At 49.5% G+C, this 67,491-nt stretch overlaps 1 protein-coding gene across 1 annotated transcript; it reads left to right on the top strand.

Annotated features, from left to right (window-relative positions):
* The first annotated feature begins 17,929 nt into the window (after positions 1–17,929).
* Positions 17,930–35,654, top strand: LOC132387462 (uncharacterized). The gene is made up of 9 exons (XM_059959827.1): positions 17,930–18,028; positions 25,112–25,241; positions 25,948–26,019; positions 26,947–27,066; positions 28,928–29,044; positions 30,355–30,459; positions 32,196–32,338; positions 33,835–33,899; positions 34,888–35,654. Exons 1-9 carry the CDS (start codon positions 17,930–17,932, stop codon positions 35,078–35,080), a joined length of 1,044 nt encoding a protein of 347 aa, XP_059815810.1. The 3' UTR covers positions 35,081–35,654.
* The last annotated feature ends 31,837 nt before the right edge of the window (positions 35,655–67,491 follow it).

Here is a 67,491-nt window from a genome sequence, read left to right as displayed (position 1 = left end):
TGATCCAGGGAGTGTGTGATAGGACGGTGTGGAGGGATATTCACTCTGTACCTGAACCCGGGTGTGCGTGATGGGACGGTGTGGAGGGAGATTCACTCTGTGTCTGACACCGGGAGTGTGTGATGGGACGGTGTGGAGGGAGATTCACTCAGTGTCTGTCCCCGGGAGAGAGTGATGGGACAGTGCAGATGGAGCTTCAGTCTTTGTCTGACCCCTGGAATGTTTCAGGGGATGATGTGGAGAGAGTATCACTCCGAGTCTGGCCACGGGAGTGTACAATGTGACGGAGTGAACGAAGCTTCCCTCTGTATCTGATCTCTGGGGTCTGTGTGGGGACTCTGCGGATTGAGCTTCACTCGGAGCTCGATCCGGGAGTTGTGTAATGGGATAGAGTGGAGAGCACTACACTCTGTGTCTGACCGCGGGAGTTGTGTGATGTGTTAGTGTGTAGAGCACTACACTCTGTGTCTGACGGCGGGATTTGTGTGATGGGATAGAGTGGAGAGCACTACACTCTGAGTCTGACCGCGGGAGTTGTGTGATGGGATAGTGTGGAGAGCGCTACACTCTGTGTCTGACCGCGGGAGTTGTGTCGTGTCTTAGTGTGTAGAGCACTACACTCTGTGTCTAGCCGCGGGAGTTGTGTGATGGGATAGTGTGGAGAGCACTACACTCTGTGTCTGACCGCGGGAGTTGTGTGATGGGATAGTGTGGAGAGCACTACACTCTGTGTCTGACCGCGGGAGTTGTGTGATGGGATAGAGTGGAGAGCACTACACTCTGTGTCTGACCGCGGGAGTTGTGTGATGGGATAGTGTGGAGAGCGCTACACTCTGTGTCTGACAGCGGGAGTTGTGTCATGTCTTAGTGTGTAGAGCGCTACACTCTGTGTCTGACAGCGGGAGTTGTGTGATGGGATAGAGTGGAGAGCACTACACTCTGTGTCTGATCGCGGGAGTTGTGTGATGGGATAGTGTGGAGAGCGCTACACTCTGTGTCTGACTGCGGGAGTAGTGTGATGGGATAGAGTGGAGAGCACTACACTCTGTGTCTGTCCGCGGGAGATGTGTGATGGGATAGAGTGGAGAGCACTACACTCTGTGTCTGACCGCGGGAGTTGTGTGATGGGATAGAGTGGAGAGCACTACACTCTGTGTCTGGCCACGGGGCTGTGTGATGGGATAGAGTGGAGAGCACTACACTCTGTGTCTGACCGCGGGAGTTGTGTGATGGGATAGAGTGGAGAGCACTACACTCTGTGTCTGGCCACGGGGCTGTGTGATGGGATAGAGTGGAGAGCACTACACTCTGTGTCTGACCGCGGGAGTTGTGTGATGGGATAGAGTGGAGAGCACTACACTTGTGTCTGGCCGCGGGGCTGTGTGATGGAATAGAGTGGAGAGCACTACACTCTGTGTCTGACCGCGGAGTTGTGTGATGGGATAGAGTGGAGAGCGCTACACTCTGTGTCTGACCGCGGGAGTGGGTGATGGGATAGTGTGGAGAGTGCTACACTCTGTGTCTGACCGCGGGAGTTGTGTCATGTCTTAGTCTGTAGAGCACTACAATCTGTGTCTGACCGCGGGAGTTGTGTGATGTGATAGTGTGGAGAGCACTACACTCTGTGTCTGACGGCGGGATTTGTGTGATGGGATAGAGTGGAGAGCACTACACTCTGTGTCTGACCGCGGGAGTTGTGTGATGGGATAGTGTGGAGAGCGCTACTCTCTGTGTCTGACCGCGGGAGTTGTGTCATGTCTTAGTGTGTAGAGCACTACACTCTGTGTCTAGCCGCGGGAGTTGTGTGATGGGATAGTGTGGAGAGCACTACACTCTGTGTCTGACCGCGGGAGTTGTGTGATGGGATAGTGTGGAGAGCACAACACTCTGTGTCTGACCGCGGGAGTTGTGTGATGGGATAGAGTGGAGAGCACTACACTCTGTGTCTGACCGCGGGAGTTGTGTGATGGGATAGTGTGGAGAGCGCTACACTCAGTGTCTGACAGCGGGAGTTGTGTCATGTCTTAGTGTGTAGAGCGCTACACTCTGTGTCTGACAGCGGGAGTAGTGTGATGGGATAGAGTGGAGAGCACTACACTCTGTGTCTGTCCGCGGGAGATGTGTGATGGGATAGAGTGGAGAGAACTACACTCTGTGTCTGACCGCGGGAGTTGTGTGATGGGATAGAGTGGAGAGCACTACACTCTGTGTCTGGCCACGGGGCTGTGTGATGGGATAGAGTGGAGAGCACTACACTCTGTGTCTGACCGCGGGAGTTGTGTGATGGGATAGAGTGGAGAGCACTATACTCTGTGTCTGGCCGCGGGGCTGTGTGATGGAATAGAGTGGAGAGCACTACACTCTGTGTCTGACCGCGGAGTTGTGTGATGGGATAGAGTGGAGAGCGCTACACTCTGTGTCTGACCGCGGGAGTGGGTGATGGGATAGTGTGGAGAGTGCTACACTCTGTGTCTGACCGCGGGAGTTGTGTAATGGGATAGTGTGGAGAGCGCTACACTCTGTGTCTGACCGCGGGAGTTGTGTCATGTCTTAGTCTGTAGAGCACTACAATCTGTGTCTGACCGCGGGAGTTGTGTGATGTGATAGTCTGGAGAGCACTAAACTCTGTGTCTGACCGCGGGAGTTGTGTGATGGGTTAGTGTGGAGAGCGCTACACTCTGTGTCTGACCGCGGGAGTTGTGTGATGGTATAGTGTGGAGAGCGCTACACTCTGTGTCTGACCGCGGGGCTGTGTGATGGGATAGTGTGGAGAGCACTACACTCTGTGTCTGACCGCGGGAGTTGTGTAATGGGATAGAGTGGAGAGCACTACACTCTGTGTCTGACCGCGGGAGTTGTGTGATGGGATAGTGTGGAGAGCGCTACACTCTGTGTCTGACCGCGGGAGTTGTGTAATGGGATAGAGTGGAGAGCGCTACACTCTGTGTCTGACCGCGGGAGTTGTGTGATGGGATAGTGTGGAGAGCACTACACTCTGTGTCTGACTGCGGGAGTTGTGTGATGGGATAGAGTGGAGAGCACTACACTCTGTGACTGACCGCGGGAGTTGTGTGATGGGATAGTGTGGAGAGCGCTACACTCTGTGTCTGACCGCGGGAGTTGTGTAATGGGATAGAGTGGAGAGCGCTACACTCTGTGTCTGACCGCGGGAGTTGTGTGATGGGATAGTGTGGAGAGCACTACACTCTGTGTCTGACCGCGGGAGTTGTGTGATGGGATAGAGTGGAGAGCACTACACTCTGTGTCTGACCGCGGGAGTTGTGTGATGGGATAGTGTGGAGAGCGCTACACTCTGTGTCTGACAGCGGGAGTTGTGTCATGTCTTAGTGTGTAGAGCGCTACACTCTGTGTCTGACAGCGGGAGTTGTGTGATGGGATAGAGTGGAGAGCACTACACTCTGTGTCTGATCGCGGGAGTTGTGTGATGGGATAGTGTGGAGAGCGCTACACTCTGTGTCTGACTGCGGGAGTAGTGTGATGGGATAGAGTGGAGAGCACTACACTCTGTGTCTGTCCGCGGGAGATGTGTGATGGGATAGAGTGGAGAGCACTACACTCTGTGTCTGACCGCGGGAGTTGTGTGATGGGATAGAGTGGAGAGCACTACACTCTGTGTCTGGCCACGGGGCTGTGTGATGGGATTGAGTGGAGAGCACTACACTCTGTGTCTGACCGCGGGAGTTGTGTGATGGGATAGAGTGGAGAGCACTACACTCTGTGTCTGGCCGCGGGGCTGTGTGTTGGAATAGAGTGGAGAGCACTACACTCTGTGTCTGACCGCGGAGTTGTGTGATGGGATAGAGTGGAGAGCGCTACACTCTGTGTCTGACCGCGGGAGTGGGTGATGGGATAGTGTGGAGAGTGCTACACTCTGTGTCTGACCGCGGGAGTTGTGTAATGGCATAGTGTGGAGAGCGCTACACTCTGTGTCTGACCGCGGGAGTTGTGTCATGTCTTAGTCTGTAGAGCACTACAATCTGTGTCTGACCGCGGGAGTTGTGTGATGTGATAGTGTGGAGAGCACTAAACTCTGTGTCTGACCGCGGGAGTTGTGTGATGGGTTAGTGTGGAGAGCGCTACACTCTGTGTCTGACCGCGGGAGTTGTGTGATGGTATAGTGTGGAGAGCGCTACACTCTGTGTCTGACCGCGGGGCTGTGTGATGGGATAGTGTGGAGAGCACTACACTCTGTGTCTGACCGCGGGAGTTGTGTGATGTGATAGTGTGGAGAGCGCTACGCTCTGTGTCTGACCGCGGGAGTTGTGTGATGGGATAGTGTGGAGAGCGCTACACTCTGTGTCTGACCGCGGGAGTTGTGTAATGGGATAGAGTGGAGAGCACTACACTCTGTGTCTGACCGCGGGAGTTGTGTGATGGGATAGTGTGGAGAGCGCTACACTCTGTGTCTGACTGCGGGGCTGTGTGATGGGATAGTGTGGAGAGCACTACACTCTGTGTCTGACAGCGGGAGTTGTGTGATGGGATAGTGTGGAGAGCACTACACTCTGTGTCTGACCGCGGGAGTTGTGTGATGGGATAGAGTGGAGAGCACTACACTCTGTGTCTGACAGCGGGAGTTGTGTGATGGGATAGAGTGGAGAGCGCTACACTCTGTGTCTGACCGCGGGGCTGTGTGATGGGATAGTGTGGAGAGCACTACACTCTGTGTCTGACCGCGGGAGTTGCGTGATGGGATAGAGTGGAGAGCACTACACTCTGTGTCTGACCGCGGGAGTTGTGTAATGGGATAGAGTGGAGAGAGCTACACTCTGTGTCTGACCGCGGGAGTTGTGTAATGGGATAGAGTGGAGAGCGCTACACTCTGTGTCTGACCGCGGGAGTTGTGTAATGGGATAGTGTGGAGAGCGCTACACTCTGTGTCTGACCGCGGTGCTGTGTAATGGTATAGTGTGGCGAGCGCTACACTCTGTGTCTGACCGCGGGAGTTGTGTGATGGGATAGTGTGGAGAGCACTACACTCTGTGTCTGACCGCGGGAGTTGTGTGATGGGATAGAGTGGAGAGCACTACACTCTGTGTCTGACCGCGGGAGTTGTGTAATGGGATAGAGTGGAGAGCGCTACACTCTGTGTCAGACCGCGGGAGTTGTGTAATGGGATAGAGTGGAGAGCGCTACACTCTGTGTCTGACAGCGGTGCTGTGTAATGGGATAGTGTGGCGAGCGCTATACTCTTGTCTGACCGCGGGAGTTGTGTGATGGGATAGTGTGGACAGCGCTACACTCTGTGTCTCTACCGCGGGGCTGTGTAATGGGACGGAGTAGAGTAGAGCAGAGTAGAGCAGAGTAGAGCAGAGTAGAGTAGAGTAGAGTAGAGTAGAGTAGAGTAGAGTAGAGTAGAGTAGAGTAGAGTAGAGTAGAGTAGAGCAGAGTAGAGTAGAGTAGAGTAGAGCAGAGTAGAATAGAGTAGAGCAGAGTAGAGTAGAGTAGAGTGGAGTAGAGTAGAGTAGAGTAGAGTAGAGCAGAGTAGAGTAGAGTAGAGCAGAGTAGAGTAGAGTGGAGTAGAGTAGAGCAGAGTAGAGCAGAGTAGAGCAGAGTAGAGTAGAGTAGAGTAGAGTAGAGTAGAGTAGAGTAGAGTAGAGCAGAGTAGAGTAGAGTAGAGTAGAGCAGAGTAGAATAGAGTAGAGTAGAGCAGAGTAGAGTAGAGTAGAGTGTAGTAGAGTAGAGTAGAGTAGAGTAGAGCAGAGTAGAGTAGAGTAGAGTAGAGTGGAGTAGAGTAGAGTAGAGCAGAGGTGAGTAGAGTTATGAGAGAGACTCACTCTGTGTCTGTACCCGGCAGTATGAAATTGGACGGTGTGAAAGCAACTTTACTCTGTATCTAAAGCTGGTTGTTTGTGTTGAACTGTGCTTTGAGATCTTGACTCTGATTCTGGTCCCGGGAATATGTTTTTGCAGTGTGAATCAGGAGCTTGTTTTTATGTCTGTCAACAGGAAGATTTGATGGGAGAGTGGAGGTGGAATTAGACTCTGTCTCTAACCCGCAAAGGCTCTGTGATCGGGCGGTTCGGAGGGATCTTCACTTCACAACTGACGCCGGGAATGTGTGATTGCCCATTCTGAATGTATCCACATTCCGAATCTGACTACGGGCGGATAAAATGGACGGTGTGGAGAGAGTAAAATTTTCCAAAAAAAAAAAGGCGATAGGGCTAGGCAGCAAAGTTCTACTCGCTTTCAAAGTGTCTTGAAATACATTCAAAAGAGGAAGAGGTATGTGTGAGCCATACAGAACTTCCGTACATTCCAATCTGAAGCTCCCTCCACTCAGTCCTCTTTCATCTTTCGGGTGTTAGACACATAGAGCAGCTCCCTCCACATCGCCCCATCATACAGTCCCGGTTTCAGGCGCAGAGTGAATCTCTCTACACACCGTCCACCACACACGCCCGGGGTCAGTGACAGAGTGAATCTCCCTCACACCGTCCCATCACACTCTCCCGGCGTCAGACAGAGTGAATCCCCTTCCCCACCGTTCCATCACACACTCCTGGGATCAGACGCGGACTTGATCTCCCTCCATACCGTCTCATCACACACTCCCGGGGTCAGGCACAGACTGAAGCCCCTTCCACACTTTCCCATCACACTCTCCCGGGGTCAGACATAGAGTGAAGCCCCTTCCACACCGTCCCAACGCACATTGCAGGGTCAGACACAGAGTGAATCTCCCTCCACACTCTCCCATCACGCACTCTGAAGGTCAGACACAGAGTGAAGCTCCCTCCACACCGTCCCATCACACATTCCCGGGGTCAGACACAGAGTGAATCTCCCTCCACACCGTCCCATCACACACTCCCGGGGTCAGGCACAGAGTGAAGCCCCTTCCACACCGTCCCATCGCATATTCCAGGGGTCAGACACGGAGTGAATTTCCCTCCATACCGTCCCATCACACACTCCCGGGGTCAGACACAGAGTGAATCTCCCTCCACATCGTCCCATCACACACTCCCGGGGTCAGACACAGAGTGAATCTCCCTGCACACCGTCCCATCACACACTCCCGGGATTACTCGCATGTTCAAGCTCCCTCCACGCCGTACCAAGTACAATCCTGGGATCAGACACAGGGTCATGCTCCCTCCATACCGTTGTTGTTATTTCTGCTCACTTCCACCGGATATCGATCTCTCGGTTCTCAGTTTCTTTGCACCTCTGCGAGTCTTTTGGTTTCAAACCATTTTCTCGCAGAGACTGCAAACTCACCACCCCTCCACTGCCCTCCCTCTCCTCCCCTTCTCTCCTCTGTTCTACCTCTGGTCTCACACACCCTTATTATCTCTGAGACGGAGGCACTGTTGGAGACGACAGGAACGCTGCAAACTGGTGATTGGTGAGAGGGAGAGGGCAGTGAAGAGAGAGATTCACTCAATTTCTTAATCCTTTACTGTGTTATCGGACTGTGAGGCAGCAGATTCACTCTGTGTCTGACCCCGAGAGAGTGTGATGGGACGGTGTGGAGCGAGATTCACTCTGTGTCTGACCCAGGTAGTGAGTGACGGGACGGTGTGGTGTGAACGTCAGTCTGCATCTGATACGGGGTGTGTGAGATGGGACGGTGTGGAAGCAACATTACTCTGTGTCTAAAGCTGCTTGTACGAGTTGGGACTGTGTTTTGGGATCCTGACTCTGTGTCTGATCCAGGAAATGTCTTTTGGGCAAAGTGTTTTGGGATCTTTTATCTATGTCTGACAACAGGATAACTTGATTGGACCTTGAACAGGAGCTTCACTCTGTCACTAACCCGGCGAGCCTGTAAAATCGAACGGTTCGGAGTGATCTTCACTTTACAACCGAAGCCGTGAATGCGTGATGGGCCGGTGGGAACGATTCCCTTTTCTCTGTCTGACTACCGGCAGATGTAATGGACGCTGTTCAGAGAGATTCACTGTTCATTAGTTCTGTTTTCCAGAGTAGACGATCGGCCGACCAGCATTGTTCCAATTCCTGTTTCAAAGCGTCCTGAAGTAAGTTGAAAAGATGAAGAGGTATGTGTGAGACACAACAGACCGAAGCTCCCTCCTCTCCATCCCATTTCAGAATTCGGGGTTCGGACGCACAGAGAAGCTCCCTCCACACCGTCCCATCACACACACCCGGTATCAGACACAGGCTGTAACTCCCTCCATACCGTCCGATCACACACAACCGGGATCAGAATCATTTTGAAGCTCCCAATTCACCGTCCCCAAGGTTATAAACATATTGAAGCTCTCTCCACACCGTTTCAGTACACACTCCTGGGGTCAAACACATGGTGAATCTCCCTCCACACAGTCCCAGCACACTGCCCTGGGGTCAGACACATGTTGAATCACTCTTCTCACCGTACCTTACCACATGAACGTGGTCAGATAAGGAGTGTATCTCCCTCCACACCGTCTCATCACACACTCCTGAGATCAGACACAGACTGAATCTCCCTCCATACCGTCTCATTACACACTCCCGGGGTCAGGCACAGAGTGGTGCCCACTCCACACCGACCCATCACACATTCCAGGGGTCAGACACTGTGTGAATCTTCCTCCTCACCGTCCCATCACGCACTCCCGAGGTCACACACAGACTGAAACTCCCTGCAAATCGTCCCGTCACAAACTCCATGTGTCAGACACTTGGTGAAGCTCACTCCACGCCGTCCCATCACACACTCCCGGGGTCAAACACGGAGTGAAGTTCCATTCTCACCGTCCCATCACACACTCCCGGGGTCAGACACAGAGTGAATCTCCCTCCACACCATCCCATCACACACTCCCGGGGTCAGACACAGAGTGAATCTCCCTCCACACCATCCCATCAAACACTCCCGGGGTCAGACACAGAGTGAATCTCCCTCCACACCGTCCCATCACACACTCCCAGGGTCAGACACAGAGTCAAGCTCCTAGCACACGGTTGGTGTTATTTCTGCTCATTTCCACCGGATATCGCTCTCTCGCCTCTGAGCTTTTCTACGTCTCTGCGTGTACAGGCCGGTCGGGTGGTTTCACACCATTTGCTCACAGTGGCTGGAAACTCACCGCCTGTCCACAGCCCTCTTTCCACTCCCCCACCCTCCCCTGTTCTATCTCTGGACTTACACATATTTATTATCTCTGAGACAAACACACCGTTGGAGAACACAGGAACGCTGAATTGCTGTTTATTGGTGAGAGGGAGAAAGGGAGTGAAGGGGGAGAAGTTGGATTCGCTCTTTTTCTGAATCACATGCTGTGTTATAGGAATGTGAGGCGGCACATTCACTCTGTGTCTGACCACGGGAGTGTGGGATGGGACGGTGATAAGGGAGATTCACTCTGTGTCTGACAACCAGAGTGTAGGATGGGACGGTGTGGAGGGAGATTCACTCTGTGTCTGACCCTGGGAGTGTGTGATGGGACGGTGTGGAGTCAGAATCACTCTGTGTCTGACCCCGGGAGTGTGTGATGGGACGGTGTAGAGGGAGATACACTCTGTGTCTGGCCCTGGGAGTGTGTGATGGAACGATGTGGAGGGAGATTCACTGTGTGTCTGACCCCGGAAGTGTATGATGGGACGGTGTGGAGGGAGATACACTGTGTGTCTGAAACCGTGAGTGAGTGATGGGACAGTGCAGATTGAGCTTCAGTTTTGGTCTGACACCGGGTTTGTTTTAGGGGATGATGTGGAGAGAGTATCACTCCGAGTCTGGCCACGGGAGTGTGCAATGTGATGGAGTGAACGAAGCTTCACTCTGTGTCTGATCTCTGGGTTCTGTGTGGGGACTCTGCGGATAGAGCTTCACTCGGAGCTCGATCCGGGAGTTCTGTGATGGGATAGTGTGGAGAGCACTACACTCTGTGTCTGACCGCGAGGCTGTGTAATGGGACGGAGTAGACTAGAGTAGAGTAGAGTGGAGTAGAGTAGAGTAGAGTAGAGCAGAGGAGAGTAGAGTTATGAGAGAGACTCACTCTGTGTCTGAAACCGGCAGTATGAAATTGGACGGTGTGAAAGCAACTTTACTCTGTATCTAAAGCTGGTTGTTTGTGTTGAACTGTGCTTTGAGATCTTGACTCTGATTCTGGTCCCGGGAATATGTTTTTGCAGTGTGAATCAGGATTTTGTTTGTATGTTTGTCAACAGGACGATTTGATGGGAGAGTGCAGAGGGACTTTCATTGTCTCTAACCCGCAAAATCTCTGTGATCGGGCGGTTCGGAAAGATCTTCACTTTACAACTGACGCCGGGAATGTGTGATTGCCCATTGTGAATGTATCCACATTCTGAATCTGACTACGGGCGGATGCAAACGACGGTGTGGAGAGAGTCCAATTTTCCAAAATAGACGATAGGGCGAGGCAGCAAAATTCTCACTCTCTTTCAAAGTGTCTTGTAATACATTCATAAGAGGAAGAGGTATGTGTGAGCCATACAGAACTTCCGTACATTCCAATCTGAAGCTCCCTCCACTCCGCCCCATCATAGTCCCGGTTTCAGGCGCAGAGTGAATCTCTCTAGACACCGTCCACCACACTCGACCGGGGTCAGAGACAGAGTGAATCTCCCTCACACCATCCAATCACACTCTCCCGGGATCAGACACAGAGTGAACCTCCCTCCACACCGTCTCATCACACACTCCCGGGTTCAGGCACAGAGTGAATCTCCCTCCACGCCGTCCCATCACACACTCCCGGGGTCAGACACAGAGTGAATCTCCCTCCGCACCGTCCCATCACACACTCCCGGGGTCAGACACAGAGTGAATCTCCCTCCGCACCGTCCCATCACACACTCCCGGGGTCAGACACAGAGAGATTATTCCTCTACACGGTCCCATCAAACACTCCCGGGGTCAGACACAGAGTGAATCTCCCTCCACACCGTCCCATCACACACTCCCGGGGTCAGACACAGAGTGATTCTCCCTCCACACCGTCCCCTCACACACTCCCGGGGTCAGGCACAGAATGAAGCCCCTTCCACACCGTCCCATCACACACTCCCGGGGTCAGACACAGAGTGATTCTCCCTCCACACCGTCCCCTCACACACTCCCGGGGTCTGGCACAGAATGAAGCCCCTTCCACACCGTGCTATCGCACATTGCAGGGTCAGACACAGTATGAATCTCCCTCCACACGGTCCCATCACGCACTCCCGAGGTCAGACACAGAGTGAATCTGCCTCCACACCGTCCCATCACACACTCCCGGGGTCAGGCACAGAGTGAAGCCCCTTCCACTCCGTCCCATCACACACTCCCGGGGTCAGGCACAGAGCGAAGCCCCTTCCACTCCGTCCCATCACACACTCCCTGGGTCAGACACAGAGTGAATCGCCGTCCACACCGTCCCATCACACACTCCCTGGGTCAGACACAGAGTGAATCGCCGTCCACTCCGTCCCATCACACACTCCCTGGGTCAGACACAGAGTGAATCTCCCTCCACACCGTCCCATCACACACTCCCGGGGTCAGACACAGAGTGAATCTCCCTCCACACCGTCCCATCACACACTCCCGGGGTCAGACACAGAGTGAAGCTCCTAGCACACGGTTGGTGTTATTTCTGCTCATTTCCACCGGATATCAATTTCTCGCTTCTGAGCTTTTCTACGTCTCTGCGTGTACCGGCCGGTCGTGTGGTTTCACGTCATTTAACCCCAGTGACTGGAAACTCACCACCGGTCCGCAGCGCTCTTTCCACTCCTCCACCCTCCTCTGTTCTATCTCTGACCTCACACACATTTATTATCTCTGAGAGAGACACCGTTGGAGACTGTAGGAACGCTGAAGTGTTGTTTATTGGCAAGAGGGAGAGAGGGAGTGAAGAGGGAGGGGGTGTATTCGCACACATTCTGAATCCGTTGCTGTGTTATAGGCGGCAGATTCACTCTGTGTCTGACCCCGAGAGTGTGTGATGGGACGGTGTGTCGGGGGATACACTCTGTGTCTGACACCGGGAGTGTGTGATGGGACGGTGTGGAGGGAGATTCACTCTGTGTCTGACCCCGAGAGTCTGTGATGGGACGGTGTGCAGGGAGATACGCTCTGTGTCTGACTCCGGGTGACTCTGTTTGAGGTGATTATCTGGAGGGAGCATCACTTCGACTCTGACCACGGGTGTGTGTAATGTGGCTGTGTGAATGAAGCTTCTCTCTGTGTCTGATCCCTGGGCTCTGTGTGGGGCCTCTGCGGACAGTGCTTCACTGCGAGCTCGACCCGGGAGTCGTGTGATGGGGTAGTGTGGAGAGCGCTACACTCCGTGTCCGACCGCGGGGCTGTGTAATGGGACTGAGTAGAGTAAAGTGTTGAAAGAGACTAACTCTGTGTCTGAACCCGGGAGTGTGAAATTGGAGGGTGTGAAAGCAACTTCACTCTGTGTCTAAAGCTGTTTGTATGTGTTGGAACTGTGCTTTGAGATTTTGGCTCTAATTCTGATCCAGGGAATGAGTTTTGGGAGAGTGTTTCAGGAATTTCTCATTCCGTCTGTCAACAGGACTATTTGTTGGGAGGTGCAGAGGGAGCTTCGCTCTGTCTCTAAACCGCCGAGTCTGTGTGATCCGTTGGTTCGAAGAGATATTCTCTTTACAACTGACGCCGGGAATGTGTGATGGCCCGATGTGAAAGGATCCATATTCTGAATCTGACTACCGGGGGATTTAATGGACGGTGTGGAGAGGGTCCTATTTTCCAAAAAGGACGATAGGGCGAGGCAGCAAACTTCTAACTCTCTTTCAAAGTGTCTTGGAATACATTCAAAAGAGGAAGAGGTATGTGTGAGCCAAACAGAACTTCCGTACACACCAACCTGAAGCTCCCTCCACTCAGTCCTCTTTCATACTTCGGGTGTTAGACACATCGAGCAGCTCCCTCGACATCGCCCCATCATACAGTCCCGGTTTCAGGCGCAGAGTGAATCTCTCTACACACCGTCCTATCACACACCCCGGGGTCACACACAGATTGATTCCCCCTCCACACCGGCCCAGCACACGCTCCCGGAGTCAGACACAGAATGAAACCCCCTCTACACCATCCCATCATACACTCACGGGGTCAGACACAGAGTGAATATCTCTCCACACTGTCCCAATCACACAGTCAGACAAAGAGAGAAGCTCCTTGCAAACCGTACCTTCACAAACTGCATTCTGTCAGACAACTGGTGAAGCTCCCTATCCACACAATCCTATCACGCGGTACCGGCTTGGGACTCATGGTAAAACTCCAGCAGCACCGTTGAATCATACAGTCCCGTGGTTAGACTCAGAGTGAAGCTCCCTCCACACCGTCCTATCACAAACCCCCGTGGTCAGACACAGAGTGAAGATCCCTCCACAGCGTCCCGTTACACACTCCCGTGGTCACACAAACATTGTACTTCTCTCCTTAGTCTTATCACATATTCCGGGTGTTAGACACACGGTGAATCTCCTTCCGTGTCGTCCTATTACACACTTCCGCTTTCAGGCAGCGAGGCTATCTGCCTCCATTTGCCTCATGGATAACGGTAAAAAAGCAGAGAGGACAGAGAACATTATTAGGTGGGGAATGACAGATTATGAGGCTTTAAATCTAGAACGTGTGAGTGTGTGAATTGGGATGACGTTTCTGCTGGCAATTGTACTATGGACATTTGTTCTATGTTTTGGGTTCTTTTGCAGGATATTAGGGTTAAATTTGTTCCAGTGAGAAAGATTAATGAATGGCGGAGTGAAGGCACGATGGTGACAAGTGTGGTGGAGAATCTAGTCAGGTGGAAGTAGGCAGCATACATGAGGTTTAGAAAGCAAGGATCAGATGGGTCTATTGAGGAATATTGGGGAGCAAGAATGGAGCATAGGAAGGAACTGAGGAGAGCACGAAGGGGGCATGAGAAGGCGTTGGCGAGATGGGTAAAGCAAAACGCCAAGGAATTCTTGAATTATGTGAAGAACGAAAAGATGAGAGGAAAAGAAGATAGGTCCGATGAGAGACAAAGATGGGAAGATGTGCCTGGAGGCTGTGGAATAGAGCGAGGTCATTAATAATTACTTGTCTACGGTATGCACTAAAGTGAGAGAACTTTTTCCGGTGAGGACAGTATGAGTGAGGTTGATGTTCTGGAGCACGTTGATATTAAGGGAGTGTAATCGTTGGTACTGTTAAAATAATTTAGTGTGGATAATTCCCCGGGGCCTGAAGGAATAGCACCCAGTCTGCTCCACCAGTCGATAGAAAACTTTCCTGAGCCTCTGGCTAGGATCTTTGTCCTCGTTGTCCACGGGAATGGTACCGCAGGATTGCAGTGAGGCGCATGTTGTCCCCTTCTTCAAAGAGGTTAGTAGGGGTAGTCCGAGTATTTATAGACCAGTAAGCCTTACGTCTGTGGTGGGAAAGCTGTTGGCAAAGATTCTTACTGATAGGGTCTATGGGCATTTAGAGAATCACTGTCTGATCAGGAACAGTCAGTATAGCTTTGCGAAGGGCAGGTCTTGTCTAAGAATAGACAAAAGACAATAGATGCAGAAGTAGACTATTCGGCCCTTCGAGCCTGCACCGCCATTTTGAGATCATGGTTGATCATCTACTATCAATACCCGTTTCTTTGCCTTTTTCCCATAACTCTTGATTCCCCTATCCATATCTCTTTTTCCTTCTTCAAAGCATATAGAGAATTGGCCTCCAGTGCCTTCCGAGGCGGTGCATTCCAGACCCCACAACTCTCTGGGAGAAGAAGTTTTTCCTTAACTCTGTCCTAAATGACCTACCCCTTATTCTCAAACCATGCCCTCTGGTACTGGACTTTCCCAACATCTGGAACATATTTCCTGCCTTATCTTGTCCAATCCCTTAATAATCTTATATGTTGCAAACAGATCCCCTCCCAATCTCCTTAATTCCAGCCTGTACAAGCACAGTCTCTCTTACCTCTCTGCATAAGACAGTCCTGTCATCCCAGGAATTAACCTTGTAAATCTATGCTGCACTTCCTCTACAGCCAGGATATACTTCCCTAACGCTGGAGACCATAACTGTACACAATACTCCAGGTGTGGACTCACCACGGCCCTGTACATGTGCAAGAGGATCTCCTTTCTCTTGTACAAAATTCCCTATGTAATAAAGGCCAATATTCTATTAGCCTTCTTCACTGCCTGCTGCACTTGCTCATTCACCTTTAGTGACTGATGAACAAGGACTCCAAGATCGCTTTGTATTTCTCCCTTACCTGACATTACACCGTTCAAGGAAGGCTGATAGTGTTCTTTAAGGAGGTGACCAGGCATATTGATGAGGGCAGCGCAGTGGATGTAAAATCTACATGAATAAAATATGGGTAAAATATGGGTAGAAGGGCTTGTTGGCAAGTTTGCAGACGACACAAAAGTTGGTGGCGTTGCGGCCAGTGTTGCAAAATCCCGAAAATTGCAGAGAGACATTGATAGGATGCTGTACTGGGCTGAGGAGTGGCAGATGGAGTTCAGCCCAGAAAAGTGTGAGGTGATGCACTTTGGAAGGACATACTACAATGCAGAGTAGAAAGTAAATGGCAGGATACATGGAAGTGTGGAGAACCAGAGGGATCTCGGGGTACATGTCCACAGATCCCTGAAGGTTGCCTCACGGGTGGATAGTGTAGTTAAGGCAGCCAATTGAGTGTAAGTTTTCATAAGCCGAAGGTCACAGTTTAAGAGTCGCAGCTTATTGATGCAGCTCTGTAAAACTCAGGTTAATCCACACTTGGGATACTGTTTCCAGTTCTGGTCGCCTCACTGTAAGAAGGATGTGGGATCAGAGGACAGGGTGCACAAGAGATTTACCAGTATGCTGCCTGATTTAGAGAGTATGCATTATGAGCAGAGATTAAGGGAGCTGGGTCTTTACTATTTGGACAGAAGTAGGATGAGAGGAGACATGTTAGAGGTGTACAAGATATTAAGAGGAAAAAATAGTATGGACAGCCAACGCCTCTTCCCCAGGACACCACTGCTGAATACAAGAGAACATGGTTTTATGGTAAGTGGAGTAAAGTTCAAGGGGAATATCAGAGGAAGTATTTTTACTCAGAGAGTAATTGGTGCGTAGAATGCACTGCCTGAGTCAGTGGTGGACATCGAGACAGGTTTATGGGGTATTTAATGTGGGGCTTTATATGGGAGCAGGGTATAAGTGTCGGCAAAACATTGTAGGCCGAAGGGCCGATACTGTACTGTATCGTTTTCTGTTATATGTTCTGTACTTTCACATCACACTCTCCCGTGGTCAGACACGTGGTCAACTCCTTGCACAACGTTGGAGTTACTGCTGTCCACTTCCTCCGGATATCGGTTTCTCGCTTCTCAGCTTTTCTACGTCTCTGTGAGTACAGACCGGTCGTGTGGTTTCACACCCCTTCCTCCCAGTGACTGGAAACTCACCACGCATTCACAGCCCTCTTTCCACTCCCCCACCCTCCTCTGTTCTATCTCTGTTCACACATACACTTATTATCTCTGAGACAGACACGCTGTTGGAGACTACAGGAACGCAGAAAAACTGGTAATTGGTGAGAGGGAGAGAGGGAGTGAAGAGGGAGATTCACACTGTGTCTGACCCCGGGAGTGTGTGATGGGACGGTGTGGAGGGAGATTCAGTCTGTGTCTGACCCCGGGAGAGTGAAATTGGACGGTGTGGACGCAGCTTTACTCGGTTTTCTAGCGTAGTTAGTATGTGCTGGGACTGTGTTTTGGGATCATGTCTCCGTGTCAGATCCCGGGAATGTGTTTTGGGAGAGTGTGTTAGGAACTTGCCTGTACGTCTGACAATAGGATAATTTGATGTGGAGTGCATAAGGAGCTTCACTCTTGATGCACTACACGCCGGACCCGGACGGTTAGGAGGGATCTTCGCTTTACACCTGACGCCGAGAATGTGTGAAGGGCATATATAAGACGATGCCCATTCTGTGTCGGACTACCCACGGAGTAAGTGACGCTGAGGAGAAAGCATCACTGTTTATTGTTCCTATTTTTCAGAGCAGACGATGGGGCGAAGGAGCTTTGTTCAAACTCTGCTCCAAAGCGTCTTGTAATAAACTCAAATGAGCAATTGAGTGGTTAACTTATTCACACAGGAATAACATTCCCTCAACTCCATCCCATTTCGTACTTCTGTGGTCAGACACACTGAGATGCTCCCTCCACACCGTCCCATCACAAGCTCCCGGGGTCAGAAACATAGTGAAACTCCCTCCCCGACATCCCATTACACACTCCCGGGATCAGACACAAAGATAATCTCCCTCCACACCGTGTTATCACACCCTCCCGGAGTCAGACACAGAGCGAAGTCCCCTCCACATCGACCCATTACACGCTCCCGGGGTCAGAAGCACGGTGAAGCTCCCTCCAAGAGGTCCCATTAGACACTCCCGGGATCAGACACAAAGAGAATCTTGTAACGCACCGCCCCAGCACACAAGTCCAGGGTTAGACACAGAGTAAATCTCCCTCCACACTGTCCCATCACACACTCCTGGGGTCAGACACAGAGTAAATCTCCCTCAACACCGTCCTATTAGACACTCACGGGGTCAGACAAGCATTGTACCTCTCTCCTTACCGTCTTATCAAATATTCCCGGCGTCAAACACATGGTGAATATTCCTCCACGCTGCCACATAACACACTACCGGTTTCAGACAGCGAGTTTAACTGCCTCCATTTGCCTCATGGAAAACGGTAAAAAAAAAACAGAGAGGACAGAGAACATTGTTAACTGGGGAACGATAGATTATGAGGCTATAAATTTAGAACATGCGTGTGTGAATTGGGATGATGTTTCTGCAGGGAAATGCACTGTGGACATTTGTTCGATGTTTACAGATCTTTTGCAGGATATTAGGGTTAAATTTGTTCCAGTGAGGAAGATATAGAATGGTAGAGTGAAGGCACGATGGTGACAAGTGCGGTGGAGAATCTAGTCAGGAGGAAGAAGCCAGCAGACATGAGATCTTGGAAGCAGGGATCAGATGAGTCTATTGCGGAATATTGGGTAGCAAGAAAGGAGCTTAGGAAGGAACTGAGGAGAGCACGGAGAGTGTAAGAGACGGCGTTGGCGAGAAGGGTAAATGAAAACCCCAAGGAATTCTTAAATTATATGAAGAGCAAAAAGATGAGATGCCTAAAGATAGGAGCGATTAGAGATAAAGGTGGGAAGATGTGCCTGACGGTTGTGGAATAGAGTGAGGTCATCAGTATTTACTTGTCTTCAGCATTCAACAATGTGAGGACAATATGAGTGAGGTTGATGTTCTGGAACACGTTGATATTAAGGGATAGAAGGCGTTGGAGTTGTTAAAATATGTTAGTCTGGATAAATGCCCGGGGCCTGTAGGAATAGTCCCCAGGATGCTTCACGAGGCGATGGAAAACATCCCTGAACTTCTGGCTACGATCTTTATTTTCTTGTTGTCCACGGGAATGGTACCGCAGGATTGCCGGGAGCAACATTTTGACCCTTCTTCAAATAGGTTAGTAGGGATAGTCCGAGTAATTATAGACCATTGAGCCTTACGACTGTGGTGGTCAAGCTGTGTGTAAAGATTCTTACAGATAGGATCTATGGGCATTTAGAGAATCATGGTCTGATGAGGGACAGTCAGCATGGCTTTGCGAAGGGCAGGTCGTCTCTAACTAGCCTGATAGAGTTCTTTAGGGTGGAGACCAGGCATAAAGATGAGGGCAGCGCAGTGGATGTAAAATCTACATGAATTTTGGTACGGCATTTTACAAGTTTCTGTACGGTAGGCTTATTCTGAAAGTCAGAAGGCATTTGGTACAGGGAGGCTTATTGAGGTGGATTCTGAATTGGCTTGGCTGCAGAAAGCAGTGTGTTGTGGAGCATGTGTAGATTCGGATTGGAAGGCTGTGACGTGTGGTGTCCAGCAGGGATCGGCACTGGGAACTCTACATTGCGTGATTTTATTAACGACCTAATGTTGGGGTAGAAGATGTGGGTTGGCAAGTTTGCAGACGACATAAAGGTTGGTGGTTCTGCGGACAGTGTAGAAAAATCTAAAACGATTGCAGAGAGACATTGATAGGATGCAGAAGGGGGCTGAGAAGTGACAAACGCAGTTTAACCCGGAGAAATGTGAGGTGGTAAACTTTGGAAGGGCATACTACAAGGCAGAGTAGAAAGTAAAAGGCAGGATACATGGAAGTGTGGAGTACCAGAGGGATCTCGGGGTACATGTCCACAGATCTCTGAAAGTTGCCTCACGGGTAGATAGTGTAGTTAAGGCAGCTAATGTAGTATAAGTTTTCATAAGCCGAGGGGCAGAGTTTCAGAGACGCGGCTTCTTGATGCAGCTCTGTAAAACACAGGTTAGCCCACACTTGGGATACTGTGTCCAGTTCTGGTTGCCTCACTATAGGAAGGATGTGGACGCATTGGAAAGGTTGCAGAGGAGATTTAGAAGGATCCTGCCTGTTTTAGAGAGTATGCAATATGAGCAGAGATTAAGGGATCTAGGGTTTTACTCTCTGGACAGAAGTAGGATGAGACGAGACTTGTTAGTGGAGTACAAGATATTAAGAGGGAAAGGCAGAGTGGACAGCCAGCGCCACTTCCCCAGGACACCACTGCGCAAAACAAGAGGACATAGCTTTAAGGTAAGTGGAGCAAAGTTCAAGGGGGATATTAGAGGAAGGAATTTTACTCAGAGAGTGGTATGTGCGTGGTGTGTACTGCCTGAGTCAGTGGTGGAGACATATACTTTAGTGACATTTAACAAACTAGTAGACAGCTATGTGGGGGAATTTAAGATGGTGTTTATATGGGAGCAGGGTATAAGGGTCAGCACAACATTGTGGGCCGAATGACCAGTACGGTGCTGCATCGTTTTCTGTTCTATGTTCTGTACTTTCACATCACACTCTCCCGTGGTCAGACACGTGGTCATCTCCTTGCACAACGTTGGAGTTACTGCTGCTCACTTCCACCGGACATAGATTTCTCGCTTCTGAGCTTTTCTACGTCTCTGTGTACAGGCCAGTCGTGTGGTTTCACAACATTTCCTCCCAGTGGCTGGAAACTCACCACCCCTCCACAGCCTCTTTCCACTCCACCACCTTCCTCCGTTCTATCTCTGGTCTCGCACAAACTAATTATCTCTGAAACAGACAGACTGTTGGAGACTCCAGGAACGCCGGAGTACTGTGATTGGTGGGAGGGAGAAAGGCAGTGAAGAGGGAGATTCACTCTGTGGCTGTCCCCGCGTGTGTTTGATGGGACGGTGTGGAGGGAGATTCAAGCTGTGTCTGACCCCACGAGGGTGTGATGGGACGGTCTAGAGGGAGACTCCCTCTGTGTCTGACACCTGCAGTGTGTGATGGGACGGTGTGGAGGGAGATTCAATCTGTGTCTGACCCCGGGAGTGCGTGATGGGACGGTATGGAGGGAGATTCACTCTGTCTGACCACGGGAGTGCGTGATGGGACGGTGTGGAGGGAGATTCACTTTGTGTCTGACCCAGGGAGTGTGTGATGAGATGGTGTGGAGGGAGACTCATTCTGTGTCCGACCCTTTGAGTGTGTGACGGGACGGTGTGGAGGGAGGTACCCTCGGTGTCTGACCACGGGAATGTGTCTTGGGACGGCGAGGTGGGAGATTCACTGTGTGTCTGACCCCGGGAGAGCGTGATGGGACGGTGTGGAGGGAGATTCACTCTGTCTGACCCCGGGAGTGCGTGATGGGACGGTGTGGAGGGAGATTCACTGTGTGTCTGACCCAGGGAGTGTGTGATGAGATGGTGTGGAGGGAGAATCACTCTGTGTCCGACCCGGGGAGTGTGTGATGGGACGGTGTGGAGGGAGGTACACTCTGTGTCTGACCCAGGGAGTGACGGGACGGTGTGGAGGGAGATTCACTCTGTGTCTGACCCCGGGAGTGCGTGATGGGACGGTTTGGAGAGAGATTCACTGTGTGTCTGACCCAGGGAGTGAGTGATGAGATGGTGTGGAGGCAGAATCACTCTGTGTCCGACCCTGGGAGTGTGTGATGGGACGGTGTGGAGGGAGATTCACTCTGTGTCGGAACACGGGAGTGTGTGATTGGATGGTGTGGAGGGAGATTCACTCTGTGTCTGACCCTGGGAGCGTGTGATGGGACGGTATGGAGGGAGATTCACTCTGCGTCTGACCCCGGGAGTGTGTGATGGGACGGTGTGGAGGGAGATTCACCCTCTGTCTGACCCCGGGTGTGTGTGATGAGACGGTGTGGAGGGAGATTCACTCTGTGTCTGACCCCGGGAGTGTGTGATGGGACGGTGTGGAGGGAGATTCACTCTGTTTCTGACCACGGAAGTGTGTGATGGGACGGTATGGAGGGAGATTCACTCTGTGTCTGACCCCGGGAATGTGCTTTGGGAGACTGTGTTGGAAACTTCTGTCTGTCTGCCAACAGGACTATCGCATGAGAGAGTCGAGAGGGAGCTGCACTTTCTCTCTTAACCGCTGAGTCTGTGTGATCGGGCGGCTCGGAGGGACCTTCACTTTGCAACTGAAGTCGTGAAAGTGTGATGGGCTGGTAGGAGCGATTCCATTTTCTCTGTCTGCCTACCGGCGAATGCAATGGACGGTGTGCGGAGAGATTCACTATTCATTGGTCCTATTTTCGAGAGCAGACGATTGGGAGCAGCAGCCTTGTTCTAACTCTGTTTGCCAGCGTCTTGTATTAAATTCAAAAGAGGAAAGGATATTTGTGAGAGATACACACCAGAATGAAGCTCCCTCTATACTCTCCAATTACACATTCCCGGGGTCATACACAGGGTGTATCTCCCTCCATTTTGTCCTATCACACTCTCCCGGTGTCAGGCACATGGTGAATCCCACTCCCCACCGCCCAGTTGCAAAGGCCTGGAGTCAGACATATGGTGAATCACTTTCCACACAGCCCCATTACACACTCCGGGGACGCAACAGAGAATATTGTCCCTGCACGCTGTCAAATTAAACTCTCCTGGGGTGAGACACAGAGTGAATCTCCCTCGACACCGTTACATCACACACTCTCATAGTCAGACAGGGTTTAACTCCCTCAGTTTGCCTCACTGAAAAGGGTAGAATCAGAGAGTGGTACCGGAAGACTGGAGGGAGGAGAATGCTGTCCTCTTCTTCAAAGGGTTCGAAGGGATTGTCTGGATGATTATAAACCAGTGAGTCTGACGTCTGTTGTGGGAAAGTTGTTGGAAAGGATTCTTAGGGAAAGAATCTATGCTCATTTCGAGAATCATGCTCTGATCAGGGATAGTCAGCATGGCTTTGGGAAAGGCAGGTCGTGTCTAACAAGCCTGATAGAGTTCTTTGAGGAGGTGACCAGGCATATAGATGAGGTAGTGCATTGGATCTATTTCTACACGTATTTTTTGTAAGGAATTTGACAAGGTTCCAATATGCAGATATATTCAGAGAGTCAGAAGGCATGAGATCCAGGGATGTTTGGCCAGGTGGATTCAGAATTGGGTTGCCTGCAGAAGGCAGAGGGACGTGGGGGAGGGGGTACATTCAGATTGGAGGGTTGTGACTAGTGGTTGTGACTGGAACCCTTACTTTTCGTGGGGGTAGAAGGACTGGTTGTCAAGTTTTCAGATGATGCAAAGCTTGCTGGTTTTATAGATTGTGCAGGGAACTGTCGAAGATTGCAGAGAGACATTGATAGGATGTAGAAGTGGGCTAAAAAGTGGCAGATGGAGTTCAACCCGGAGAAGTGTGAGGTGGTACACTTTGGAAGGACAGACTCCAAGGCAGAGTAGAAAGTAAATGATAGGATGCTTGATACTTTTGGAGGAGAAGAGGGATCTGGGTGTACACGCCCACAGATCCCTGAAAGTGGCCTCATAGTTTAGTCGCGGCTTATTGATGCAGCTCTGTAAAACATTGGTTAGCAACGCTCGGGCTTTACTATCTGGAGAGAAGGAGGATGACAGGAGACATGAAAGACGTGTACAAGATATTAAGAGGAATAGACAGAGTGGACACCCAGCGCCTCTTCCCCAGGGCACCATTGCACAATACAAGAACAATTGGCTTTAAGGTAATGGGAGCAAAGTTCAAAGGAGAGATCAGCGGAATGGCTGTTACTTAGAGAGTGGTTGGTGCGTGGAATGTACTGCCTGATTCAGTGTTGGAGGCAAATACACAAGTGAAAATTAATAGACTACTAGACAGGCATATGAGGGAATTTACGTTGGGGGTTTAAATGGGTCGGTCAAAACATTGTGGGCCGAAGGGCCAGAGATTAGCTGCATCGTTTTCTCTTCTATGTTCTATACCGTCCAATCACACACTGTAAATGACAGGATACTTGGTAGTGTGGAGAAGCAGAGGGATCTGGGGTTACATGTCCACAGATCCCTGAAAGTTGCCTCACAGGTAGATAGGGAAGAAACGAAAGCTTATGGGGTGTTAGCTTTCTTAAGTCGTGGCATAGAGTTTAAGAGACACGGGGTAATGAAGCAGCTCTATAAAACTCTGGTTAGGCCACACTTGGAGTGCTGTGTCCAGTTCAGGTCGCCTACCGAGGGGAAGGATGTGGAATCATTGAAAAGGGTTTAGTGGATATTTACCAGGATGCTGCCTGGTTTAGAGAGTATGCATTACGAGCAGAGATTGAGCTCTCTGGACTGAAATAGGATGAGAGGAGATATGTTAGAGTTGTACAAGATATTAAGGGGAAAATATAGAGTGGACATCCAGCGCTTCTTCCCCAGGACACCACTGTTCAAAACAAGAGGACATGGCTTTATGGTAAGTGGAGCAAAGTTCACGGGGGATATCAGAGGAAGGAATTTTACTCAGAGCGTGGTTGGTGTGTGGAATGCACTGACCGAGTCAGTGGTGGAGACACATACTCTAGTGACATTTAACAGACTACTAGACAGCTATATGGGGGAATTAAAGTTGGGATTTTATATGGGAGCAGGGTATAAGAGTCGGCACAAAATTGTGGGCAAGAAGTGCCAGTATTGTGTTGTATCGTTTTCTGTTCTTTGTTCTGTATCGTCCCATCACACACTTCAGGGGTCAGACATGTGGTCAACGCCTTGCACAAAGTTATTGCTGCTCACTTCCACCGGATATCGATCTCTCGCTTCTCAGCTTCTCTCCGTCTCTGTGTGGACTGGTCGGTCGTGTGGTTTAACAACATTTCCTCAGAGTGACTGGAAACTCATCACCTGTCAACAGCCCTCTTTCCACTCCCCCACCTTCCTCTGACCTTTCTCTGGACTCACAAACACCTATTATCTCTGAGACAGACACACTTTTGGAGACTACGGGACCGGTGTAAAACTGCTGATTGCTGGGAAGGAGAAAGGAAGTGAAGAGGAAGATTCGATCTGTTTGTGACCCTGGGACTGTGCAATGGGACAGTATGGAAGGTGCTGCACTAATGTCTGATCCCGGGAGTGTTTGTTCGGCCGGTGCCGAGACGCTCTCTCTCTCTGTCACACACACACACACACACACACACACACACACACACACACACACACACACACACACACACACACACACACACACACACACACACACACACATTCACACACTCATACACACAACCGCTATAGCACATCGCCTCCCGCACTATCACCCCTTTCTCCACTACCCTCACCCGCCTTTCAAAAGCCCCCATTTCCTTTCATTTCCCCCCTTGCATTCAGTGGAGGATGTGAGATAGAAAGGGAAGGAGTGGAGGAAAAAACAGAGAGCTGGAGAGGGGGGTGAATTTGAATCTCTCCAGCAATTCTCCCACTCTATTTCTACACCTCTCTCTCCATTCCCGCCCCTTGTTTTTGCCTTCCCCTTTTTTCAGTGATACCCTTTTCTAACCCATGTAATTTACGACTCTCTTTCTGCCAAACCTTAACATTCCCCTCACTCTCCCTCCCTCTGTTTCTCTCCACTCGCACTATTCTTCTCCCCGCGCCACTCTAATCGCTACAGACCAACCCCTCTCACACCCTCAATCTCCCTCTTCCCCAGCGCTTCCCCCCTCTGCTCTCGGCTCCTCTCTTCTTCAGCCGCTCATCCGGGGTCTGTTGATTTCGCTCTGATCCACTTGTCAACATAGGCTTCCTCTGACAACGGTTACTTCCCCTCGCTGAGCTCAGAGACACAGAGGGCCATCGACAGAATGGACAAGAGCGAGACTTTCAAGAAGAAGCAGCTCGCAAAACCGGACTCACTGTCTCCATCGGGAGGTGAGTGGGGCAGAGATGGAGGGAGGGAGTTTCAGTGTCTTTCTAACCCGGTGAGTTTGTAATGGGGGTTGTGGAGGTGGCTTCACTCTGTATACGACACCGGGACTGTGTAATGGAACGGAGTGGAAGTAGCGTCACTCCTTTTCGGATCACGAGACTGTAGAATATAAACAATAAAATAAACATATATCAATTACAGCACGGAAACAGGCCGTCTCCGCCCTTCTAGTCCGTGCCGAACGCTTATTCTCACCTAGTCCCACTGGCCCGCACTCAGCACATAACCCTCGATTTCTTTCCTGTCCATATACCTATCCAATTTTACTTTAAATGACAATACCGAACATGCCTCTACCACTTCGACTGAAAGCTCGTTCCACACAGCTACGACTCTCTGAGCATAGAAATTCCCACTCCTATTATTCTTAATCCTTTGCCCACTAACTCAAATCATGTCCTCTTGTTCGAATCTCCCGTTCTCTCAATGGAAAAAGCCTATCCAAGTCAACTCGATCTATCCCCCTCATAATTTTAAATACCTCTGTCAAGTCCCTTCTCAAACTTGTACGCTCCAAAGCGCAGTCTGTCCCACATTATGGTACAGAGTGAAGGAAGATTTAACTCTGTGTCCGGCCCCGGGAGTGTGCGATGTGACGGTGTAGAGGGAGCCTCACCCTCTTTCTGACTCTCACTGTTCTGTCCCCAGCTAAACCTGATGTATCGTATATGGAACTTCATTTCAAATCCCTCTCTGTTCCCCGGGTCCGGACGAATGGAGGTCAGTTTCACTTTATTGGTTTGACTCTGAACAGATGATGTGAATCTTCAAGTCAAGCAATGTCATCCCAAGCGTACAGTTAACCTTGATTGTTCCCTGTCAGACAATAGGTCAGGAGCAATGCGTGCGGGACTGGATGTGAGACGGGCTCTATGGGAGGGTCGGTGAGTAGGGAGAGCGCTCTGTGAAGGGTCGGAGTGGAGGCAGAGCAACAGGCGGGGCGGTACAGAGGGAGGGCTGTGGAAAGGAATTAGGAGTTTCTCTGTGTGGGGTCGGTGCAGAAAATGCGATGTAATTTTTGTGTGGTGGGAGTAACGTGAGAGGGGGTTAAACTGGGGGCACTGAGGGGAGGTGTGTGATGGGGCGGGTGCGGGAGCAGGGAGTGCTGTGGCATGGTCGGTGAGCAGGAAACACCTTGGGAAGAGTGGCGAGGAGGGAGTGGAGTGGCAAGATTCAGTGAGAAACAATAACTTTATAAAATGCGTATAACGCTGACCCCGTTCTAAACCAACTCTCTCATCACTCTCTCTCCTCTCTCTCCCCTGCCTCCGTCTTTCTTCCCCTATCTCTCACACACTGATCCTCTCTCATCTTCTTTTCTTCCTACACTCTTTCCCTGCCGCACACTCTCACGCTCTCCCCTTTCCCAACACTTCTCTCTGTTTTTCCACATCTCTCCCGTTCTACGACTCCTGCTCTCTCCGTTGAGATTCCCCTCTATCTACCTACCTTTCCCCATTTTCCCCGTTCCCACACTCTCTGCTCCCTCTTTCACATTCCCCCGATTACACATCTCTCCTTCTCGCAGACTCCTCTCTCTCCTCTGCTCTCTTCTCTTTCACCACGACTCTCTCCGCAACTCTCTCCGTCATTCTCTACCGCTGTCTGATTCTCTCCCTGACCTGCTTGTCCGACTCTCTCTTCCAGATGGTCTGATCTCCACCTACACAGAGGTGAACTTTCGAAGAGACGATCCCTTCATCGACGAGGACGAGGATGCTCACATCACCTCGGGACCCAGAGGGATGCCAACTACTGCACAAACAGGTCAGAGTTCACAGTAGTGACGCCATTCAGGAAGGGTCAGATGTTATTTGCCCAAGTGTTTCAAATTTTAATGCATCTGCGAGCACGTTCCAACTCCTGTCTGTGATGTGTATAAATCATCGGGTTGAATTTGCAGACGGGTGTGTTGGTGAGTTGCACATGATGTGAAGACGGGTGATCTTGTGGATCATGTGGGAAAGTGGCAAACAAAAGAGTTCATTGCGGCAGAGATCAGGCACAGATCCGGCTGGAGAATGGAAGGGCTTAGTCCGTCATGTATCCGATGTGTGGGAAAATAACACACCGGGCAAACAATAATACAACTGTGAAAAATAATAAACTCTTAATCCAGACGGCCAATTCCCCGTGTGTCCCATGGATCATAATCTTCTGGACAAGCCTCCCATGAGAGACCCAGTGAAGCGCCCAAATGAAGTTGATGGAGATAGGATCCACGACTCCAACTTAATCAATAGCATAGGAGACAGAAAAACACCTCTGGAATCAGTCAGACACTTGTCAGCCTTTGCTGAGTTAAGGAATTTGGACTATCAGCGGTTACGGCTGAAAGTAACTGAGGATGTCAGTGCCATGGATTAATTCTCATGGCCCGGTTGGAATGCAGCCTCGGGTTCTGAAGGAAGTAGGCGGAGAGATTGCCGAGGGATCAACAATGATCTTTCGGGAATCGATAGTGTATTTGGATTTTCAGAAGGCCTTTGACAATGTGCCGCACATGGGGCTGCTTCGGAAGATCAGAGCCCGTAGAATTACAGGGAGGTTTCTAGCTCGGGGGGAGCATTAGTTGATTGGCAGAAAAGAGCGAGCGGGAATGAAGGGATCCTATTTTGGCTGCCTGCCGGTTACCAGTGGAGGTCCACAGGGGTCCGTGTTGGGACCGCTGATTTCGACAATGTCTGTCAAAGACTTGTGCAGAATTTGCAAAGATAGGTGGAGGAGCGGGAATTGTTGACGAAACAGAGAGCTTACAGAGGGACGCAGTTAGTTTAGGGGAATGGGCAAAGAAGAGGCAAATGAGACACAATTTTGGAACGTATATGGTCGTGCACTTTGGAGGAAGAAATAAACAATCGGACTATTATACAGATGGTGAGAGAACTCAAAATGCAGATTTGCAGAATGACTTGGGAGCACCAGTTCAAGATACCCTAAAGGTTAACCCCCAAGTTCAGTTGGTGGTGAAGAAAGCGAATGAGATGTTGACATTCAGGTACAGAATATAAGAGCAGGGATCTGATGTTGAGGCACCAAAAGGCACTCGTGAGACCACACTGAGAGCATTGTGTGCGGTTTTGGGCTTCTTATAAATACTGACATCGGAGAGGGTTCGGAGATGTTTCACGAGAATGATTCCAGGAATGAGAAGGTCGTTGTTTGAGGAACATCCGGCAGCTCTTGGGCTGTATTCCCTGGAGATCAGGAGAATGAGAGGGCGTCTCATAGAAACGTACCGAACCCTCAAAGCCTGGAGAGATTAGATATGGAAATGTTATTTCCAATGGTAAGCGATTCTATGACAAATGGCCATGACTTCCGGATTGATCGACGTCCTTTTAGAACTGAGATGACGACAAATTACTTTATTCAGAGGCTGTTAAATCGGTGCAATTTGTTGCCACGAGCGGCTTGAAAGCCAAATTATTTGGTGCATTTAACGCAGAGAGAGATAGGCTCTTGATTAGCCCGGGCATTAAAGGGTATCGTGTGTAGGCATGGGAGTGGGGATGACTGGAATAATTACTTTCGCCCTTAATTGAATGGCGGGGCAGACTCAATAGCCCAAATGTCCACTCCCTGCTATTATATCTTATGGTCTCATGGTCTTGTGGTCTCCCCACAGCTGCGCATGAACAACAGTCGAAAGTGAAGATCGGAAATAGACCGTACCGTCTGATCTGCCTACTCTGCCTAGTTACAGCCGCCCTCATCGTGACAGTGGCCGGTCTCTTGATCCACGGTGGGTGGAACCGGCTCCCGGTAGTGTCAGACCATAAGTAAAGGGAGTGGAATGAATTGTTATTAGAAAACACCACAGTGACACCGACACGCCCCTTACCGTAACACCGGTTAAAACCCATCAACACAACACTGACACACCCCAAAACGTGATAAAGACACAGCCTTTACCGTAACACAATCAAGACTCGTCCTGACACCGACTCGCCATTCATCATAACATCAACAATGCTGTCACGGTATCGGTCTTCAACGAGACACAAGAACACTCCTGACCGCGACACTGACACGACCATCGCCGTGACACACACATGGCAGTCACACTGACCGCAACGCACCCCTCACTGTTATATAGACATGCCTCTGACGGTATTACTGATAGACTGCTCAAGGCGACTCCGAAACATACCTCACAGTGACAGCGACACGCTCTTTACCGTGACACAGAGGTACCGTACACCGTGACAACTTCATTCTCCTCAACGTGTTCCGCTACACACCGCATCGTAACAAACACTCAGAAGCCAGTGTAACACCCCTTACCGAGACAGTATTCCCCCTCAACATAACACCGATGTACCACTCATTGAGGCAATTACCCACACCTCACCCTGACACAGGCAAACCCATGAACTGATACCGATTGCTGAATCCACAATTACACCTACATAGTACTCTCAGTGACACCGTCGGACCGCTCAGCGTGACACTCTGACACACACCGTGACCACCGTGAAACAGATATACCCCCGCTCTGTGAGTCCAGCATACCCCAGACCATGACACAGATACACCACCAACCGTGATCCCACCAACCCCTCACCAGGACATTTCCCTCGCCTTGACATCGAGATACACTTCGTTGTGATCCGGCACAACTCCCGCCGGGGAACAGAAACACCTATCTCAGTGACACCGAAACGTCCCTCACAGCAACCGGCCATGCCCACCACAAAACCGTCGAGGGCCCCCATGACAACAACAACAGAACGTTCACCGGGACATTGATAATTCCTCAGCGTGACACAGACACGCCGCTCAACGTGGCGCCGAAGCCTCTCATTGTGCCACAAGAACATCCTTCACTGTTCCACCCTTCACCGTGACACCGATAAAACACTCTCTGTGACACAATCTTTAGCGTGACACTGAGTCACGCGTCACTGTAAACGCTAAACATCCTTCACCATGCCTCTCAGTATCACAGATACGTTAGTCTAAGGTCAGCTCCGACCGAAAATTACAATGAGTTAAACTCATCCCTTCAATCCAAACTTTCCTTGCTCAACTCTAATCTGTCTTTTCTTACAGGAATGCACAGCGATCTCCGTCACCAGTTCTCTGAGATGGAAACGAAGTACAGATCTGTCAACGAAACCAAGGCTCAAATCTGTGATTTTTTGACCAGTAGAAGAGGTGAGGCATCATCCCCCTCTTTCACCCGCTCCTCATCACAGGGCAGGTATGGAGAGAGGAAGCGTCACTCTGTGCGTGGAATCTGGAGCGTGTAAAGAGATAGTATGGAGGATGATTCACTCAGTGTATGACCTGGTGAGTGTGTGATGGGGCTGCCTGGAGGAAATTTCAGTCTGTCACTGAATCCAGGAGGGTGTGATGGGACGTTGTGGAGATGGATTCATTCTGGGTCTGATCACGCAATTGTGAGACTTACCATTTTAGCTTCACTCTGTGTCTCACTCCGGCAATGTCTGATGGGACAGTATGGATCCAGCTTCACTCCGTGTCTGACAGCGGGATTGTGTGTTGGGACAGTGCAGAGTGACGTTCATTCTATGCTTCGCCAGACTGGGTGATTGGATATTGTGGAGATAGTCTGAATGTGTGAGCGGAATTTCGCTTTGTGTGTGAACACAGGGGAGTGTGATGGGACGGTTCAGAGACAAACAGACTCTGTGACTCTCCAGGAAGTGTGCGATGGAACGTAAGGAGGGAGATTCACACTGTGTTAGACTCGGGAGAGTGTGATGGGACCCTGTGGACGCAGATTCCCTCTGTGTCTTGCATTTTGCGTTGAGAACTTGTAGAAGGAGAATCACTTGGACATTGTGGAAGGATCTCAATTAAGTTCGCTTACACAGGGAGTGTGTGAGGTGCAGTGTGGAGGGACCTTCACTCTATGTCTGACACCGGGAGTGTGTTATGAGACTGTGTGGAGGGAGTAACACCCAGAATCTGACTCCACATCTGACCGTTGGAATGAGTGATGAGGACATGGAGTTAATGTATGCTGTCATGGGAAACGGAGAAAGAGCTTCACGAATGTCTTTCTCCGGGTGTCAGGAATCGTTTAGTACTGAAAGAGCTACTCTGTGTCTGATCCCTGGAGTATGCGAATGGACACTGTGATTGCTGCTGAACTCTGTGCCTCACTCCGGGAATGTGTGAAGGCACGCTGTGGAGGAAGCTTCTGTGTCTGGTCTGGCTGCAAGATCGTGTGATTTGACAGTAACCAGCGTGCAGTCTAATCCTGCGTGTGTGTGTGAAAGAAAGAGAGAGAGAGAGAGAGAGAGAGAGAGAGAGAGAGAGAGAGAGAGAGAGAGAGAGAGAGAGAGAGAGAGAGAGAGAGAGAGAGAGAGAGAGAGAGAGAGAGAGAGAGAGAGAGAGAGAGAGAGAGATTCACTCTGTGTCTGACCACGGGAGAATGCAGAATGTGGGGGGAAACGGGCTGTGTGACGAGGCTCAGTGGAGTGGGCACCACTCCACTTCAGGGGTCTCTGATGGGGCGGTGTGGAAGGAGCATCGCTCTGTTTCTGACACACTGAGTGTGTGATGGGATAATGTGTCGCGAGGATCATTCTGTATCCTGCTCAGTGAGTGTATCAGGGGAGTGTACAGATAGCCTCAATCTGTGCCTGATTGGAGAGTCTAAGATTGATGATCTTAGGTGGAGGGAACGTCACTCTGTGCCTGATCCTTTGAATCTGTGATGGGACGTTGTGGAGGAAACTTCATTCTGTGTCCCTCTCCAGGCATGTGCGATAGGAAAGTGCGGAACGAGATTCACTCTGTGTCTTGAATCCGTGAGTGTGTGACGGATGGTTTGGAGGGAAGGTCACCGAGCCTCATACTTGGTAATGTGCGATTGGACGGTGCGGGAGAGATTCACTGTGTTCCTTTCTCCTGATTTCCAGAGCAGGCCTGTTCCAAGGACTTTGTCACAAATACTGACAGGCGGTACTACGTATCCAAATTTGCAACATCTTTCCTAAAAGCGATGCAAGAATGTTCAAAACGTGAATCAAGTCTTCTTGAAATCAATTCCCGGGATGAAGCGGTATGTGTCACAGAACGAGAAGATCCCACAGTAACAAAGGAATCATCACACATACGTGTGGTCAGACACAAAGTGAATCTCCCGCCACAACGTCCCATTACACACTCGCGGGGTCAGACACAGAGAGAATCTCCCTCCACATCGTTCCATCACACAATCCGGGGTCAGGCACAGAGTAAATCTCCCTCCACACTGTCCCATCACACACTCCCGGGGTCAGACACAGAGAGAATCTCCCTTAACACCGTCCCATCACTCACCGGGGTCAGAAACGGTGTGAATCTTCTCGCACACCGTCCCCCCAAACACTCCCGGGGTCAGACACAGAGTGACGCTCCCTCTACACTGCTCCATCACACACTCCCGGGATCAGACACAAAGGGAATCACCATCCACACCGTCCCATCACACAATCCGGGGTCAGGCACAGAGTAAATCTCCCTCCACACCGTCCCATCACACACTCCCGGGGTCAGACACAGAGTGAATCTCCCTCCACACCATCTCATCACACAGTCCCGGGGTCAGACACAGAGAGAATGTCCCTTAACACCGTCCCATCCCTCACCGGGGTCAGAAACGGTGTGAATCTCCCCGCACACCGTCCCCCCAAACACTCCTGGGGTCAGACACAGAGAGAATCTCCCTCCACACCGTGCCATCACACAATCCGGGGTCAGGCACAGAGTAAATCTCCCTCCACACTGTCCCATCACACACTCCCGGGGTCAGACACAGAGAGAATCTCCCTTAACACCGTCCCATCACTCACCGGGGTCAGAAACGGTGTGAATCTTCTCGCACACCGTCCCCCCAAACACTCCCGGGGTCAGACACAGAGTGACGCTCCCTCTACACTGCCCCATCACACACTCCCGGGATCAGACACAAAGGGAATCACCATCCACACCGTCCCATCACACAATCCGGGGTCAGGCACAGAGTAAATCTCCCTCCACACCGTCCCATCACACACTCCCGGGGTCAGACACAGAGTGAATCTCCCTCCACACCATCTCATCACACAGTCCCGGGGTCAGACACAGAGAGAATCTCCCTTAACACCGTCCCATCACTCACCGGGGTCAGAAACGGTGTGAATCTCCCCGCACACCGTCCCCCCCAAACACTCCCGGGGTCAGACACAGAGTGAAGCTCCCTCTACACTGTCCCATCACACAGTCCTGGGGTCAGGCACAGAGTGAATCACCCTCCACACCGTCCCATCACACACTCCCGGGATCAGACACAGAGTGAATCTCCCTCCACACCGTCCCATCACACACTCCCGGGGTCAGACACAGAGAGAATCTCCCTTCACACCGTCCCATCACATACTCCCGGGGTCAGACACAGAGAGAATCTCCCTTCACACCGTCCCATCACACACTCCCGGGGTCAGACACAGAGAGAATCTCCCTTCACACCGTCCCATCACACACTCTCGTGAATAGTTTTCGATTCTCGGCATTAATCAAAGGAATTTAATTTTACAGAGTTTTGTTATCTGCTCTCTTATCCGCCGGAACGTTACTTACTGGATTAGACAATGCGAGACCGGGTGAGATTTGGACTGATCTGGGGTGGCAGTTGGGGAATGACACTGTTTTGAGGGGAGAAAGTGGGATTAGTTTCCGGACTGAGGTAGATTCGTGAGAAGAGGGTGGGGTAATGGAATTTGCTGTCGGGAGAGGATGATACGAGGTTTAGGAGCGTTACGGGTCTGTCGCGGGACAGGGCAGTGAAATATTTTGACGATTGTCAGTGGGCTCCGGGGATTATTTCCCTGGGATTATTTTGGGTACTGACGCAGGGCTGTGGGGATTGTGAGATGCCGTGGAATTAGCTTGGAGTCTGACACAAATCTGTGGGGAGCAGGAGGCAGAGTCGGATTAGTTTGGCGACAGGCCTTGCTCTGTGAGAAAGAGTTATGCAGCAGGATCGGTTTGGGCTCTGACACTGATCTGGGGGAGAGATTAGGACAACTGGATTAGTTTGGAGACCGATACGGGGATGTGGCCACAGAGTCGGTCAGTGGGTCCAGATTGCCGACTGACGCAGGGCTGAGGGAACGGTGAGGGGCAATGGGATTAACCTGGAGACGGACAAAAACAGTCGGGAGGGAGAGGAGCCGTGGGAATGATTCGGAGACCGACAGAGGGTTGGAGGATCGTATTGTGCCGATGAGATTAATTCCGGAACAGCGTATGTCTGTGGAGGGTGGGTGGAAGGTTGGGATACTTGAATTTGTTTGGTGAGTGGAATAGATCTGACGGGAGAAAGTGGCTGTGTTCGATTCGCATTGGCACTGCCACAGGTCTGTAGAGACCGCGGGACGACGGGCCGCAGGCTGTAGGGGAGGTGGTTAGTTGGATTAATTTGGTGACTGTCACAGAGCAGTAGGGAGACATTGCAACACTGGAATTATTTTGGGAACGACCCAGGGCACTGGTGATTGCCCGGATTTAATGGGATTAGTTTGGCAACGGGCTCGTGTTCCGCCGGACCTGTTTCGTCTCTGTTCACATTTTTTAACCATTTATTGATAGGGATGATGCCACTGGTCTGCTGTACAATGTGTCCTCCGGAAGGTCCTTCTGCAGTGCATGCGCATCGAGTGGAGGGAGTGACAATTGCCTTCATGAGAACCACCATTTCATCTGCGAGTATTCTGCCCCCTGCTGGCCGGATATTCCTGAAGAGATCCAGCTTCTCTGTCAACAGCCCGGACAGCCGACTTGAATCAAATGATTTTCCCTTTCTTTCCCTTCCATATCTCTCCTCCACTCTCACTCAGCCCATCCACTCAAAATCCTCCCTGCAGTGTCTGCCCCCACCTGTTACTCTATTGTCCTCTTTTTGCAACCCCGTTCTCCCCACCACACATGGACAAACACCGCTCTCCATCTATCCCCTTCTTTCTCGCCATCCCTCCCCCAGCCAGCTCTTCCTCACTCCCACTATCTTTCTACCCCCTCTCCTCATTCTACTTCCTCGACCTTTCTCCGCCCGTTATTTAACCAGTCTCTTTCAACCTCTTTATAGTTCCCTCCCTTTCCCCCCCTCTCTACCGCACTCTCTCCTTCTCCACTCCGTTCACTCTAACACCTGCCTCCCTCTGATCTCGCTCTTTCTATCTCCTCTCCACCTACTCTGACCTAAATCCTGTCCCGTCTGGGTCGCGATGCCCCAGCTCTGGGTCAAAGTCTATGCGCATACCGTCAGTCTGTGCCCCTCTTGAGTTTATGCAACTCTGTACGCTGCAGCGAATAAAGACCCCTTCCTCTCTCCACCTCTGTTACTCGAGTCCCGGCAATATTCCTGTAAATTTCCCTCTACATTCTTTCCGGCTCAATGGCATTTTTTTCCCAGAGCAGGGCGACCAAAACTGTGCGGGCTCACTGACGTCCTGTCCCACGGCAACGTGACCTCCCGTCACATGTACTCAGTGTCCTGACCAGTGAAGACCAGCGGGCCAACTGTCCTGTTCACTCGCATCGGATGTTTCCTACTAGAATCTCCATTTGATTTATTATCTAAGACTTACATGGACTAGAATTTCTCTGTTTACAGCATCAGTGCGGTGCAAGAATGTAAAATTAATGTAAACTAAACATATTAATAAATACTGCAAAAATGTGGAGTTAGTTCTCGTGCGTTGAAAGATGTGATGGCGCCCTGGAAGAAGATGTCCCATTGCCTCTGTGTGTTTTGGAATTTCTCCCCGTTTAGGCAATGGTCCGCACATTTATTTCTACAACCAATGTGCACGACCATGCATTTTCCAATATTGTGTTTCACTTGCCACTGTGTTTAACATTCTGCTATTCTGTCTGTCCTTCTGCATCCTGCCTTTTTACTGGTTAGTTGGTTGGTGGAGAAGATCAACAAGAATGAGTTATTTCACAATTATCTGGGTTGAACGTCTGACACTTTCTTGCTCAGTTTTCCATCCTACCAATGTCCCGCTGTTACCTCTGACAACCCTCCAGTCTATCCACAACACATCCAACCTTTATGTCATCAGCAAACGTGCTAACCACTCCCTCCACTCCCTCATCCAGTTCATTTATAAAAATCACGAAGAGTAAGGGCCCCAGAAGAGATCCCCGAGACACTCAACAGGTGACTGACCTCCATGCAGAATATGACCCGTCTGAAAGCACGATTAGCCTTCTGGGGGCAATGTCCTCTTTGATCCTGTGACTCCTTACTTTCTCAGCAAGCCTTGCACGGGGTAACCTATCAATTGCCTTGCTGAAATCCACATACACTACATCTACTGCTCTTCCTTCAGCAATGTGTTTAATTCGTTTAGTGCGGATTCGGCCAGGTTGTATTCTGGCAATGATGTACCTGCTAAGTTGGAGCCCAGGCGCTATTTCATTAGAATTGTGGGAGGTTTGGAAGGAGAGAGGAACTTCAGTCTAGAGGATTGGGGACCACACACTGTGAATGGGGAAGAGTGCCGGGTAACCAAGGGGCGGAGACTGACACTGAGTTGAGACTGGGTTTGACGTTTCGGAGATTCCTGATTCATTTCTGGATGCTCCATTAAAGGAAGTGTGAGTGTCTTTGGGGAGGATACAGTGGGGATTCACTGGGATGCTGCCCGGTATAGAGGGCAATAACTATAGGCAGTGGTCAGACCCCTTTCGCCAAGGCTGAAATGGCTAGCACAGAAGCGCATTGGTTTATGGTGCTTGGAAGTATTGCAGAGGAGCTGTAAGGGTCAGGTTTTTTTTTTACGTAGAGTGGTGAGTGTGTGGAATAGGCTGCCGGCGGCGGTGGTGGGGGCGGATACGATAGGGAGTTTTGAGAGACTCCAGGCTGGCTGCATGGAGCTTGTAAAAATAGAGGTCTATGGGTAAACCCTAGGTCTTTCTAAGTTAGGGACATGTTCGGCACAGATTTGTGGGTGCAATTTATTGTGCTGCAGATTTTTCTATGTTTCTATGTTGGCTATGTTATAGCTACCAGTATATAGGAACGAAGAGGGACTCGTTTCGGCAGGTGTGGCCAAAATTAATAAGAACTTTCAGTTTAACATTAGGGTTGGAATGAGAACTTCAGACATGTGTATCACTAGATTCTCTTCCACTGAAGGTGCGAACTCTACAGACGGAAAGGTTTCATTTCATTTCAATTGAAGTTTCATTGTAATTTCAACACAGAGAACTGCCCATGAATACAGCCAGGACCTGTCTGCTAATTGCAGTACCAACAGTCCCACATGGCACAAAGCACACACAATATGTATGAAATGGAAAGATAGCAAGCATATGTAGGATATCAATAAAACACATTCACGTATTTTGTGCACGCGCGCGCTCGCACACACAGACACACACACACACACTCTCTCACACACACACATACACACACACACTCACGCACACACACACCCACACACACACACACACACACACACACACTCACGCACACACACATACACACACAAACACACACATACACACACACACTCTCTCTCACACACACATACACACACACACACTCACGCACACACACACACATACTCACACACACACATACACACACACTCACGCAAACACACACTCACGCACACACACACACACACAGATACACACACACACTCACACATACACACACACACACTCACGCAAACACACACTCACACACACACACACTCTCACGCAAACACACACTCACGCGCACGCACACACACACACACACACACACACACACACACACACACACACACACACACACACACACACACACACACACACACACACATTTATGCATCTTGGAGCTCCTGGGCACATCGAATACACGGTAATTTACATTGTTCAGAAAGAGATTGTCTTCTGCCGAGCGAACACTGGGCGGCAGCACAGACTCCTGTCTGGAGACAGCGCCTCGCCGCCTCCATCTTGCGCAGCTCCTTCATTTAGTCTCCCATGAGCAACCCTCTCACTTCACACCCGAACTTTATTGGAACTAATATACCACCGTTAAGGTTTGCCATTAAAATGGGAGCGTGGTGAAACATAATAAAGTTACAGTGACATGTAAACAAGAACGCCATTGCAGATAGCTGAGTGGTTGTTGGGACAGATGTTGTTAAGCCCTCCGACAAAGAAAAGAAGCAAAGCGTTAGGCTTGCTGAGACTAATTTTCTGAGCTGCATACGTTTCGATGCAGGACGTACTGTACTAAAGGCCGATGAGCTCAGGGCAGGGGTCAACGGCTGGAATTATGATACTGTGCACATTAGTGAGACGCCGTTGCAGGGCGGGCAGGAGCGTCAGCTCAACATTCCCGGTTTCGGTTGTATTAGTCGTGAAGAAGCGGGAGTATTGCAAGTTGACGCGAGGTTTTATTGGTCTCAAGAGATTCATTGACAAACTCGGGGGGGGGGGGTGGTGGGGAGGGTTATGTGCCTTATTGACAGGGACGTAAATGTACAGAGAATACAGGGAGATGGTTGTTGTTCAGTCAGACGTGATTTAGCTCAATCGGCATATCACATCATTGTGGGCCGAAGGGTCCGTTCTGTTCAGTGATTTACGTTCACTGGTCTGCAAGAGGGGCAAAAAGACAGATTTAAACTCATCGAGTGGGCAGATAAGGGGATGGGTTAGATCAAGGACTTTGATGATAGATTGAGAAACACAGAGAACAACCACATCACAGACAGCATAGGCAGTGAGCGAGTCAGACAGCTGTCACTGTGGCACCTACACACCCCTCACCATGACATGGTCAGATCCCCGACCGGACACTAAGTGACCATATACCGTGACACCCACACGCATCCTGCTGTGACACTCTGCGGAACAGCATTGGAACTGGAACTGGATGAACTCGGGATCATTCGGGAAGCTGCCGGTGTGATAGGGAGGGCATACAGAAAGGCATTTACACCCCCCCGTGTAGGGTAAAGGAAACTGGGTGACGCACAGGGACGGGTTAAACAGACAGAACCAGTGCAGAGACCCCTTGAGTCCAAACTGCTGAATATTAGGTAGATCAGTTTGAACGCTTCTGGATGGATGCAAATGACCAAGCAGGGGAAAGCCTCACCGGTCAGATCTCCAGCACTGACTTTGGTTCTGTGGCTCAGCAGGCGGGCAGTTGAAATCTGACGAGCTGTATCGTTGAAATTGTCTTTGTTAGGGGAACTGAAAAGCGGTACTGTGGACGATACCGAGATTCCTCGATGGTATGCGGTCGTTACCGTCACAACTTCTATATAGGTAGAAAAAAGGGAGCCGGTGTGCAGGTGTGGACAAAATTAGAAAAAAAATATACATTCAGTTTAAAGTGTGGCTAAAGAGTTATGGTTGGAGCGTACATAATATGTATAACATATCAAGTTAGCAAGCATATGCAGGATATCAGTCAATACATTCACGCATTATGTACACACACACGCTGACACACACACACACACACACACACACAAACAACACACACACACACACACACACACACACACAAATATTTATGCTGCCTGAGGCCCCCTGGGCATTTTGAATGCCACGGTAATCTACAATTGTTCAGAGCAGAGTGTGTCTTCTGCCGAGCGAACACTGGGGGGCAGCACAGACTCCTGCCTGGAGGCCGCGCCACGCCGCCTTCTCCTTGCTCAGCTCCTTCATTTCCTCTCCCATGAGCAACCGTCTGAATTTGCACCTGGACTGGAATCGACCTAACATCCCAGCGGTAGGGTTTGCAATTAAAAGGGGATAGTTGCATTATACACTAGAGTTGCAGGGACATGTAAACAAGAACGCCATTACAGATAGTTGAGTGGTTGTTGGGACAGATGTTGCTAAGATTTCTGAAAAAGCCAAGAAGCAAAAGATTGATCCTGCTGAGACTCATGTTCTGAGCTGCGTACGTTTCAATGCAGGAAGTATTGTTTGAAGAGCAGATGCGCTCAGGTCGTGGGTCAACGCGTCTAAGCCTAACACGACAGATATTAGTGAGACCAGATTGCAAGTGGGACAGTACCGTTTGCATAAGCTATGAACCAGACACACAATCCTCACTGTGACACGAAGATGTTCTTCAATGGAACACTGAAAGTGTTTCTGTGTCACTGCCACAACCCACATCTGACATGAACACACCCCTCATCGGGACACTGACACACTGACAGGCTCTGCACCACAGCAGTAACTCACCACTCAACGATACCAACACAGAGTCAGGCCCTTCACAGTAACTCGAATACGGTCCTCCCCGTATGCATAACACCCTCCCTCTCCAAAACCACACCCCAACTCCGTCGCCCTCCTCCTATACGACTCCAAGTCACCGGCACACAGATTGCATCACGCCACTCCCGTCTCCGTCACCCATCCCTCGCCTACAAGCAACCCCGTTTCGTGACCCACGTCCTCTCCTGCACGACACACACGAAGTGTTGGTGGAACACAACAGGCCAGGCAGCGTCTGTAAGGAGAAGGACTGTCAACGTTTCGGGCCGAGAACCTTCGTCAGGATTAACTGAAAGGAAAGATAGGAAGAGATTTGCAGGTAGTGGGGTGGATGGAGAAATGCGAAATGATAGGAGAAGACCAGAGGGGGTGGGAAGTAGCTGAGAGCTGGAAAGGTGATTGGCAAAAGTGATACAGAGCTGGAGAAGGGAAAGGATCATGGGACGGGAAGCCTAGGGAGAAAGAAAGAGGGAGGGGAGCATCAGAGGAAGATGGAGAACAGGCAACGTTTTGGGCAGAGAGAGAGAAAAAAAAAGAAACAACTAAATATGTCAGGGATGGGGTAAGAATGGGAGGACGGGGTATTAACGGAAGTTAGAGAATTCAATGTACATGCCATCAGTTTGGAGGCTACCCAGCCGGTGTGTACCGGCTTCCAAAGTGATGGCATGAACATTGACTTCTCTAACTTCCGCTAATGCCCCTCCCCTTCTTACCCCATCCCCGATACATTTAGTTTGTTTTCTGTCTCTCTGTATTTCACCTCAGCCCGTTCCACCGGATATTGATCGCCAGGATCTGAATCTCTCCACAACTCTGCATGCATAGGCCGGTCACGTGATTCCGCACCACTGGCATTAGTCTTTGCATTCTCACCACCCTTTCCCTGGCCTCCTCTCTCCTCCCCTTCCTTCCTCTAACGGCAGCATACAGTCCGCTCTCTGAGAGACATACACGATTCAAGACTACTGGAAAGCCGAAAGGCTGGTTATTGGTGAGTGGGGAGAACGGAGGAGGGAGTGGGTTACGTACTTTTGCTGACTCCGGTAGGGTGTGCTGCGATGGTGCGGGAGGTACCTCACATGTCCGACCCCAGGAGTGTGATGGGATAATATTTATGGAGCTTCGCTGCTTATCAGACCCAGGAACTGTGCGTTTGGACGGTGTGGACGGAGCCTCACTCTGTGTGTGACCCTGTAGTGCGTGTTGAAACAATATGGAGGGAGTTGCACTCTGTGTATGAACCCCGGGGAGAGTGATGGATCTTTGCGGAGGGAGCGTTACTCAGTGTATGTTTCCAGGAGTGTGCGATGGGATTGTATGGAGGGACTCCCGCTCTGTCTGTGACTCCTGGCCAAGGGTCAGTGGATTTCGGCGTTAAAAAAAGACTCCAAACAAAGACAAGGAGCAGGAAAATGGTGCCTAACACGTTCTGCTCCAACGCCTGAATGTGAACACCCTTTCTGTGGCCCCACTCTCCTCCCCTTCCTTCCTCTTTTCACAGCACACCATTCCTTTTCTATTATTCTTTTTTATAATATGTTTTACTAAAGAAAAAGCACAATATAGAATACATAATGGATTACAATTACTTTCATTTTGCTTTTATATCTTAACCCTAAACAAACCTCCTCTCACCCGCCTCCCTGAACATACAATGGCAGCTAATGCATTTACAGCACAACACTTCACAAATACGAGTACGGACATTTCACAGCCACACCCCCACACTACTTCAAGCCGAAGTCCCACACACATCTACAACATCTCAGACGACGATCCAGATGACTCTTTTACTGCAATTCAACAAACACCCTGTCAGTCAATCCATATGCGTTTTAAAAGGGAAACAATTACCCGTACAATGAAATGCCCTCAAGTAGTAGGTAATACCTTATGACTCTCAAAATATGACAAGAAGGGCCCCCATTTCGAATAAAACTTTCTCACAGACTCCCTCAGAGTGAATATAATCTTTTCTAATTTCAGAATAAAACATTACGCCCTCTAACCAAGCAGCAGCAGATGGGGGAGTGGCAGATTTCCAGACCAGCAAGATTCTCCTACGGGCTGAAAGCAATGTAAGGGGAATGATATCCGACTGGTTTGCATTTAAACCCAAAACATCACCTGCAACATCAAATACAGCTATAAGCGGGTAAGGTCTGAGTGTCACCCCCAAACCCTCACTGATAATTTTAAAAATCAGTGCCCATTTACCATCAAGCCGTTCCCAAGACCGAGATGCATGAACTAAACCAGCCGGAGAGAACACAGAATATTACAGCACATTACAGGGTCTTAGGCCCAGAATATTGTGCCGACCCTCACGCCCACCCTCCCATATATCCCTACACATTAAATTCTTCCATGTTCCTGTCTAGTATCTGCCTCTACAATTGACTCAGGCAGTGCATTCAAAGCATCAACCACTCTCTGTGTGAAAAAAAACCTTCCTCTCATATCTACCTTGAACTTCCCATCCCTTACCTTAAAACCATGTCCTCTTGTGCTGAGCAGAGTTGTCCTGGGGGAAGTGGCGTTGACTGTCCACTCTGTCTATTCCTCTAAATATCTTGTATACCGCTAACATGTCTCCTCTCATCCTCCTTCTCTCCAAAGAGTAAAGCCTTAGCTCCCTTAATCGCTGATCATAATCCATACACTCTAAAGCAGGCAGCATCCTGGTAAATCTCCTCTGTACCCTTCCCAATCCTTCCACATCCTTTCTATAGACAGGCGACCAGAACTGGACACACCTACTCCAAGTGTGGCCTAACCAGAGTTTTATATAGCTGCATCATTACATCTTGTCTCTTAAACTCTGCCCCTCGAATTATGAAAGCTAACACTCCATAAGCTTTCTTAACCACCCTATCTACCTGTGAGGCAACTTTCAGGGATATGTGGTCATGTACACACTGATCCCTCTGCTCATTCACACTGCCAAGTATCCTGCCATTTACTTTGTACCCTTGCCTTGGAGATTGTCCTTCCAATGTGTACCACCTCACACCTGTTACAGCCAGCGTCTGTCCCAGGGTATTTGTCAGTACGCCTGGCTTTACTTAAATGTACCGTGTAAAACTTTAAATTGTATGAGTCCGAGTCTAGCACATGATGACAAGGAATGAACCCTATTCTGTGTTTTTGGCCAATATTGCTCAGCCAGATCCACACCAAGGTCATCCTCCCAGCTAGTCGTAGTTTTGTGCAGATCTTGAACTTCCAAAGACATCAGCCCTTTAGTATTAAAGCTAAGAGTGAGTTTGTCCCACAAAATAGCAGGTGGTAGATCAGGAAAAGAGGGAGATTTTTCCTTGACAAAGTGAAGAATCTGCAGGTTTTGAGAACAATGTTTATGTGGAAGGCCATATTTACTGCACAGGTGATCAAAACTATTAAATATATTATCAGTGCACAAATCCTTAATGCGCATAAGACCGCTCAAACCCCATTGTCTAAAAACTGAACCGAGTGTGGAGGGAAGAAAAAGATGGTTTCTATGAACGGTACCCAAAACTGCAGCTGATGTGAACGCATAGTAGCAGCGAAATTGATTAAGAATTTTGAGGGTGGAGAGCACGACAGGGTCAGATGTGAATTGAGAGGATTTCAATAGCAATGTTCTATGACCCCTCTCCTCACACCTTGAAATAATGTAGTTTCCTTAAGTGCAACAGAAGGAGGCTCAACTACAACAGCAAAAAATGATTCTATGATTCTTAATTGGGTGAGTGAGCAGTTCGACGTCCTGGTCCATATATGTTTCAATAAAATCGATATGTATGTGAAGGTGGTTCTGCAGTGTGAGGTCAGGGAGTTAGCTCTTAAATAAAAGGACCCGTCCCAGTGTGTCCAGACATAGGAAGACCATACCTTTTTGCAGGTGGCTCAAGCTACGGTGCAGTAGGGAGGGCTTCAAAATTAATTGCGTTTATTCCAAGGAACGTGGGATGTCTACAGAAGAGATGGAAGATGGTTTACACATAAACTGGAGGGGAACAGATATCGTAGCGGGAAGGTCTGTCAGGAATGTGCATGAGAGTCTTTGGCAGAGTGTTTGAAATCGATTTGAGGAGGATGGGATTCAGAGAGCAGAAAGCGGAGTCGATCTGTTGACAGATATTGTTAAGACCTCAGAAAAAGTCAGGAATCAAAAAGTTGTGCATCATGCGACTGGTGCCCTGAGCTCCGTATATTTCAATGCAGGAAGCTTCTTAGAAATGCAGTTGAGCTGAAGGCATAAATCGACACAGTGAATACGATATTGTAGCCATTATTGAGAATTGGGTGTAGGAGGAATAAGCAGAACAGCACGATATTCCGGGTTTCCCTAATTTTAGACGAGAGTAAACGGAAGGAATAGCAGGAGGAGGGGTGACATTACAGGGCCGAGAAAATGTCCCCACAGAGCACAGTCAGAACAGACAACTTGCCCAATTGAGGCTTTATGGGTGGAAACAGAGAAACATAGAAAAGCTGCAACACCGCACAGGCCCTTCGGCCCACAAGTAGTGCAGAACATGACGCTACCTGAGAGAATACTAGACCTACACATAGCCCTCTATTTTGCTAAGCTCCATGTACCTATCCAAAATTATCTTAAAATACCCTTTTGTATACGCCTCCACCACCGTTACCGGCAGCCCATTCCGCGCACTCACCACTCTCTGAGTGAAACACTTACCCCTGACATCTCCTCCGTACCTACTCCGCAGCACCTTAAACCTGTGTCCTCTTGTGGCAACCATTTCAGCCCTGGGAAAAAGCCCTTGACCATCCACAAGTTCAATGCCTCTCATCATCTTATACTCCCCTATCAAGTCACCTTTTATCCCCCTTCGCTCCAAAGAAAAAAGTCTGATTTATCTCAACCTGTTTTCAAAAAGCATACTCCCCGATCCAGGCAATTTCCTCGTGAATCTCCTCGGTACTATTTCAATTTTTTTTTTGATTTTTTTTTGTTGAAATTCACCATCAACCATACATTTCCATAAGTTGTATCTCAGATATTGTACATAGAAACTATATAGTCATATATGCCACAAATCTCTACATGATATTTATCTAAGGTACACACTTATAGAACAGAGAGGCAAGAAAGAACAAGCGGAAGGAGAAAACGATCTCCAAGTAGGGAGTGATCTTCTTCTTTACAACTTATTCATTGTTTTGTGAGAATACAATCAGGCCTATGAAGTGATATGTTTTTAAAATATTTTGCCCAGTATGAATCAAATTGTTCCAATTTATGAGTAACAAATGCTGTTTTCATCTCCATTCTGTAAATGTCCATGATACAGTCCATCCATTCGTTTAAGGCTAGACTCTCCTCTGACAAGCATTTCCTAGTAAGGATTTTTTTTTAACCAGCCACCAGCTGTATGTTCATTAAATATTTCTCTCTTTTCAGCCATTCTTGAGGTACGCACTGGTGAGGCGACCAGCACTGAGCACCATTCTCCAAGTGGAGTCTGACCAGGGTCCGAAGTAGCTGCAACATTACCTCTCGGCTACTAAATTCAATTTCGCGGTTTATGAAGGCCACTACGCCGTATGTCCTGTTAACTACAGAGTCAATCTGTGCAGTTGCTCTGAGCGTCCTATACACTCGGCCCACAAGATCCCTCTGATCCTCAACACCGCCAAGTCTTACTACTAATATTATATTCTGCCATAACATTTGACCTACCAAAACGAACCACTTCACTTTAATCTGGGTTGAACTCCACCTGCTATTTCTCAGCCCGGTTTTACATTCTATCAATCTCCCACTGAATCTTATAACTGCCCACCACTCTATTCACAACACTTCCAACCTTTGTGTCATCAGCAATCTTTATAACCCATCCCTTCACTTCCTCACCCAGGTCATTTATAAAAAAAGCAGGAAGAGTGAAGATCCCAGAACAGATCCCTGAGGCACACCGCTGATCTCCGACCTCCATGCAGAATATGACCCGTCTACAGCCACGATGGAAAACCACTTCTAAGAGCAAGCCAGTTCCGGATCCACAAAGTAAGTTCCCTTGGATCCCATGCCTCCTTACTTTGTCAATAAGCGTTGCATGGGGTACTTAATCAAATGCCTTGGTGAAATCCGAATAACCTGCTCCGAGTGCTCTTCCTTCATGAATGGAAGTGAGCAAATGAGGAATAAGAAATGTATTGCGATGATATTGGAGTTAAATTGTTGACCAGCGAATACTCTGCTCGATTCGGAGGAACAGATCGGTAGAGAGATTGCAGACTGTTTGAATCACAGAACCATAGAACATTACAGCAGAGAAACAGGCATTTAGGCACTTCCTGGCTGTGCTGAAACATTTTTCTGCTTCGTCCCACTGACCTGCACCTGGTCCATATCCCTCCATAAACCTCTCATCCATGTACCTGTACAAGTTTTTCTTCATTTTTAAAAATGAGCCCACATTTACCACTTCATCTGGCAACTCATTCCACAATTCCACCACTCTCTCTGTGAAGACCCCCACCCCCCAATTTTGCCGTTAAACATTTCCCTTTTACGCATGTCCTCTGGCTTTTTTCTCTCACCTAGCCTAAGTGGAAAAAGCCTGCTTGCATTCATTATATCTGTACGCATCATAATTTTATATACCTTTATCAAATCACCCCTCATTCTTCTACGCTCCAGGGAATAAAGTCCTAACCTATTCAACCTTTCTCTGTAATTCAGTTTCTCAAGTCCTGGCAACATCCTTGTAATCCTTCTCTGCACTCTTTCAACCTTATTAATAACCTTCCTGTAATTCGGTGACGAACACTGCACACAATACTCCAAATTCGGCCTCACCAATGCGTTATGTAAACTCCTCATAGCATTCCAACTCTTATACTCAGTTCTTTGATTTATAAAGGCCTATATACCAAAAGCTCTCTTTACGACCCTGTCTACCTGTGAAAGTCACTTTTACGGTGTTTTGTATACTGTGTTCCCGAATCCCTCTGTTGTACTGCACTCCTCATTGCCCTACCATTTACATTGTATGTTCTACGTTGATTTGTCCTCCCAAAGTGCAATACCTCACACATGTCTGCATTAAACTCCATCTGCCATTTTTCAGCCCATTTTTCCGTCTGGTCGAAATCCCTCTGGAAGCGTTGGAAACCTTCCTCACTGTCCACTGCATCTCCAATCTTTGTATCATCAGCAAATGTGCTGACCTAATTTGCCAAATTATCTTCCAGATCCATGATATAGATGACGAACAACAATTGACCCAGCTCTGATCCCTTTGACACACTACAAGTCACAGACATCCACTCAGAGAAGCAGTACTCCACTACCACTCTCTGGCTTCTCCCTCTGAGTCAAAGACTAATCGAATTTACTACTTCATTATGTATACCTAGCGACTGAATCTTCCAACATAGCTCCCATAGAGCACATTGTCATAGGCTTTAATGAAGTCCATGTAGACAACATCCACTGCCTTCCCTTCATGCACTTTCCTGGTAACCTCCTCCGAAAACTGTAATAGGTTTGTTAAATATGACCTAGCACAATCAAAGCCATTTTGACTCTCCCTAATAAGTCCATGTCTATCCAAATACTTGTAGGTCCAATCCCGTAGTTCTCCTCCATATAATTTACCTTCTACAAACGTCAGACATACCGGCCAGTGCTTTCCCGGATTACTTTTAGGGCGTTCTTTAAACAACGGCTCCTGTTCCCCCTTCTTGATGGTTGAGGGGTTATAACTGTTACAGACGCTGGTGTTCTGGGTTCTGCTGGTTCAGGGGTCATAATGTTCCTGATGGTATGAGTCCTGAGGCTCCTGGGACCCTTCCTGGTGGTTGAGGGGTATTAACTTTTCCAGGACCTGCGGTGTTAGTCCAAAGGTTCCTGTACGTGCGTTTGAGTAGTTGAGGGGTAATAACTCCGTGAACCTGTTGGTATGGGCGCCAAGGCTCCTGTACCTCCTTCCATATGGTTGAGGGGTGGTAGTGGTTCCTGTACCTGCTGGTGTGGGCCGTGAGGCTCTCGTACCCTCTTCCTGATGGCTGAGGGAAAATAACAGTTCCTGAACTTGGGGTGTGTGTCTTCAGGCCAGATATCTACAGTGAGCGATCCTGTGAAAAATGGATGGTTCCATTCTTCAGTGAGGGTACCCGTGACTATTTATATCAGCGACGACTTGATGTCTCTCTGTGGGTTCAGAATTTCTCTGTCAGCAAAACTCAGATCGTCACTCACTGTTCTCTGGTTCACATTTACAGAATAAACGTGTTAAAAGGGATGGATCAACAGGAAAGGCGCTTGTTATCTCATTAAACCTCACGATGAGACGAAGAAAGTATGTTCAAACAATGGTTCAAAGCTGCTGGAAATGAGCTCAATCGAGGAGGAAATTTGTGCGAGAACATGTGAGGATGACTCCACAGTGTCCGGAGCCTGACAAAGTGAGGTTTCTAACACACCGTCCCATTACACACTCCCGGGGTCAGACACAGGTTGAGTCTTCCTCCACACCGTCCCATCAGACACTCCCGGGGTCAGACACAGAGTGAATCTCCCTCCACACCGTCCCATCAGACACTCCCGGTGTCAGACACAGAGTGAATCTCCCTCCACACGGTCCCATCACACACACCCGGGGTCAGACACAGAGTGACTCTCCCTCCTCACCGTCCCATCACACACTCCCGGGGTCAGACACAGAGTAAATCTCCCTTCCCACCGTCCCATGACACAAGTACGGGACCAGACACAGTGAGAAGTTCCCTCCCCTCCGTCCCAACACAGCATTCAGTGGCCAGACACAGAGAAAAGCTCTCTCTGCACCGTCCCATCGCAGAACCTTGGGGTCAGACAAAAAATGAAGCTCCCCCCACTCTGTCACTGCATCCACTCCCGGGGTCTGACACAGAGTGAAGCTTCCTCCACACCCTCCAATCACATACTCCCGGGATGATACACAGAGTGAATATCCCTCCATACCGTCTCATCACACATTCCCGGGATCGCACAGAGAGAGAAGATCGATCCACACCATCCCAGCAAACACATCTGGCATCAGATGCACTTCCTACCCACCGTCCCATCACACGTTCCTGGGGTCAGACACAGAGTGAACCTTCCTCATCACTGTCCAATCACACCCTCCGGGGGTCAGTCATGTGGTGAATCTCCCTCCAGAGCGTCCCATTACCCACTCCTGGGGTCCGACACAAAGTGAATCTCCCTTCACACCGTCCCATCACACACTCCCGGGGTCCAACACAGAGTGAATCTCCCTCCACACCGTCCCATCACACACTCCCGGGGTCAGACACAGAGTGAATCTCCCTCCACACCGTCCCATAACCCTCTCCCGGGTTTCGACACAGAGTGAATCTCCCTGCACACCGTCCTATCACTAAACTAGACTTGTTGGCGGGGGAGTGGGGGCTGCGAACCGAACTTAAGTGACTAGGGAAGAGGAGGTTGGCTTAAAGCTTGGAGACAGTGCGAGAGGGAGGACACGGAGCTTATAGGGAAGGGAGGAGTTCGGACCGAAGGCTTGTTATGTCTCTGGTACCTCAAGGAGTGTTGTGAAAAAAGCGTACCGCTTAGACCGTGGATCAGTACTTGGAGAGATGAGGTAGTGGCCATTACAGAGGCTTGGGTGGCTCAGGGACAGGATTTGTTTATTCAAGTGCCAGGTTCTAGCTGTTTCAGAAAGTACAGGGAGGGAGGGAAAGAGGTGGGTGCGTGGCACGGTTGATCAGAGGTAGTGTCGCATCTGCGGGAAAGGTGGAGGCCGTGGAGGGAATGTCTACGGAGTCTCTGGAGCTGCAGGCTAGGTACAGGAAGAGGTCATCGACTTTACAGAGTGTTTTTCGTAGGTTGCCGAATAATAACAGGGATATCGAGGAGCAGATAGGAAATCAGATCCTGGAAAGCTGCAATAATAACAGAGTTGTCCAGATGGGAGAATTTAATTTCCCAATTATCGATTGGCATCTCCGTAGAGTAATGGGTGCAGATAGGGTGGCGTCTGTTAGTTGTATTATGGAATTTTTCTTGACACAATATATAGATAAGCCTGCAAGAGCAGAAACTGTACTTGATTTCGTTATGGGAAATTACCCTAGTCAGGTGTCCGATCTCTCAGTTGGAGAGGATTATAGAGCTAGTGATTATAATTCTACCTCCTTTACAATTCCGTTGGTGGGAGATAGAAACAGGTTAGAAAGGCGTTGAAATTATGAGGCTATCAAGCAGGACATTGGAGGCTGAAATTGGAAACAAATGTTCTCATGGAAAATCACGACAGAAATGTGGCAAATATTCAGGGGATATTTATGTAGCGTTCTGTATAGGTACGTTCCAATGAGACAGGGGAGTTATGGTAGGATAGATGGAACCGTGGAGTACAAAGACTGTAATAAGATCTAGTCCAGAAGAAAAGAAAAGCTTACAAAAGGTTCAGAGTATTTGGCAATGTCTGAGATCTGGAAATTGTAAATCTACTAGAAAGGAGCTTTAGAAGGAAATCAGGAGAGCCAGAGGGGCGATGAAACGGCATTGCCGCGCAGGATTGAGGAAATTCCCAAGGCATCCTAGAAGTATGTGAAGAGCCAGAGGGTAAGAAGTGAAAGAAAGCACCTATCAGCTGTGACAGTGAGAAGGCGTGCATGGACCGGAGGAAATAGCAGTAGTACCTAATGAATAATTTACTTCAGTATTCGCTATATAAAGGAGCTTGCTGATTGTAGTCATGACTTGCAGCAGGCAGAAAATATTGTGCAGGTACATATTCAGAAAGAGGATGTGCTGGAAAGCATCAAGTTGGATAAGTTGCTGTGACGGTATGAGATGTGTCCCAGGCTACTGTGGGAGGCGAGGGAGGAGATTGCTGAGCCTCTGGCGATGATCATTGAATCATTAATGGAGACGGGAGAGGTTCCGGAGGTTTGGAAACTTGCGGATTTTGTTCCTTTATACAGGAAAGGGAGCTGAGATAGCCCAGAAAATTATAGACCAATGAATCTTACCTCAGTGTTTGGTAAGTTGATGGAGAGAAACTTGAGAGGCAGGATTTATGAAGATTTGGAGGTGTATCATATGATTACGAATAGTCAGCATGGCTTTGTCAATGGAATGTCTTGCCTTTCGAGCCTGATTGAATATTTCGAGGTTTTGACTGAACACATTGATGAAGGAAGAGTAGTAGATGTAGTGTATATGCATTTCAGCAAGGCATCTCATAAGGTACCCAATGCAAGCTTATTGAGAAAGTAAGGAGACAGGGGATCGAAGGGGGCATTGATTTGAGATCCAGAAATGGCTTGCCCACAGAGGGCAAAGTGTGGTTGTGGACGTGTCATATTCTGCATGGAGGTCGGTCACGAGTGGAGTGCCTCAGGGATCTGTTTTAGAACCTTACTCTTCGTGATTTCTTCGAATGACCTGGATGAGGAAGTGGAGGGATGGGTTAGTAAGCCTGCTGATGACACAAAGGTAGGAGGTGCTGTGGATAGTGTGGAGGGCTGTCTGAGGTTACAGCGGGACATTGATAGGCTACAAAAAAGGCTGAGAAGGGGCAAATGTTCAACGCAGGTAAGTGTGAGGTGGTTCATTTTGGTAGGTCAAATGTGATGACAGAATATATTTGTTGTAAGACTCTTGGCAGTGTGGAGGATCAGAGGGATCTCGGGGTCCGAGTGCATAGCACACCCAAAGCAGCTGCGCAGGTTGACTCTGTAGTTAAGAAGGAATACGGTGTATTGGCCGTCATCAATCCTGGAATTGAATTTAGTAGCCGAGAGGTAATTTTGCAGCTCTATCGGACGCTGGTCAGACCCCGCTTGGAGTACTGTGCTCAGTCGCCTCACTACAGAGAGGATGTGGAAACCATAGAAAGGGTGCAGAGAATATTTCCAAAGATGCTGCCTGGATTAGGGAGCATGCACTATGGGAATAGTTTGAGTGAACTCGGAGCGAAAGAGAATGAGAGGTGACCTGATAGAGGTGTACAAGATGATTAGAGGCATTGATCGTGTGGATCGTCAGAGGCTGTTCCCCAGGGCTGAAATGGTTGCCACAAGAGGACACCGATTTAAGGTGCTGGGGAGCAGGTACAGAAGAGATGTAAGTGATTTTTACTCAGAGAGTGGTGAGTGCATGGAATAGGCAGCCGGCAACGGTAGTTGAGGCGGATACGATAGGGTATTTTAAGAGACGTTCGGATAGGTAATTTGAGCTTAGAAAAATAGAGAGATACAGGTAAGCCTAGTAATTTGTGAGGTAGGGGCATTTTCGGCATAACTTTGTTGGCCGAAGGGCCTGTATGTGTGCTGTAGGTTTTCTATGTTTCTCCGTCTCCTTCAACCCCTTCATCACCTACCACACTCCCATTCTCAGACATCCGCTTTATCCCCGATAACCATTCCGCGCCACACAACACAACCATACAGCCCCCTCGTCTCTGTCACTCTCCCTCACTGTGTTCACAGGGAATTGTGGGAGAGAGTTGATGTCTGGATTTAGACCTCCCTTCAACCCCATATCAGTGTCTCAGTTCTGAGCCGCCACTGAGAGGGGACAATGGACAGAGTGGGAGATTCAAACAACACACACAAGATGCTGGTGGAACAGAGCAGGCCAGGCAGCATCTATACAGAGAAGCACTGTCGACGTTTCGGGCCGAGACCCTTCGTCAGGACTAACTGAATGGAAAGATAGTAAGAGATTTGATAGTAGTGGGGGGGAGAGGGGGAAATGCGAAATTATAGACCGCAGGGGATGGGATGAAGCTAAGGGCTGGAAAGGTGATTGGCGAAAGGGATACAGAGCTGGAGAAGGGAAAGGATCACGTGACGGGAGGCCTCGAGAGAAAGAAAGGGGTAGGGGGAGCACCAGAGGGAGATGGAGAACAGGCAGAGTGATGGGCCGAGAGACAGAAAAAAACAACTATGTCAGGGATGGGGTAAGAAGGGCAGGGGGGCATTAAAGGAAGTTGGAGAAGTCAATGTTCATGCCATCAGGTTGGGAGGCTACCCAGCCGGTGTATAAGTTGTTGTTCCTCCAAACTGAGTGTGGCTTCATCTTGACAATAGAGAAGGCGATGGATAGACATATCAGAAATTGAGTGGGACGTGGAATTAAAATGTGTGGCCACTGGGAGATCCTGCTTTCTCTCGCGGACCGAGCGTAGGTGTTCAGCGAAACGGTCTCCCAGTCTGCGTCGGGTCTCACCAATACATAAAAGGCCAAACCGGGAGCACCGGACGCAGTATACCACACCAGCCGACTCACAGGTGAAGTGTCGCCTCACCTGAAAGGACTGTCTGTGGCCCTGAATGGTGGTGAGGGAGGAAGTGTAAGGGCAGGTGCAGCACTTGTTCAGCTTACAAGGATAAATGCCAGGAGGGAGACCGGTTTGAAGGGCCGGGGAGGGGGGGGGAACGAGTGGACAAGGTTGTCGGGTAAGAAACGATCCCAGTGGAAAGCAGAAATGTGGGGGGGGGGGCGGAATGATGTCCTTGGTAATGTGATCCAGAGTGGGAGATTCGCTCTGTTTCTCAAGAAGTTCGTATATTTGGTACATTGCGATGGAAGCTTCACTCTGGGTCTGACCCCGGGAGTGCGTGATGGGACAGCGTAGAGGGAGCTTCACTACAGAGTCTGACCCCGGGAGTGTGTGATGGGACGGTGTGGTGGGAGATTCACTCTGTGCCTGACCCCGGGATTGTGTGATGGGACGGTGTGGAGGGAGATTCACTCTGTGTCTGACCCCGGGAGTGTGTGATGGGACAGAGTAGAGGGTGTTTCACTACAGAGTCTGACCCCGGGAGTGTGTGATGGGACGGTGTGGGGGAGATTCAATCTCTGTCTGACTCCGGGAGTATTTGAAAGAACGTTCTGCAGGAAGTTTCATTCTGTGTCTCACCCCGGGATGGTATAATCGGATGGTGTGGAGAGAGACTCACTCTGCGTCTGACCCTGGGAGTGTGTGATGAGACGGTGTGGAGGGAGATTCACTCTGTCTCTGACTCTGGGAGTATGTGCTTTGCCGATGCCGGGGCTCTCTCTCTTTCTCTCTCTATCTCTCTCTCTCTCTCTCTCTCTCTCTCTCTCTCTCTCTCTCTCACACACACACACACTCACACACGCAGACAACGCTCCACATATCTCCACGGACACCAATATTCTACTTGCCATCTTCCCCCCACCCCTTCAGTTCCAAAACCCCTTTTTTCCTTTCGTCTCCGCCCTTACTCACCGTGGAAGAATGCAACCGATACCGGCAGTCCAGCAGGCGGCGCCCTCCCCGGAATCGTCCCTGTCACATTTCCCTGAGGGGAAAGCACAGAGCGAGCGGGAGATATTGGGAAGAGAGAAAGTGGGGTAGAGAGGGTTTGGAGAGAGAAGGAGAAGGCTTAGTGAGGAGGGAAGTGAGATGGACAAGGCTCACGACGAGAGGTGTAGAGAGAGGGAGCGAGCGGGAGAGTGGTGCGAACCTGAAGCTGGATTGCTACATTTAGGTGGAGAGATAGGGAGACAGTGACTTCTGCGGAGAGAGAAAGGGATGGACAGAAGGTGATAGAGGGTGTTTCAGAGAGCTCCTGAACTCCATCTGTTGGGCTGAAATCCCTGCTGTTCTTTTGCTGTGTTGATGAAGAACCAGTCAGTGTAGCCGCAGGCTTTCAAGACTTCTCTCAAGTACTGATAACCCCAACGTACGTTCCAATTGGAGAGGAGAGTCAAACCGTAGATACCGATCAGAGTGATTAATTTTCCTGTAAACATCAATATCGAGACACTCATTTTGTTTGTTGAACACTGCCTAGTCTAAAAATGGCAATCTTGTTTTCGCGACTTCTTCTGGTGTAAATATTCTGTAGATCTGAGAGAGAGAGAGAGAGAGAGAGAGAGAGAGAGAGAGAGAGAGAGAGAGAGAGAGAGAGAGAGAGAGAGAGAGAGAGAGAGAGAGAGAGAGAGAGAGAGAGAGAGAGAGAGAGAGAGAGAGAGAGAGAGAGAGAGAGACAGAGAAATACTGTGAGGAGTTGTCCATTTCACTCGGAGGGAGGGGGCCAGCTTGCTTCGGTGTGTGTTGGGTGTTTGTCCCTGGGGCCGTGGTTTCCCGCGCACAAAGGGTCTGAATCCCCGGTGATGGGCAGAGAGGTGGGAGGGTCCGACGGTCAAACAAGGAAACAACCGTGGGGGGAGGGGGGAGGTGACGAGAGGATAAGATTCCCTCGGACAACAAGTTTCTGTATTATTGACACATACCCCTCCTCCTTTCACTTCTTCACTCATTGTATCCCTCTCTGATAACCTTCTTCCACTACATTCTCCCACTCTCTTTCTTTCCCCCTCCATCGCCCCTCCCCTGCATCGCTCCACCCTCTCTGTAGCACTCTCTCTCCTCCCTCTCATACATTTCCCCCCTCCTTGCCCCCGTCACTCTTTGTTTCCCCCGTCAACTCGCCCTCTGCTTTCTCCCTCTCATCCCTAAATTCTCTTCAAATATCCCCCGCCGCTTTCCCTCCTCTCTATACCCATTCTATCCTACATCTGACCGTACCACCTTTATTTCAGCTCCTCGCTCCCTGCCCCCATTACCCATTTATCTCTCTCCGATCTCCACATCCTTCCCTCACCCCCCCTCCAGTCAATCTCCCCACTCTCACAGTTCCGCCCCCCGCCGCTCTCATCTCTCGAGAACACACACTTTCACACCCTCAAACTGCCTCCTGCCCGGTACCTCCTCTTCAGCTCTCGGCCTCTCTCTTTATCAACAACTCATCTGGTTTTTGTTGGTGCCGGTCAAACTCCCCTGCAAACAAGGGCTTCATTTGACAACGGTTACTCCCCTTTCTGAGCTCAGAGACGCAGAGAATCCTCGACAGAATGTACTACAGCGAGACTTACATCAATGTAATGTTCACAAAAACGGACTCAGAGACTCCTTCCCGATGTGGGGGGGGGGGGCAGAAAGTGATGTGGAGGGAGCTTCACTCTGTCTGACCCCGTGAACACTGTTGAACACTGCATGGTCTAATCATGGCTATCTGTTTCTGCCGACTTCCTCTGGTGTAAATTTGGTGTAGATCTGAGAGAGAGACAGTGTGAGGAGTTGTTCATTTCAATCGGAGGGAGGGGGTAAGAGAGAGACTGTGAGGAATTGTTCATTTTACTCGGAGGGAGGGTGTGTGAGAGAGAGAGAGAGAGAGAGAGAGAGAAAGATTGAGAGAGAGAGAGATTGAGAGGAGTTGTTCATTTCACTCGGCGGGAGGGGCTCGCTCGCTTCGGTGGGTGTTAGGTGTTTGTCCCTTGGGCCGTTCGTTTCCCGTGCACAGAGGCGATGAGAAGAGAAGTGGGGTCTGACGATCAAACCAGGAATCAACTGCGGGTGGGGGCGGGTGTCGAGAGGATAAAAATAATCCTGTCAACAGTGGCTCTGCATGAGTGACACATATCCACCATTTCAATTCTTCTTCACTCGTCTTATCCCTCTCTAATTCCCTTCTTCCACTCTTTTCTCCCTCTCTTCTCTTTCCATTCCCTGCATTCATCCTCCCCCTCAGTAACCCTCTCTCTTCTTTCTCACGGCGAGAGGGGGTAGAGAGAGGGAGCGAGCGGGAGAGTGGTGTGAACCTGAAGCGGGATTGCTACATTTATGTGGAGCGATAGGGAGACAGTGACTTCTGCGGAGAGAGAAAGGGATGGACAGAAGGTAATAGAGGGTTTTTCAGAGAGCTCCTGAACTCCATCTGTTGGGCTGAAATCCCTGCTGTTCTTTTGCTGTGTTGATGAAGAACCAGTCAGTGTAGCCGCAGGCTTTCAAGACTTCTCTCAAATACTGATAACACCCAACGTACGTTCTAATTGGAGAGGAGAGTCAAACCGTAGATACCGATCAGCGTGATTAATTTTCCTGTAAACATCAATATCGAGACACTCATTTTGTTTGTGGAACACTGCCTAGTCTAAAAATGGCAATCTTGTTTTCGCGACTTCTTCTGGTGTAAATATTCTGTAGATCTGAGAGAGAGAGAGAGAGAGAGAGAGAGAGAGAGAGAGAGAGAGAGAGAGAGAGAGAGAGAGAGAGAAAGAGAGAGAAAGACTCTGAGGAGTTGTCGATTTCACTCGGAGGGAGGGGCTCGCTTGCTTCGGTGTGTGTTGGGTGTTTGTCCCTGGGGCCGTGGTTTCCCGCGCAGAGAGGGTCTGAATACCCGGCGGTGAGCAAAGAAGTGGGAGGGTCCGACGGTCAAACAAGGAAACAACCGCGGGGGGAGGGCGGAGGTGACGAGAGGATAAGATTCCCTCGGACAACAAGTTTCTGTATTAGTGACACATACCCCTTCTTCTTTCACTTCTTCACTCATTGCATCCCTCTCTGATACCCTTCGTCCACTCCTTTCACCAACTGTTCTCTTTCTTTCCCCCTCCATCGCCCCTCCCCTGCAACCCTCCTCCCTCTCTGTAGCACTCTTTCTCCTCCCTCTCATACTCTTCGCCCCCTAACTGGCCCCCGTCATTCTTTGTTTCCCCCGTCAGCTCGCCCTCTGCTTTCTCCCTCTCGTCCCTAAATTCTCTTCAAATATCCCCCGCCGCTTTCCCTCCTCTCTATACCCATTCTATCCTACATCTGACCGTACCACCTTTATTTCAGCTCCTCGCTCCCTGCCCCCATTACCCATTTATCTCTCTCCGATCTCCACAGCCTTCCCTCACCACCCTCCCGTCAATCTCCCCACTCTCACAGTTCCTCCCCCCGCCGCTCTCATCTCTCGAGAACACGCACTTTCACACCCTCAAACTGCCTCCTGCCCGGCACCTCCTCTCCAGCTCTCGGCCTCTCTCTTTATCAACATCTCATCTGGTTTTTGTTGGTGGCAGTCAAACTCCCCTGCAAACTAGGGCTTCATTTGACAACGGTTACTCCCCTTTACCCCGGGAACACTGTTGAACACTGCATGGTCTAAACATGGCTATCTGTTTCTCGCGACTTCCACTGGTGTAAATTTGGTGTAGATCTGAAAGAGAGATAGAGAGTGTGAGTTGTTCATTTCTCTCGGAGGGAGGGGGGAAGTGAGAGAGATAGAGAGGGAGAGAGAGAGAGAGAGAGAGAGAGAGAGAGAGAGAGAGTCTGTGAGGAGTTGTTCATTCATTTCACTCGGAGGGAGGGGTTGAGAGAAAGAGAGAGAGAGAGAGAGAGAGAGACTGTGAGTAATTGTTCATTTCACACGGAGGGAGGGGTTGAGAGAGAGACAGAGACACAGAGAGAGACTCTCAGCAATTGTTCATTTCACTCGGAGGGAGGGAGAGAGAGAGACTGTGAGTAATTGTTCATTTCATTCGGAGGGAGGGGTTGAGAGAGAGACAGAGACAGATAGAGACTCTCAGGAATTGTTCATTTCAATCGGAGGGAGAGAGAGAGAGACTGAGGGAGAGACAGACAGATAGAGAGAGAGAGTGAGAGAGAGAGAGAGAGAGAGAGAGAGAGAGAGAGAGAGAGACTGTGAGGAGTTGTTCATTTTACTCTGAGGGAGGGGGCTCGCTTGCTTGGCTGTTTGTCCCTGGGGCCGTTGGTTTCCCGCGAACAGAGGGTCTGAATCGCCGGCGATGAGGAGAAGTGGGAAGGCCCGACGGTCAAACTAGTAAACAACCGCGGGTGGGCGGGGGTGTGTCGAGGGGATAAAATTCCCTGGTCAACACAGGCTCTGCATGGGTGACACATATCCTTTGTTTCAATTCTTCTTCACTCGTCTCATCACTCTCTAATTCCCTTCTTCCACTCCTTTCTCTGTCTCTTCTCTTTCTATCCCCTGCACTCCTCCGCCCCCTCTGTAACCCTCTCTCTCCTCCCTCACTTACTGTTCTCCCAATCTATGTCCCTTTTTCGCTCTCTCTCTCTTTCTCCCGTCACCACCTCTCTGCTTTCTCCCTCTCACCCTTAAATTATCTGCAAATATACCCCGCCGCTTCCCCCTCTCTGTACCCATTCTCTCCAGCATCTGACACTCCCCTTTTTTTATCTCCGCTCCTTCCTCTCCTGCCCGCTGTCACCCAGTTCTCCCTCTCTGCCCACTGTCACCCAGTTCTTCCTCTCTGACTTCCCCCATATTCCCTCATTCTGCACTCCTCCTCTTTCTCCCCAATCTCACAAATCACCCCCCCCCCCGCTATTCTCACCTCTCGAGAACACGCACGGTCACACCCTCAAACTGCCTCCTGCCCGGCACCTCCTCCACTGCTCTCGTCCTCTCTCTTTATCAGCCCTTCATCTGGTCTTTATTGGTGCCGGTCAAACTTCCCTGTAAACACGGGCTTCCTTTGTCAACGGTTACTTCCCCCTTCTGAGCTCAGAGACGCAGAGAATCCTCGACAGAATGGACGACAGCGAGACTTACATGAATGTGACGTTCACAAAAACGGACTCAGAGACTGCTTCCCGATGTAAGGGGGACTGAAATACGTTGCGAGGGAGATTCAGTTTTTGCTTGACCACGGGGGTGTGTGATGGGTCGATGCGGAGCGAGATTCGCACTGTGTCTGACCCCGGGAGTGTGTGATGAAATGGCGTGGAGGGAGAATCACACTGTGTCTGACCCTAGGGATGTGTAATGGGACGGTGTGGAAGGAGCTTCAATCTGTGTCTGACCTAAGGAGTGTGTGATAGGACGGAGTGGAGGGAGATTCACTCTGTGTCTGACCCCGGGTGTGTGGGATAGGACGGTGTGGAGGGAGATTCCCTCTGTGTCTGACACCGGGAGTGTGTGATGGGACGGTGTGGAGGGAGATTCACACTGTGTCTGACCCCGGGAGGGTGGGATAGGACAGTGTGGAGGGAGATTCACTCTGTGCCTGACCCCGGGAGTGTGTGATGGGACGGTGTGAAGGGAGATTCACTCTGTGTCTTACTCCGGGAGTGTGTGAAGGGATGGTGTGGAGGGAGATTCACTCTGTGTCTGACCCCGAGAGTGTGGGATAGGACGGTGTGGAGGGAGATTCCCTCTGTGTCTGACACCGGGAGTGTGTGATGGGACGGTGTGGAGGGAGATTCACTCTGTGTCTGACCCCGGGAGTGTGTGATGGGACGGTGAGGAGGGAGATTCACTCTGTGTCTGACCCCGGGAGTGTGTGATGGGACGGTGTGGAGGGAGATTCACTCTGTGTCTGACCCTCAATCTTCTGTCTCCAGCTGAACCTGATGTATCCTACGTGCAAGTTAATTTCAAGACCCTCTCAGCGCCGAGGGTCCGAACAGATCGAGGTCAGTTTCAATTTTGTTAGTTTGTCCCTGTTTAGGTGACGTGTCCAAACCTGTCGAGAGATCTCAGGTCAAACGTACAGTTTACCCAAATTATTCCTTGTTTGAGAATAACACGGTGGGTACACGTGAGAGATGCGAAGAACGGGGAACTCTCTTTGATGGTCGGTGTGGAGTGTTGCGCCCTGGGAGGGGCGGATTAGAGGTAGCGCCTTTTGATGGAGTGTGGAGGGAGAGCTGTGGAAAGCTGGCATGGTATAGGGCGAGTGGAGGAAGGGGCAATAAGCAGCGAGCTCTGTCTCGCGGGTTTGGTGGAAATGAGTTAGTGTCGTGCCGTTTTGGTGAGGAGGGAGCACAGTAGAAGAGACGGTGAGGAGGGGGTGCGGTATGAAACCTTAACCCCTCTCTCCCTTTTCTAACCCCACTGTCTGTTCCCCCTTTCCCCTTCTCTCACCCGGTCTCTACTCTGCCTCCCTCTCCTGTCTCTTTCTCAAGCTTTTTCCCCTGCTATCTCCCAATGTCCCCTTCTCTTCGCCCTCTCTCATTGCCCCCGTGTCTCCTCTATCACAGTCACCGAATCTACCTCTCTCGGTCTCCCTCTCTCACTCTTCCGCTCTATCTCTCCTCACTCTTATACCCCCGTCTGTCCGCCCGTTCTTCCCAACTCTCTCTATCGCTGTTTCCCGCTCATCTCCCCTTACGCCTTCCCCTCCTCACTATCCACCCCTCTCCTGCTCACGACGCTCTGCCACCCTCCCTCTTTCCCCTCTCGTTGAAATTATCGTTCTCGTTACCACTTCCATCCTCTCTCTTCTCATTCCCCTCCATTCATCTCACACACCTCTCACTCCGCTTTCCCCTCTACCCACTTTCTCTCACTCTCTCCCCTTTCCCCGTTCTCCGTCGCAGTTCTTTCTGTTGCATTTTCCTGCTCGTATCGCGCTCTCCCATTGTTGTCTGTCGTTATCGCTTTCTCAATTTCTCCGCGTCTCTGTCCTCTCTCCACCATCCTCACTCTCTCTCTCGCTCGCTGTCTCACCCCTTCTCTCCTCCTCTCTTATGCCCCTTTCTCTTCCCTTACCCCTCGCTCTTCTGTCTCTCCCCGACTCCCTCACCCAATCTCTACCGCTCTCACCCTCTTTCTTAACTGTTTTTTCTCTCCCTCTCTCTCCCAGACGGTGTGACCTCCACTTACTCAGAGCTGAACTGTTGGAAAGAGGAACCCGGCATCGATGAGGACGAAGGTCCTCCCATTTCCTCGGGATCCGGTGGAGTGTCGACCACTGCACAAACAGGTCAGAGTTCACAGCGATGACGTCAGTCTGGAGGGTCCCGTGTTCTAGTCGCAAGAGTCGTAGTTTCTAATGCATCTGTCTCCTGTACCTGGACCATATCCCTCCAGACCCGTTATTCCAAGTACCTGTCCAAGTTTTACATAAATATTAAAAGTGATCCTGCATTCATCACTTCATCTGGTAGGTCATTGCACACTCCCACCGCTCTCTGTGTGAAGAAGCCCCTCCCCCCCCCCCATGTTCCCTTTAAACTTTTCACCCTTCACCCTTAACACATGTACTCTATTTTTTTTCCTTCCCTAGCCACAGTAGAGAAAGCCTGCTTGCATTCACTCTCTCTGTACCCTTCACAATATTATAAGACCATACGGAAAAGGAGCAGCAGAAGGCTATTCGGCCCATCGAGTCTGCTCTGCCATTTTATCATGAGCTGATCCATTCTCCCATTTGTTTCCACTCCTCCACCTTCTCAGTACAACCTTTGATGCTCTGGCTACTCAGATACCTATCAATCTCTGCCTTAAATACACCCCATGATTTGACCTCTACTGCCGCCCTTGGCAACAAATTCCACCGATTCACCCTCTGGCTAAAAAGCAAATGATCTTCGCATCTCTGTTCTGAATGGGCGCCCTTCAATCCTTCAGTCATGCCCTCTCGTACTGGACTCCCCCGCCATGGGAAACAACTTTGCCACATCCACTCTGTCCGGGCCTGATGATTTATCCACTCTGACTTGACTCAACACCAGTCTCCTTCAGGGACCGAGGGTAAACCCTGTCAGGGCCTGGAGATTTATCCACTATGACTTGCCTCAACACCAGTCTCGTTCAGGGACCGAGGGTAAACACTGTCAGGGCCCGGGGAGTTATCCACTATGACTTGCCTCAACACCAGTCTCGTTCAGGGACCGAGGGTAAACACTGTCAGGGCCCGGGGAGTTATCCACTATGACTTGCCTCAACGCCAGTCTCCTTCAGGGACCGAGGGTAAACCCTGTCAGGGCCTGGGGAGTTATCCACTATGACTTGCCTCAACACCAGTCTCCTTCAGGGACCGAGGGTAAACCCTGTCAGGGCCTGGGGAGTTATCCACCCTGACTTGCCTCAACACCAGTCTTCTTCAGGGACTGAGGGTAAACCCTGTCAGGGCCCGGGGATTTATCCAGTCTGACTTACCTCAACACCAGTCTCCTTCAAGGACTGAGGGTAAACCCTGTCAGGGCCTTGGGACTTATCCACCCTGACTTGCCTCAAGACAACAATCACCTCCACCTCTTCAACCTCTATAGGTTCCATGACCTCACTGCTAGTTTCGCTCATTTCCATAGGCTCCTGGTCAGTTTCCTTAGTAAATACAGATGCAAAAAAAAACATTTAAGCTCTCTGCCATTTCTTTTCGTTCCATACGGAGCCGACCACTCAGATTTTCAAGAGGGGCAATTTTATCCCTTTCTATCCTTTTGCACTTAATATACCTGCAGAATCTCTTAAGATTATTCTTCACCTTGACTGCCAGAACAACCTCATGTCTTCTTTTAACCCTCCTGATTTCTTTCTTAAGCATTTTCTTGCACTTTTTATTCTCCTCGAGAATCTCATTTGTTCCTTGTTTCCTATACATGTCATACATTCTCTCTTTTTCTTAATCAGAGTTCTAATATCCCGAGAGAACCAAGCTTCCTTAATCTCATTCACTTTGCCGTTAATCCTGTTAGGAACATACAAACTCTGCACGCTCAAAATTTCTCCATTGACGGCCTCCCAATTACCAACCACATCCTTGCCAGAGAACAACCTGTCCCAATTCACGCGTTTTAGATCCTTTTTCGTTTCATCAAATTTGGCCTTTTCACAGTTTAGAATTTCAACCCGAGGACCAGATCTATCTTTATCCATGATCAATTTGAAACTAATGGCGGTATGATTACTGTCCCTCGGTGTTTCCCCACACTGAATTCCGTCACCTGTTTCCTAATAGGAGATCTAAAATTGCATCCTCTCTAGTTGGCACCTCTACATATTGATATAGAAAACTTTGCTGAATACATTATAAAAACACGAAACCTTCTGGAACTTTAATAGTATGGTTGCTACAATCAATATGTAGAAAATTAAAATACCCTAATATCACAACTTTTTGTTTCCTGCAGTTGTCTGCTCTCTCCCTCTCTCTGCAGATTTGATCCTCCAATTCTCACTGACCATTGTGTGGTTTATAATACAACACCATTAATGTGGTCATCATGTCTTTCCTGCTTCTCAGCTCCACACATATGGCCTCGGTAGCCGAGCGCTCTAATTGTCTTGCTTGAGCACTGTTGTAACATTTTCCCTGACTAGCAATGTCACCACCCCCACCACCACCCTTCATCCCTCTGCCTCTTTCACGTCTGAAACATCGGAACCCTGGAACATTAAGCTGCCGTCTTGCCCCGCCTGTGGCCAAGTTTCACTAATTGCTATGATGTGATAATTCCCCGTGTCAATCCACGCCCTCAGCTTGTCTGCCTTCCGGACAATACTCCTCGCATTGAAATAGACACGCCTCCGAAGATTGTAACACCCATACACAACACTTCTATTTCTGACTTTGCATGAACTTTTAACACAATTGATTTCCACCCCCGCTCCATGATCTGCTCTGTCCCTCCAGTTCCCACCCCCTGCAAATCTAATTTAAACGCTCCCCATTCAGCGCTCGTGGTTTTATACGTTTCTGTGAGGTCACCACTACGTTCCAAGTATTAAAGTCCCAACCTGTCCGACCTCTCTGCACAGATCATTCCCTCGAGACAAGACAACATCCTCATTCACCTCCTTCGCTCTCCTCCTTTTTCACATTTCTCACCCCACACTCTCTGCCCCTCCCCTACACGCTTATCCTCCTCCTCCACCAATGTCTTTCTCTACTCGGTTTCCGACTCTCCTCAACCACTCTCTTAAAAACAAAACCTTTCCCCAACTATGCACTTCTATTTCCCCATCTCCCCAATCTTCCCGCTCCGCCCCATTCTCCTCCCCTATTATCCCTCCACCTTTTCTCCTTCCCCCTCTCTCGTCCCTGCCTACTTTCTTTTTCACTACCACCCCCTCCCTCAGCTCTCTCTCCTCCTCGTCATCGACTCTCACCTAATCCTGTTCCCTCTGTCTCCCGGCACCCGAAGACCTTGTTAAAGTCTAAGTAGATTACATTTACTCCCCGTGCCTGAGCAGTTCCTCTCCATCATATTCGCCCGACAGCTCTCCCTGGGTCTCAGACCATCCAGTATCTCTCTCCTTCCTACATCTCGACCCTCCCTACTTCCCCACTCCCTTCCTCTCAAATCAGTCATTTCTTTCCCCGTTTCCTCCTATCTTCCTCTCTTCCATCTCCCAGTGTGATCGGCCATCTGGGATCCTGTGACTGAATTTGTTAAAGTCAGTGTACATTTTACCTGGCAATCAAGACAAGCGGGTCATCCGGAATCAAATCAATCAGTCTAATCGCCCTTGGCCTCACTCCATTATGCAGAGCAACCCAACAAATGCCTTATTGAAGACCCTGCACATCAACTACACTGTCTCATCAGCCGTCTTGATGCCTCTCTCCAAAGATGGAAAGCTGACATGTTCTCTCCGTGGACACTGTCTGCAATTCCTCCTGCCTCGGTGCAGGAATAATCATTGATCCCCACCCAAACCGGACTCCCTCCCATCGTTGGGGGGGGGGTGTTGGGGTTGAGGTATTAGATTATCGGACAACCTCCTGGAGCGATCAGATGGACTCCTGAACTTCTCAGCATAACCGTTGATGCGCTGACTACTCAGATACCTATCAATCTCTGCCTTAAATACACCCCATGACTTGACCTCGCTGCCGCCCTTGCAACAAATTCCACCGAATCACCACCCTCTGGCTATATAAAAAAAAATAATCTTCACATCTCTGTTCTGAATGGGTGTCCATCAATCCTTCGGTCATGCCCTCTCGTATTAGACTCTCCTACCATGGGAAACAACATTGCCACATCCAGTCTGTCCATGCCCTTCAAAATTAGAAATGTTTCTATGAGGTCCCCGCTCATTCTTCTAAACTCCAAGGAGCACAGTACAAGAGCGGTCAAACGTTCCTCAAACGTTAACCCTCTCATTCCCGGATTCATTCCAGGGAATCTTCTCCGAACCCTCTCCAAAGTCAGCACAGCCCTTCTTAAATAAGGAGCCCAAAACTGTACATTGTATTCCAAGTGCGGTCTTACCAGTGCCTTACAGAGCCTGAATATCACATCCCTGCTGCTATACTCTATTCCTCTAGAAATGAATTCCAGCATTGCATTCGCCTTCTTCACCACCGACTCAACCTGGAGGTTAACCTAAAGGTTATCCTGCAAGAGGACTCCCAAGTCTCGATGCATCTCAGAACTTTGAATTCTCTCCCCATTTAAATAATAGTCTGCCCTTTTATTTCTTCTACCGTGACCATATACTTTCCAATATTGTATTTCATTTGCCACTTCTTTGCCCATTCCCCAATCTATCTAAGACTGTCTGCAGACTTTCTGTTTCCTCAGCACTAAAGGCACCCTGCCTACCTTTGTATCATCAGAAATCATAGCCAATAAGCCCTCTATTCTGTAATCCAAATCGTTGACTTAGAGCATAATAAGAAGCGTCCCCAACACGGACCCTATGGAACACCACAGGTAACCGGGAGCCAAACAGAATGGGATCCCTTTATTCCCACCCTGTTTCCTGCCGAACAGACAACTATCTATCCAAGTAGATATAACTCCATCAAATCTCCGCTCATTCATCTACGCTCCAGGGAATAAATTCCTATCTCATTCATCATTTTTCTGTAGCTCTGTTTCTAAAGTCCCGGCAACATCCTTGTAAATCTTCTCTGCACTCTTTTAACCTTATTAATATCCGTTCTGTAATTAGATTACCAGAACTACACACAACACTCCAAATGCGTCCTCACCAATGCCTTATACAACATCACCAGAACATTCCAACTCTTATACTCAGTACTTTGGTTTATAAAGCCCAATGTGCCAAACGCTCACTTTACTACCCTATCTACCCGTGATGCCATTTTAGGGAATTATTTTATCTGTATTCCCAGATCCCTCTGTTCTACTGCACTCCTCAGTGTCCTATCATTTAACTTGTATGAACTACCTTGGGTTGTCCACCCAAAGTGAAATATCTCACACTTTTCTGCATTAAACTACATCTGGCATTTTTCAGCGCATTTTTTCAGCTGGACCAATTCCCTTTGCAAGCTTTGAAAATCTTCCTCACTGTCCACTAGACCTCTAAAATTTGGATAATCAGCAAGTTTGCTGATCCAATTTACCACATTATCATCCAGATCATTGATATAGATGAGAAGTAACAATGGACACAGCACTGATCCCTGTGGCACACCAG

Source organism: Hypanus sabinus, unplaced genomic scaffold (assembly GCF_030144855.1).
Source record: "Hypanus sabinus isolate sHypSab1 unplaced genomic scaffold, sHypSab1.hap1 scaffold_189, whole genome shotgun sequence".
Taxonomy (NCBI): Eukaryota; Metazoa; Chordata; class Chondrichthyes; order Myliobatiformes; family Dasyatidae; genus Hypanus; species Hypanus sabinus.
The sequence above is the reverse complement of the archived record's forward strand: the minus strand, read 5'-3'. Positions and strand labels throughout refer to the sequence as shown.

Excerpts from the sequence above, each read along its gene's own strand:
- LOC132387462 (XM_059959827.1), top strand. The coding sequence starts at position 17,930 with ATGGTGACAAGTGCGGTGGAGAATCTAGTCAGGAGGAAGAAGCCAGCA. Across the intron at positions 18,029-25,111 it reads AGTCTATTGCGGAATATTGG|GCTTCCTCTGACAACGGTTA; the intron begins GTAGCAAGAAAG and ends TTGTCAACATAG. Across the intron at positions 29,045-30,354 it reads GGCCGGTCTCTTGATCCACG|GAATGCACAGCGATCTCCGT; the intron begins GTGGGTGGAACC and ends CTTTTCTTACAG.